The sequence below is a fragment of the Rhipicephalus microplus genome, chromosome 8 (genome assembly GCF_043290135.1).
Source record: "Rhipicephalus microplus isolate Deutch F79 chromosome 8, USDA_Rmic, whole genome shotgun sequence".
Classification (NCBI taxonomy): domain Eukaryota; kingdom Metazoa; phylum Arthropoda; class Arachnida; order Ixodida; family Ixodidae; genus Rhipicephalus; species Rhipicephalus microplus.
In genome coordinates, this window is record NC_134707.1 from 98,644,939 (window position 1) to 98,717,027 (window position 72,089).

At 45.2% G+C, this 72,089-nt stretch overlaps 2 protein-coding genes across 2 annotated transcripts; both read right to left on the bottom strand.

Moving 5' to 3' along the window:
* Nucleotides 1–26,891: 26,891 nt before the first annotated feature.
* Nucleotides 26,892–33,774, bottom strand: LOC142768682 (lysosomal acid lipase/cholesteryl ester hydrolase-like). The gene is made up of 5 exons (XM_075870693.1): nucleotides 33,687–33,774; nucleotides 32,305–32,460; nucleotides 30,711–30,782; nucleotides 29,643–29,708; nucleotides 26,892–27,455 (listed from the first exon to the last, which is right to left on the bottom strand). The coding sequence occupies exons 1-5, from the start codon at nucleotides 33,720–33,722 to the stop codon at nucleotides 27,429–27,431; spliced, it is 357 nt and encodes a 118-aa protein (XP_075726808.1). The 5' UTR covers nucleotides 33,723–33,774; the 3' UTR covers nucleotides 26,892–27,428.
* A 470-nt stretch (nucleotides 33,775–34,244) lies between these two features.
* LOC142768331 (lipase member M-like) lies at nucleotides 34,245–54,585 on the bottom strand. Its single transcript, XM_075870300.1, has 5 exons — nucleotides 54,467–54,585; nucleotides 46,861–47,059; nucleotides 36,716–36,830; nucleotides 35,009–35,159; nucleotides 34,245–34,382 (listed from the first exon to the last, which is right to left on the bottom strand). The coding sequence occupies exons 1-5, from the start codon at nucleotides 54,572–54,574 to the stop codon at nucleotides 34,245–34,247; spliced, it is 711 nt and encodes a 236-aa protein (XP_075726415.1). The 5' UTR covers nucleotides 54,575–54,585.
* Between the last annotated feature and the right edge of the window lie 17,504 nt (nucleotides 54,586–72,089).

The following is a 72,089-nucleotide window of genomic DNA, read 5'->3' on the forward strand; positions in this document are numbered from 1 at the left end:
GCCATCACTGAGTTTGGAGACTTACGCGAAGTTACCGCTTGGCTCCTCTATAATGTCTATAACTGGGGTCCAAGCAACAGCGGCCCGGAACCTCCATTCACACACCTGAAACACTTTAGGGAAGCAGTGAAAGGCGTGGAAAATGCAACGTACCACTGACTGAGCTGGCGCTCATATACGTAATTCCGATGTTAAGTGTCGTTTGCCATTCAGGTAGATTGATGAAATGACAATGGTGTGATCTCAAGGCAGACGAACACGCTGCAATACGGTGCCTTACGCCTCCGTTTGTGTGGCCCCGCCGCCGCAGTGGTCAAGAGGATAAGGCACTCGGCTGCTGACCCGCAGGTCGCGAGATTTATTTCCGGCTGCTGCTGCTGCATTTACGATGGAGGCGGAAACGCTGTAGACCAGCGTGCTCAGATTTAGGTGCACTTGAGGAACCCCAGGTGGTCGGAATTTCCGGGGCCCTTCACTACTGCGTCTCTCATAGTGATATGGTGGCATTGGGACTGGAAACCCCACATATAAACCAATGATGTTATCGGTCTTCCGATTAAGTTGAAGAACAGATGCATGCACTGTGTCAATAATTTTATTTCTTGAAAAACAAGGAAAGATCAAAAAAATACTGATTGAGGCAAGAAGCATTGCAACTAAAAAAAAAACTGAACGCTTGAGACGGCAGGCCCCTCAAGTTGCTATTCTAAATATCTAACATATAATTCAACGAAATGGTGAAAAAACTTTAATGAAAGTTACTTCCAGCATACACTGCTAGATCATGTGTGAAATGTCCCGGAAAAGTTTTGGAAGTACTTAAAAGAATAAAACTACCAAAGAGATGTAACCAAATACGAAAGCTCTAGTTGGCCAAAACAAAATTTGTGTATTTGGTATACAACTGCTCAAAACACGATTTATAAGTAGCGTGCGTCTGGTAATAATTTTTAGTCACTATAACATTTTTACCCGCTCCTACTCTTTGTCGATTCGTAGGAATTTCTCTGACTGTACTCGGTCTGAAGAGCTGTGGTCATAAAAGCTCGATGGCGCCTGGACAGATGAGCCGAAAAATTATTTTACCATCTCTGAGACCATCAACGTTTCCCAAGAAGAATCATTCTTGGCATAGTATTGCTTTCATAGAGTTTGTGATTACGCACACTCATTTTTGTTGACACAAATCTTGCTTGCCACTTCGGCTGCCACAGCCCCGCCGCAAGGTCTAGTGGCTAAGATACTCGGCTGCTGACCCGCAGGTTGCGGGATTGAATCCCAGCGGCGACGGCTGCATTTCCAATGGAGGCGGAAATGTTGTAGGCCCGTGTGCTCAGATTTGGGTACACGTTAAGAACCTAAGTGGTCGAAATTTCCGGAGCCCTCCACTACGGCGGTTCTTATATTCATATGGTCGTTTTGGGACGTTAGACCCCACATATCAATCAAATAAATTCAAAATCAAAACATTGCGATTTGAACTCGGCGGCGTGATTTTTGCAGGAACCACCAGCCCGCGGCGTTTGCATTCCTGTTCGGATTTAACGCGCCTTGGATAATTGGCACGTTTTTCCTGCCGGCACTCGGCTTCCGGGCATGTTTTAGTGACTGGACTGCATCATCGGCCCGGCGAATGCGAGCTCTTTCACATTTCTACTGTTGGCCCTTTTTTAATGTTGCCCCTGGCTTAAATATGTAGAAGCTCTCAGTAGAAACTGATGCGTGTGTGCTCCGCGCCACAGCTGCGACGGGATGGACGACGTCATTCACAACGCAGCCAATGGCGTGCGTGCTCAGATATGACGCTCATAAAGAAATAATAGATAGCACAGCCAATGGAGACTGCTTTTAACCATGAGGCCGAACGGTTTTTTGCTTCTCCCAGCCATATACAGCTTTCGCTGCAAAACATAATGTTTACAGCCCTCTCATGAAGAAGGCAAAATAAAGTAACCTCCACTGTAAGAAAGGCAAGGACAATGCTCCTGCGCAGGGGTGGTGTGAACACCACGTGAGGGATAGACAAAGCCTCCACAAAAAGCTGCTTCGCATCTAAAAGGGGGGCGCAGCAGGTAACAGGGACAAAAGAAGAGAGTGCTGTGTATTTCTTGTCCCTGTTACATAGTGCACCCCACTTTTTTTCATTCACAACGCACAGTTCGTAGACAGTCAGTGTTTTATAGTTTCACAGGTTCGACAAAGTATGATAAGTAACTTCTCTGTATATTAACTTCTATGGCATACGTAAAAAATTGTGTTGTGCGTTGTTCTTTTATCGGGCCGCACAGCAGTTGGACTCTGCTATGAACAACTTGCACAAAAGCACAAGAACACCTTTTTAAAAACTCCATCTCCTCTAGAAAGAACAACTCTGTTTCCAAATCGTCGATTACAATATTTAGAGGGAACAGACGGTCGAGAAGCAAAGGCAGAAAGGCTTGTCATACCAGGAAAGCCGATTTGCTACCCTACACGTGGGAACGGGAAAGGGTGTACGTTCGCGACAAACTTGGTCGCTGGTATATGCGGGCCTTGGCTTGGTTCACTGCTAGCCTCTATACAGAGCAGTGACTCTATACAGAAACGTGCTGATGCACTGTTTGGGCACTCTCTATGTCTATGTCTCTATGTCTATGCTCAGTGGGTGGTATGCTCTGTAAACGATGGAGGGCACGCACTGCTTCAATTTTACATATTGAAACTTAGGTTAGGTTAGGTTAGGTTCACTCGGTCCACCGCAGGCAGCACACCCAACCCAAAGTGCCAAACCACATCTTGAATATTGCTCGATAGCCAGCTGTGCGTTATAGCACCCAAAGAAAGCTCGTTTTTGTTTTCTCTTCACAACCTCTGTTTAACCAAAGTTCCCCCGATAGTTCTGTTTTTTGAGTTTTGAGTTCCATCCCCTTTGGCTCCCGTGGTAGTAAGACACAAGTGGCCTTGCGGCATGATCCTCCTGTAACTGTAATACTCGAATGGTCATCTTTAAGGGACTATATGTGTCTGCCAATACTATACCGGGGAGCAGATATTCCTACCACATTTCTCTCGCGGCAGACCGGGTTGTACTTACCTAACTACGATGATGTTAGCACTCAAGAAGAACCTGACCATTTGTGACTTAAGTTGTCGTGCTGTTTGATACGGATATGCAAGGGAGTTTGTCATGAACCGGAAACGCCCTATGAAGAGATTCATAGGAAGCATCATCGTACATAGTACAAAAAACGGAATTCCAGGCCCCTAATTATCATCTTTTTTACGGACTCCAGCTCCTTTTTCTAACTCTCTGTATTTGCTTCTTTTGCATTGTAGTTTATTTCTAGAATACTAAGGCTCTTGACAACAGCGATGCATGCATACAACATATCGGTGAAGGGTAGAGGCTAAATCATTTAAATTTGTGCAAGTTAAGTTACGCCTCTGAGATTTTTGCGTTCACCAAAAAAACGTTGAGAACAGCAGCCAGGCTCTTCTCGTCACTGTGGTATATTGCGACGTCGCCTGCGTAGGCCGCCACTTTGATGATGCAACTGTGGGGGAGCTACGGTTTTAGCACGCATGTGGCTGTAGGTACCTGAATAAGGAGAGGATATGGTCAATTTAAATAACAGCGGGGCATTCCACGCCAAGTCCCAGTCATTTTGGCGACCATCTCAAATGTATACGAAAAAAAACGTGCTGATTTACTGCATATAAACCAGTGAACTGCTAGAATATTTCGGATAGAAAACAATTCTTGGTCACGTGGTTGCCTTTTGAACTTCCTAAAATGTCGTTTTGGTGTTGTTTGAAGACAGAATTATTTTAAAAGTACCGCTCCTTCTTTCTACGCCAAATTTGGTCTACATGTTAGGTAAAGGCGCTTTTTTAAGAATTGAGGAGAGCGTTACATCAGCTGGTCGGTTAGTAGATTTTAAGCGCGTGATTTGCGTTGTACACGAACAATAATGTAAAGAGTTTTAAGAGAAAAAAGCTTCCAACGCCACGGATAGTACTGAGGATGGTTGCGTACTTGAACGTGCAGATGACCCTACGGCAGCGATGGGCTAACCATGCAATGACTGAGCCCGAGCAGCGATACCGGTGATGTTGTCTAGCGAAAATCCTGAACTAGACACTAGATACCCATAGTTAGGTATATATGCGCGAAGAGAGGAATTTTCGCATAGATGAGCTGAAAAGTGAACAAATATCTGAAACTTCTGTAGAATGGACACACGCCATCGAAATTGCGAAAAATTGTTGGGGTGCTTACATGAGTTGTACGGTAATTTTAACATTTTACTTCGAACAAACATTGTTCATATTTGTGTGCTGTTAATTTCTTCGTTGACAGCAAGTTTTGTTCTGTTGAAGTTTTTTTAATTCATTGATGGCATTGCTGCCGATTTTTAAATGTTCTTCTCCAATGGCCAATGTGTACCCTAGTTTAATATGCGCGCAGGAGAGTTGCTTGTTGGGCAAGTAGGTGCACACTTAGTAACTACAAAAGAGGGCACAAAACGTCCCTGTTCTCAGTCTGTGGTTTTGCCGCTCTGCTTTTTTTTCGAACTTCTACGTTTTCTGGCTTCTTTTGTAGTTTATTAAAAATGAATATGCCCCATTTGCTTGCTTGCTTGACCCTTTACAAGTGACTTGTACCCACTACAGGGGACTGTTGATTTAAACCAGTGGTTAAATCATAAGTATTTCGAAAGTTTAGATGACGAAAATGAATTCCTCGGTGGTGTAATGATGAACCAAGCATAGGATTTTAAATGTATTATCATCACATTAGCCAGAAGTCCAAAAACATAACTGTATTAGGGAATAGCTTAACAGTTTATTCTCTTGTTAAACTGGTGTTATGCGCAACATCGTCGCCACCATCATCACTTACATGTGCTAACCAGCAGGGTATATTTATTAGTTTCAAACCGGAATACATCAAGAATAACTATTCTTCATAATTGTCATCGTAACCAAAAGCATAATTGAATTTTTGAAAGTCTGATCCACCCTACTTATTTCCTAACCTCATAAGTGGGTAGGTATCAATAATTCCAGCCATGTGACCATCATCATCATGTTTGGCTGGTAATCTGAACGGGACAAGTAAGAAGAAGAGGTCGAAAAATGGCGATGGACTACTCTTTAAGGATGGTTGCGCATCGTCAAAGTGCAAACAAACACGTGGTGTCCCCCAAGGCGCTGTATTATCGCCAGTTCTATTTAACATCTTAATGAGCACTATACCGCATTGCCAGGACGTGAAGGTGTTTGTATATGCTGATGATATTGCATTTTTCACGGCACATAGTGACATATATTCTTTATATCAAACGCTACAGGGATATGTCAATATGCTGGAGACATGGCTAGATGCAGTCTGCATGACCTTAAATGTAAATAAGAGTGCAGTATTGATATTCCCGTTATCCGATCCCATCTCAATTTCAATATGTTATAAACAAGAGCCCATTCCACAGGTGCAATCTCTCAAATATTTGGGAGTAACTTATAATGCCAACCTAAACTGGACTCCTCCCATAGAAAGCATGGCATCTAAAGCACAACGCGCCTTAGGAATTCTTCGTAGACTGAGCAGCCGCCGATAAGGTCTACGCAGAAGCACAAGGGTGATGATCTATAAAATTTATATGCGACCAATCCTAGAATTGGGGTGCGTATTGTTCTCACATGGCCCTGCCTATAAAATAAAGCCTCTGGTTATGCTGGAACGAGAAGCCTTGAGATTGTGTCTAGGACTTCTGAGGTTTGTAAGAAACAACGTTTTGTATCAGGAAGCACGATTACCTACATTACCTTGCCGTTTTCGTATCCTAACGGTTCAGACGTTTCTGAAATTTTATAGCTATGCGCCAAGACGATCTGAGTATGATTTTATAAATGACCCAGACAGCGTTTTTCTTGCCCATTGTCCACGCTTTCGAACACCTCAAATTGCTTTTGTCCAGAAACAACTAGATAAGTTAAATGTAAAAATTCGAGATGTGATTGCTGCGCAGGATACAAATCAAATTCTTAAGATTGAGTTCGATGAGATTTTTCCCTCTAAGCCCAAATTACAATCCTATAGGGTCTTAAATAGCCGACTGCAGGATTATCTTGCACACACGGAAACGAATAATATTATAGCCACAGATGCTTCAGTATTGGATGAAAAGACAGGTGTAGGTATATACTCACATTCGCTTGACTGGTCTTTTTCATTAAGATTACCGGATTTCACCCCAGTTTTTGAAGCTGAGCTGTTGGCAATAGTTCTAGCGCTGCGAAAGCTACCTTTGAATGCCGCTAATGCGATCATAATAACGGATTCCCTGTCAGTACGTACGTCGATTACAGCGTCAACAAAATCGATGGCCTTAAAGACGCTCCTTATGCTAGTTCCTCCTCAGCTGCAGCTACTAAAATTAGTATGGGTACCCGGTCATTGCGGCTTAGAAGTAAATGAAATCGCCGACTCTCTAGCACGAGCAGCATTGGAAGGGCCAGTACTATCAGTCCTTCCTGAAGTGGCCACTATAACGGCGACAAGATACAGAAAGCTTGCGCTCAGTGCAGACGCTATGGAAGCAATATTGTCAACACCAGAATTTACTCACTTAAGATTTCCATGGAAAAGTCATTGGTGTCCTACAAAACAGTTGGAAACCATAATGACCAGATTTCGATGTCGTGTCCCCCAGTTAAATTTCTATTCACATAGGGCTGGTCTGGCGATATCACCACTATGCAACTTTTGTTCAGAATTGGAAACAATAGAGCACTATTTTTTATCATGTCGCCGATACAAATTGCTCAGGAAAACATTCTTAGCCCTCTCATTCGCTAGCCTGGGGTTGAATTTCACTATAGAAAACATACTTTCCTTTGGTGCTTACGATCTGGGCTTCAGCCACGAGAACGTTTTCTACGCAGTTTGCAAGTACCTGAATGAAAGTAAAAGAATTAAGCTTTGAATGGCGTGATTTTTAATCATGCAAAAAAATAAGTCCAACGAACACAAGAGCATTGTTTAACCATGCTGAGTCTTATTCAAAGTAATGAATAATTGTCTTATCTGCACGAGTGACAAGCAACTATTGCACTCCTTTCATTCTGACTAGGGTGTCTTTTCTTTTTTCTTTTTTTTTCTGGTGGGTGGTTTCGATAATAAAAAAACCTACTTAATTAAGTCATCGATTCTTGGCCAATCCCCCGGAGTGGGTACGAGCCATGTCTGTGGATTCATCATCATCATCATCGACTACTCCGAGGCTTTCGAGCTTGACGAGACTCTTCTTGTGTACTGGGACCCGAGGTACATGGCGTACTTCTACCGAGGCGTGATGCCTTCGCCGACGGGCGAGCAGGCGCTGGAAGCACTGTACGCGTAGCCCGCAATCAACGTCTTCCTCCCAGTCGCTCCCGCCGCTGTGCCTCCCATTCTGGTGAGCCGAGACGCCGAAGGAAACAGGCTCCGACCCGGCAGACCCAGCGACGGCAAGCGGGTTCGCTGGCTGTTCTGGCAGCAGAGGCTTGGAGGCAAGGACGAGTGGGACGTGCCTTGCAGCGTGCGTGCCCTCAGCTTCGCGGCCATCGCACTGGGCATTCTCACCGTCTTCGTTGTCGCTGCACTCTGGGTCACTGTCAGGAACCAGAGGGAAGCGTCGGAGGCAACGTCATCGAAGGAGACACTAGACACTACTGAATATCCGAGGGTAATCAAGCCTTTTAACGGTCAGCGGAAGCAGTCACCGGTGCAGTCGGCCCCCGCGCAGTCCTTGAACGCAAGACGCAAGTCGAGTGCGCCGTTGTTCCGGGTCACTGTTGCTGCATAGACGTTGTTGAAGACGCAGTCGATATTTCATTTGCGAAGACGAACTTTTATAGTGTTTAATAACAAGCTCAATGAAATACTTGTTCTTAGTTCTAATAAACAATAATGCTCGCTGAAGTAGTGAAAATAATAGTATGCATTGCACTTTTTTTTTCATTTCTGATGCCACTCGAGGGCCCTCCTCAATGGCATCCTCATTCAACATTCCGATATTATGCAACCTTGTTTCGTCTGACGAACTGTGAATCCCAGTTTAGCTAGTGATCTCCACTTCACCTCATTCATCAAAACCAAGACAGGCCTTTCAGTTTTCATTGGCCGCAAGTACAAACTTTTTTGGCCAACAGATTTCGGGTGTGCGTCAGCCGCGAGAGTGCTCACCTCAAAAGACTGATTAAACCGGCAAAAATGCTTTATTATCGGTGCTCCTTTAACTTGGCGACGTCGATTTTATTCCTTAGAATTTCGCGCCACTGGGATATAGGATACGTGTCATCTGGGTATTCGAGGCAGGCAGTTACCGCTTCTGCAGAGGTCTACATGCATATTCCTTAAATGTTTAGCCTCATATATTACGGACTAAAATGCGACATCAGATCGAATGGAAAAGCGACTGATATGCTCCATCACTTCAGATATGTACGTCATGACGAGTCTGGCCTTTAAAATAATGTTGGCTCCTATATATGCGTTCGAGTCAAAATTAATATGACGCGCATTATAGACAGTGGGAACTGAAAAATGTGCGTTACTTATCTATAAATTCTCCCGTGTCAAATCGCGAGTACGATACTGCAAAATAAAAAAAAATGCTGGACTTTTGAGCTTTTCCTTTAATAGTTGAGCGCGATAGCTATATCCTGTCGTTATAGTACTTACTTCAAACACTCAGTGCACGGAATCTTTCGAGCTTGCTGTGCACCAATTACGGGGCCTTAATTAAGGGAACAGACGAAGTAACGCGAGTAACTTTTGTAGGGGGTGACCTGCTTTAAATCATGCAGTCTTTATGGCAATCGCATGTTCTGATACCCGATGGCAATGTATATAGCTTTAGTAGGTATTGAGATAAGCCCAATAGCCACAATGCTTTGCGAACAAGCACTGAAACTCATTGTTGACCTACCTAGCAACAAATACTAAAAAAACAAACGCCTTAACGTTACATGAGGGTATCGGACAGCTAGCGTGCTGGAGAGACCAAGATTACCGTTAAGGTGATCAAAAGCCCCGTCAGCAGTCGGGCAGACGTCATACTTGGATGGTGCAGGTAGGTATGAAGGGCAACCTTAAAAGCTCCTTTTGTTTGTTAGACACAGTAATGAGAAATAAAAAAAAAACTGATCACAGTTTGTAACCGCTCTGATTATACATCGAGAGTTTTAGTGCGCTAACGTTAAAGATACCAAAGCCTAGAGCACCGTGGAAATGGTGAAAAAGTGTTGTTGTGCTTCCTTGCACGCCATGAATCTTCCAACATGGCATATTGTGGCAGAAGTAATGTTCATTACTCCAGCAAGGTTTATGACACTGAGATTGCTGCAGCTGCAAATTCGAACGATAAAGGCGACATCTCAGAGTGGGCAACTTTTTGGGAGCAAATTGAGCAGATTCTTTCCTTCGACAACGACCTGAGGCCATTCACACAGTTCTATTACCTGAAGAGCTTCGTATCGGGCGACGCAGCAACCGCAATCGCGGGCTTGCCCACGATCAGATCTTGCTATGCCGATGCCATAGCAATGCCGAATGAAAAATTTGGCGATAAAACGGCCACTATTCAGTACTATGTGATGTCCCTGAGAAATTTTCCAAGTTTGACATCGGCTAGTGACATCTCTGGGGTACAAAGACTACGATGCCATGCCACTGAATATTTGCTGCCTATGAGCCCTGGCCATGCCGGCTCGGACATAGTCAGGTATGCTCCCTGATATCTTGCAGACGGCTCAGATGAGAAAACCGGCACCGTGCCTTGACACAACTAACCGAAATACGTGCTGCTAAAGCTCTACGTTGGACACACCAGCAGAGGCGTCAGCTGGGTCGGACGCTCAGCTAAATGACCTGATAATGAGAGACGTCGGAGTGGAGGGCTCTGGACATGATTATGAGAGACGCCGTAATGGAGGGCTCCGGAAATTTCGACCACCTGGGGTTCTTTAACGTGCACCCAAATCTGAGCACACGGGCCTACAACATTTCCGCCTCCATCGGAAATGCAGCCGCCGGAGCCGGAATTCGAACCCGCGACCTGCGGGTCAGCAGCCGAGTACCTTAGCCACTAGACCACCGTGGCGGGGCAGCTGCAAAAACATAAGCGGTGCTTCCACTTAACGTGAAAAGACCACCGAGCGAAGGATTGCCGCGTCAAGTTTACTTGCAGTTTCTATCAGAGAAGACACGCTTCATACACGCGCGATCGCAGTTACACGAGGGCTTTGAGGACTACAGGGACCTCAGAAAGTGCCACAGTGTGCATTTCTTCAAACGCTTTTTCGTCCAGCCAAGACGTATCATCCACAAGGCAACAACCAAGAGAAAACGCGCTTTATGTCAAGACATTCCGCACCGATTCGGTCAACAGGAGGCAATGTGTTCGAGGTATTGCGGTTTGCGGAAACCAAAAAAGCTTCGGTAATGAAGACGTGGCTCGTAAGCTTAACCTGAAGGTGGTAAGGAAGACACGGTTAGCATTCTATACCTTCGGAAGCGATTGCTTTTCAGCTCCAGAATAGTGAAACGTGGTTGAAACGCGGCTACGAAGCGGACTCAAGAACGTTGACTTTAGCGTAGAAGTAGATCACGTTCCAGCATGGTGTTATGATGGCTCCGGGCTCAGTTATTCCGTGCTCGTTAACGTCGAAACCTTCATAGGTTTTAGGCCATCGCGATTTAGAAGTAGAGATTGAGCTTTTGAAATTATTGACATCAAAAGATGTATACTTGAAACGCGTAGACATATCAGTTCCTGCTCAGCAATAAACTTGTCTGTGCGTCTTTCGGTTCCTCTTACACGCAATACTAATCGACGCAATCGAAAATAAATGAATGATAATACACTTTCGTGGCGTGGTGTCGCTTTAGCCGGAACCCACCCTCAAACCCACCTCGAGAACAAACCCACCTACGAAGGCAGTTGCCTTAACCACTGGACTTTACGTCTAAAAATTCAAAACGTGAATGCAGCTGAACAAAATGATTGCGTTGTACGCGCGGCATAAAAGAAACCTGGCAACAGCTAAATAAAACTGTATGCCGTAAAGGCTGTAATGTGGACACCCATGATTTTACATTTAAGAAAAACTGAAACGTTGCAAACGTTTGAAGAGAAGTGCAAGTTTTATTGGGCGCGGAATAGGCTTGCCGTGAAGTTCTTCAAAATGATGATGAGAGCTAAAGAGAATTGCAGTCGCAATAGGCAAGAAACAATCTTGTAGGAAAGCATAGCACCGACAATAAAACTCTAAGCGTGGGCACCACGTAGACCAATCGGCTGCATTATATTACCTTGCCAAGCTGACAGACAGTCAGCTATTACTAGCTGAACACTTATTTGAAGTATGCAATTAGTTCATGGTTAGCTTACTCATTGTCAGGCTTTCTTTTAATATATTATCTTTCAGCAGACGATTTGATTGCTGCAGTGTTGCCGCAACAGTTGCTACTGGACAGTGGTTGAGTTTTCTGTGCGGTAGACTGAGACAAGACCTGAAAACGAATCCCCATATATAATCACTTCTTCAAGTACACGATTCTCTTTGTCTATTGTACGTTGTTCGACAGAAAACCAAATAATATCACACCTAGTAAAAGCCCAAAGAATTTTATCTTATATTGATCGTAATAAGCAAGAACCTGCTTATAAAGGTTTATTGTTTTACTCCGTTCATCAGTTTACGTTACTCAGTGAAATGCCCTTTATAAGTCACACAAAGCACTGGGCGCACAATGTTGAGTTTTTGTTTTTTATGTGATAACGAAATGTGCAAAAATGACCCATCTGTTGTGAATATTTCTGCCTTTCTAAAATAGAAAGCCTTTCGTCATTCCCCTTCTTAAGTATATTTTCAGCTGACTCCGAAGCAATCTGCATATCCCTTGTTTAATGTGGCTACGTTTATCGCATCTCAGCAGAGTATAGTTATTTGCGAGTGACGCCCTTTTTAAGTTTATGCCCTTCTAACAGTTGTTACACGCCTTTTTATTATAATTATTATTATACAAAGCAACCCAGGAAGAAGTATTACTATGCTGCAAACTTTTCCGCTTTAGGTACAGTCGTACGATGTCAGTAATAAATTGAGAATGTCTACCGTAGGTACAGCTGCCGTATGTACGTATGTAGAGCTCTGTTACTCTTGGGAATCCTATTTTTTAGCACTAGCAGGCGTTCCAGTATGTTTGTCACTTATGTGCGCGTAAGCTATCTCACTAAGGCCCCTCGTGTCTGTGCATACCTCTACACACTGTAACCATCAGGGCTACCGTCCTTGTATTTGTCAGAGCCACAGTTAAGCTACCCCACGCGCAATTGTGACAAAAAGCTCCGATGTAATTCAGCGCACTACAAGACGAGGGGTGGGGCGCGCCTTGAGATTTTTGGCTGATGGACAAAGCAAAACTAAGAATATACTTAGTACGAATAGTCATCAAGAACAGACTGCACCTTGAGGAAATAAATTTTAAAGTTTAAATGACGGAAGTCCTAAAACACTATGTCAGGGCGTGTGGTTAACCCATCATGGGCAACCCCCGCTCCTAATATAGAAGGAAATACAATACTTATGTACCTAGCACACACGAGTTCAACATGATTCTATAAAATACACGTTTTATAAGTTACTACTTTTTGAAGTGGGCGTATTTAATTTAGTTAGTGTGCCTGCTTATTCAGTCTGATTCTCGACTACCATAGAAATCAAGTCTGCGGGCGCAGTGCATTCTCCCGGCAGGAGTACCGCATTCAAAAAGTGCTACAGGGAACAGATCTCCAGAAACAGAGTCTTCATATCTCTCGTTCAAGCCATTACTATAATACTTCTCGTTAGCCTTCCACATTAGCTGCCTCGTGATTTAACAAAATAAGTTTACGAAGCCGCTGAGAGTTTACCTGCTCGATGCATTGCACAACTGGTTTCACATCAATCACTACCATGGGCGCAAGCAGGTCAGGGTGGATGGGCTTGAGGTTCTCCAGATCATTGCCATGTGATGATGTTGACGATGATGACAACCTCTATGTATGGCTCACACCCTCTCTGGGGTACAAAAATGAAACAAATAATTTATCAGTAAAAGTGATCACACATGAATTTTATGGCTAGTGAATTATAGAAGGAATACTAAAAAGATGCTGAATTGGAACCTTAAAAAAAATACCAACTTCATTCAATTAAAAATTTTCCTACTGCGGGACGGGTATCCCAGTCACAATGACTTAATGAGGAGGCTTTCAAGGATAAAGTATTGGAATTAACAAAATCTAATTTGAATAAACAGCGCTTTAAAATGTTTTTCTAAGTAAATTGAAACGATTGTATGATAAGAAGCATTGCTGGATTGTTTCGTCCTTCTTACAAAACAAGCAAAAAAGGAAAGGAGCCAGACCAGCTCTGTGCATATAATGGTTTCATTTAGAATGTAACAGCGCAATTTCGTAGAACATACTTTCTCAGTTTGTGTTGAACCAACATTCCTACGCCAAGAAAACAAGAGGTTTAGATACGAGTTTAGATAACTGATTAATGTCTTGCAGTGTCTTGTATTATGGTACACGTTCAAAATCTGCCACAAATTATGACGGCTAATATCAGAATAATTGACATAACTGTGGTGCAAGTGCAAAAAGAAAAAGAAAAGAACACAGGACAAGCGCTTGTTTTGTGTCACTCTGTCTTTCTTCTTGCGCTTAAACCACCGTTATGTCATATATATTCAGCTCGCTCAACTTTCCATTCCGTTTAAATAGTTGAGAATATCGGGCAACTGAGAGCAGCTTTCGCCAGAGTGTTAGTCATTTCATTCATTTGTATTTTTAGTGACGAGGCACCCAGACTAATATGATTAAAGGTACGCGAGTATAGCCTTGAAAAAAAAAGCTTGTGATAGCTTAGAATCATTAGTTTGAGTGATTGCTGAAAACGAAGCTAATAAGTCTATAAGTATGGCCACACTTGAGGTTGATGTTTGACAATCTTCAAAGCCTCAATCACCTAAGGAAATTCACCGAAATCACTGATGAAGAATCTGGAAGCCTTATTGAGAAATTTCAATCGAAGTTCTCGAAAAAAATACCAATGCCAGATTGTTCTTCAGCTTGTGAGGCATATATAGCAATAATATATGTTATACTTACCCCTTTTAAATGCCTCTGCGGAAGGCAAGGGCAAGGTGCCTTTTGGCGTTGTAGAAGCAAGTTGCCAGATTTTGGGGTGGTTGTTGCCAGACTGCCGCTAAATTTGTCTGAAAAATTTTCTCATGTAGTTGTGGCTTTTCCGTAAGTGTGTGGTGCCATCCGGTAGCGTCCCCCGTCGTAGCCCGCGGTCGAAGAGACACGATAAGCTGAGAGAAAAAAAAAGAAAAGTAAGGCGAAGGGGGGCAGCGCATCACCTCCTGCGACTATATTCAGTTTTCCCCGTCATCCCTAATACTAAGACGCGATATCTTAATCGCACAGCTGCGCACACAGCAAGAGAACGCGCCTCGACTTGTGCTAGGCGCGGTTCATTCGGTCAATTAAACCAACCTCTTAATTGCACAGCAGCGCCGCGCTCGACTTCTGCTAGGCGCGGTTCATTTCGTTAATTAATTTGGCTTCTTAATTGCGCAGCAGCACCGTTCTCGTCTTTCGCTAGGCGCGGTTCATTCCGTTAATTAAATTGGCCTCCTTATTGCACAGCATCGCCGCGCTCGACTTCTGCTAGGCACGTTTCATTCCGTAAATAAAATGAATTCTGTAATGAGTGGTTCATTCCGTTAATTAAAACGGCCTCTTATTTGCACTGCAGCACCGCGCTCGACTTCTACTAGGCACGGTTCATTCCGTAAATAAAACGAACTCTGTAATGCGCGGTTCATTCCGTTAATTAAAACGGCCTCTTAATTGCACAGAAGCGCGGCGCTTGACTTCTGCTAGGCGCGGTTCATTCCTTAAATAATACGAATTCTGCAATGCACGGTTCATTCCGGTAATTAAAACGGCTTCTTAATTGCACGGCAGCGCCACGCTCGACTACTGCTAGGCGCGGTTCATTCCGTTAATTAAAATGGCCAGCGTCGCTCGTTCGCGAAATGCACCGCGGTTGGCACCAAATTCTCTCGGAGAAGCCACAACTACAGGAAAAAAATGCAGGTAAATTTAGCGACAGTTTGGCCACACTGACCCTCCCAGTCTGGCAACCATTCATGCAACCCCAAAAGGAACCTTGCCGAAGTCAAGTTGTCACTTGTCGCTCGGCGTTCTTCAACGGCCACTGGTGAAAGCAGAAAAAAAAAGGAAACGTGTAAACTGTGAGGGCGTGACAGTGTTGAAGGAAGTTGAATAACCACAACAATATTTAATGTCCTCATCACGTCCACTAAAGGAAGAAAAAATTGAAGGGAACCTTACGATCGGAAGCTCATGAGAAGAATTGACATTTGCCTATAGCAACTGCCTTTCTCTCATTTTATTCTCTCTCTCTTTTTCGTAGCAGCATGCAGCACGAAAACTGTTGCTATATTGCTATATGTGTTTCTCGTGAAAACTGTACAGGTGTGGCGTAGTTTCGCTCTTTAGTGGAGGACATGCACACGTGCTGCTTTCATTTTTGCCTGGTTCCATGTTCAATTTTAACGAAATAGTGTGCATAAGTTCTTTTTTTTTGAGTATGGGAATCTGCGGTTATCCCGCTCACATTCTTGAAACACGTGCTTCTGCAGCGCTTCAAAGCAGTAGTGTATTGCCCAGCGCGTAGAAGGCGACGCCATGCATGTCAAGGTACTATCAAACAAATTTGTGCCAACAACCCCTTTGCATTGGTGGAATAGCGATGAGCGTTTACTACGTGCCACACATAGCCACACGTTGTGTAAACTGAGCCACACAGTGTGTATAATGCCTTCTGACGTACACGCAAGCTTTTTTACTGACCTTATTGTCATGAAAACAACGCTAATCAATGCTTTGCGAACCCAGACATAAAACACGTCAGTGTTGATATGAGCTTTTGTGAAATTGTAAACGGAGATTTGGAATTGCCAAGTGAAATACGCCCCACATTAACGAAAATAGGTTTGTATAAGACAACCCTACCTTTAATAATAATACAAAGCAATGAATTTTATACGTATTAATTTGGCCGTACTGTCTACCTCAAAACACACGTTCTTCAAACGCTATACGTGACAGAGGCATGATAAAATTATTTATACAGCGAGACCAAACGATAAAATGATGGGTGAAAAGCAGAGGCACCTGTGCAAAAGGTAAGAGCGAAACTACTAATGGCAGCTAATGGAACTTAACAGCCCATAATTTTCCGATTACACAAGCATCACACTAATACACAAAAATAATTACCGATGGTAGTGGCGTACATTTTAATGCAGCATGTCTCATCATTAAAGCACTAAATCTTCACATACTTCAATGAACCCGCCACGGTGGTCTCAGCCACTCGGCTGCTGAACGGCAGGTCGCGGGATCGAGTCCCAGGCGAAAAGGCCGCATTTTAGTTGAAGGCAAAACTCTTAGAGGATTATGTGCATTGATTTAGGTGCATGCGTTAAAGAACCCCAGGTGGTCTAAATTTCCGGAGCCCTCCACTACGGCGTCTCTCATAATCATGTAGTGGTTTTGGGACGTTAAACCCCACATATCAATCAATGATTCAGGTGCATGTTAAAGAGCCTCAGGTGGTCATAATTGCCAGAGCTCTCGAGTATGGTGTCTCTGTTATCATATGGTAATTTTGAAATAGTAAACCATCACAATTGCTATAATGTTATATTATTATTATTATTATTATTATTATTATTATTATTATTATTATTATTTTCTTCACACGCTTCTGTCAGTGCTGTCCTTCGGTTATAGAGAAACTAGAAAGTAGTATCCTCTGCGCGAGATTATTGCACTATAGCGAACAGGTGTAAATGTATCAGAAGGACCTTTTGAATCTATCGTATATGTTAAAGGGGTCATGACACCCAATTTTCGACCATTATTTGTGTGGTGTGGGTTGATTCTTGTATGTTACCAAACACCCTGGCAAAATTTTAGTGCAATCGGTGGGGCCAGTAGTGTATATTAGAATATTTTCATAAACGAGCGAGTGGTTTACTGGTCGAGTAACACTGGCGCGCTGACGTCACGAACAGATTGCTGTGCGAGTTTCTGCATGATGTGCAGTGTGGAGGGCGATCGTGTTTCATGGTCAGCTGCACTTGCAATCGAGTTTTTCAGCGTTATTCAACGTCCCACTGGAACTGAATGACCTGCAGCGGTTGAAGCAATGTCACCGTGTCACCATGCTTCGCTGCCCCGCCGCGGTGGTCTAGTGGCTAAGGTACTCGGCTGCTGACCCGCAGGTCGCGGGTTCATATCCCAGCTGCGGCGGCTGCATTTCCAATGGAGGCGGAAATGTTGTAGGCCCGTGTGCTCAGATTTGGGTGCACGTTAAAGAACCCAAGGTGGTCGAAATTTCCGGAGCCCTCCACTACGGCGTCTCTCATAATCATATGGTGGTTTTGGGACGTTAAACCCCACAAATCAAATCAATCATGCTTCGCTGTGGGGTGCCAGAGCGTACAGAGCAGGGAGAGTGCCGTGTCATTCTTCAAGTTTGCTAAAGAGCCTGATAAATGCAAGGCTTCGGCGATGAACGTGCGCAGAAAAGACTGATGCGAAAGAAACGGATCTGTTTTGAGCTCAGCACACTTCACGGCAGACGGCTACAATAATTACGAGCGTCTTCTCGGCGAGATCGGTATACCAGTGAAAAAGGCGAGGCTGTGGTCGGACGCTGTGCCGTAAAGATTCGGCCAAGATGCGTTTCGTTATGAACCCTAGCGTCGTACTGAGTAGATGGCGCTCGTTTCAGATAATATTTATATACATGCCGCACGTAGCAAAAGATGCAAAAGCAACGGCCAGTACGCGCACCATTGTTACCACCACTTGTTAAGTAGTGAATGCATGTATGCTAGCAAAAAAAAATCTTCACGATTTACAAATTCCATTCCGCAAAGTGTGCTCGCGAATGCAGCGTCTCCTAATCGTTAAGCTCGCTTGTCAACCTGGCACGCTTGAAGTAAAGCTACTTACCATTGCGCAAGGCCGTCTGCAACGTCTACCACAACACCGAGGCCGTTGGCATCTGGGTTTGCTTAGTCTTCGAAGCTTTCTTCTTCACTCGAGCTGGTGGCGATGGGGTTGAAATCAAAATGCGCAGCGTACACGACGTCGTCGCTGCTTCTGCTGCTCGATGAATCATTGCCAGAATCCTTAGCTGATGACAGCGCCGACGTTGTGGCGATGGTACCGGTACCGCTTCGCAATACTTGCGACACGTGTGGACCACGCGGCAAGCAACTCTCGCAACACAGTGAACACACTGACCACGTGCCGATGGTGCCGTTTGGTAGCAGACGACGGCACTGCTTTCATCGGTTGGTGACGTCATGCACGCCACGCAAAATTACAGTCGCCGGCGGTGGGCGATGTTTACAGCCGAAGTCTTTTACGGCTTATTTTGGACTGAAATAATCTTTCACAGTCCAATTTTCACACGTGTATAAGCATATTCGACCCTCTACCTCCGTTTTTCGCTGAAAACCGCAAATTTTTGGGTGAACATGTGATGACCTCTTTAAGTCCGCGTATTAAACCAGTAAAATTTAAGCATTGTAGCTAAGAATTATAGTAGTAGCTTTTGTATATCATGAAAACTTACGACAATTTATGCCAAAGTACTCACCTTGCATGTATGCTTGCGTTGGTTGCCCTAAGAGTCTACAGCGGGTTCTATTGGGGATGTTTTTCGAGCTTTTGCTACGACTATTTTGCTTTCCCCACGCAGGCTTGGTGATCTTTTACAGCGAAACTGTTACAAGATCAGAAGTTCATGTGCGCCGTAGTTCTCTGCCGCCGCCGCCGCCGCCGCCGGTGTCCGTAAGCACTATCACGCGAAATAGGTAAAAACTTAGTAAACAGGAAACACCAAAGACACAAGGGGATTCGAGCCCGACTCCCCTGCGTACGGGTCCAGTATTATGCCGCTAAGCCACTCCGGAGCTTGCAACTGTGTAGCAAACTGGCCTTAGGTAGGCTATCGCAGTCATGAACGAGGGTAAGGACTAAAGCGCCACTGATGCGCGGCGCGCTATATTCTAGACGGCAAGGCAGAAAAAGAGGAATTTTGATTAGATCAGCCGTCCCACAGCAAGGGTGCTGTCTCTGTCTCTCTATTGTTAATTATAGTACCAATTTGAGTAGATTTCTATAGTAATGTCTGCAATGCAGTAGCATAAGAGGCACCCTTGATTGAGGACGTCGTAGTGAAGCGGCGAGTTGCGAAAGCAGGTGCGAATGGCAACACGATGTGCGTCGTGAGCTAATGAGTATGCACAGCTTGCTTGATTCGCCGATGCATTGGGCATCTGTGTCGGCATCACATTGGCACGAAAAAGATTCCGCAAGAACACGTCAATAATTACTATACTCAACCATAATGGCGAGTTATGCTTGTTGACAGATGCTGAGTGGGTTGTATACATTGTGTCCACTTCTTTCTGTCCAAATTTTAGACTTGATGCGCTGATGGTTATTCTGCAACGATTGACATAATTCACGCACCAGGAGGGGTTTCTCTTGCAAAATGCAAGCTTAACGACGTTGGGTACTGTTTACCAGGAGCGCAACTTTGTTTCTGGGTGCCCCTCTCCTCCTCTCCCACAGCTCTGCCAGAGTGCGGGTGTACTCTGGGCGACAACAAAGATGCGGGTGAAGTAGCATATGCACAACGTTTGCAAAAGAGAGGAAATAGCTCCATTATTTGCCAGTAGTTCCTCCGACATAATTCCATGGTTTATGCCTATACTGTCCTTCTTTACTGCCTTTAAATTTTTTTGTTAATCAGTCATCGCTGTGCTCTACGCTTTGTCTGTTTCTTCTCCCCTGGTGGCAATATTCAGCACGGTTACTTGGACAACGTCCTACTTAAGAAAGAGCTCTTGAAATCAGTGCCTAATAGACAATACGACTTTCTTTGTCTGAGAACAGCTCGTTTGCCGCATGATGGTCAAGTATTTTTCTGCTCCACGGAAAATATTGGCTGTCGCGCTGTTTGTTAACGACTCATTAATTCATTTCCAATATTCTTCGAGAACACTAGACCCTTGTCACAGTCTTTCCACATCTCGCTGTTTCAATTTTTTATTCACCTTAGCAAGAGTAGCAAACGAGAGTCCGAGTTGGTTCATGAGTGTCCCGACTTGAAAAAAAATGGCCCCGTATCTACATGTTACTCTGCAAGTCATCCGAAGACGATAATCTTGCGTCTGTAGAGAGGGAACACAACGTTTATTTGATGCAAATAAATCGGTGAATAGAATTCTGGAGTCGCTGCATTAGAGTGCCTCGAGCGTGCATCGGAGGCGAACGAGCACATAAATTCACGTCACACGTGACACATGAGCGCTATCTGCCAGTTATTTTAGAAAATGAAGCGCGCGGCGTGCTCGCCCATCTCGGAGGCGATAAGGTGTAGAACGCAAGGCGACGGGTACATGCTACCACCGTGTCGTCTTAGCCAATCGTTGGAAACACTTGTCTTTTCGTGCAAGCGTTTCATGATCAGTGCAACGTGATAAACGCCATGGTCTTTAGAATTACTTATATATGCATATTATAGTATAAAGACACACATAAAATATTCACGTGTTGCGATTGTGCCTCAGATAGGCGCAATATTGCTTTTTTTTAAATTGCCCCGCCATGGTGGTCTAGTGGCTAAGGTACTCGGCTGCTGACCCACAGGTCGCGGGATCAAATCCCGGCTGTGGCGGCTGCATTTCCGATGGAGGCGGAAATGTTGTAGGCCCGTGTACTCAGATTTGGGTGCATGTTAAAGAACCCCAGGTGGTCAAAATTTCTGGAGCTCTTCATTACGGCGTCTCTCATAATCATGTGGTGGTTTTGGGACGTCAAACCCCACAATTCAATCAATCACAATTCAATCAATCAATCATCAATCAAATTATTGTTTTTTAATTGGCAATCGCACATGTATGAACGCTGAATCTTGAGTAATAATGGTGGGTACTGCGGATGAGGTAGGCCGTTCGGGGTATCGTTTGGTGCCATTTGGGCTATTGTTAAGGTGGTAAAAACAGACAAATGTACACACACACACACACACACACACACACACACAGGCAGGCCAAAACTTTTGCGTCGAAGGGCCCTAGGAAGACTATCATTTTCACCCGCCCTCCAAAGCTCTAAGCTCTTAACTGCCCTGTCATATGTATAGCCGCGTGAAACTGCAAAAAAGATCCTCAATAGCCTCAGCAAAGCAAACGTGCCTGATGAGGAACTCTACTGGTCGAGTAAAAGAAAGTTACTATGTCTGCTTTCTGAAAATTTGTGGACTAAATTTTGCTCCCGTTAGTAATTCATCGGCACCATCTCCGCAACCACCACAATCAGCCCACTCTCCTGGTCTTCTTAGACATATTTACTGTGATCTTATGCTTAGTTACGTGAGCAGGTATCACCTGACAGTTGGAAGGCAATGAAAGAACGTTTAGTATATCTACCTACTAAGTGATATCGCCCATTATGTACCGGCGTGAAGCTCCATTATTCTAGGTATCCGTCGATGTTATCCTTCGCACTTCACAGAGCTTTTCACAGCTCAGTAATTTGCACAAATTTGCACAGGATCTCATTGCTTGCATGGTTAGGCAGAAATGTGTTCAAGTCAATCTACTGACCTTTGTCGCCAAAAAGTCTCTTGTACTCGCTCAATGTGAGGACTTTCGACGCATCACGGAATGCGCCAATTGCGTATATAAGATCGCCAAGGTAATTTTCAGGGCCACCAGTGAAATCGCTATGCTTGCAGAGCTGGATGGGGGGAAAAAAGAAGGGAATGCTGACGCCTTAAGCGCACCCAAGTACACGAAGAAATAAAGCAAAATGCAATGCCTAACAGGAATTGCTGGTTTTTTGTGTGTGACGACAGTATGTTTGCCACACCACTTTTAGGTATTTTTCTGCTCCTATAAAGACATATACTCAATCTACTTGTGTGAGAACGAAAACGGTCCATTGAGCTGAAGCTATTATTTTTTTTTCGAGAACAGGCGATTGCAATCCCGCATAGGTGCATGGTACCGGCACTGGCACGTGAGCCTTCGTGTGGACCCGTGGATCCCTTGCGTCAACGTTGTGTTTCAAATCGCTGCCGCAGCGGATATCAGAAGGTACGCCACGTATAAAGGCACGCGCTATTGAGACCTATTTCGACAAGTGTCACAAAGGCGCTACTGGTCTCATGACCCCATCTGCTCTTCCAGCGTACTCATTCACTTAGTCTGCATCATTACCGTAACATTCATTTACCGATACGCTAAATGAACTCATGGTAACAGATCTATCTGGGCGCAACTCATATCTTGAATCAGAACTATTCATTTAGCAGCAGTTTATTTTTCCAAGCACATGTGTTTTTAAAAAAATACAAATATAAGGCTCTGGTTAAAGTTAACTTATATAGTGGGTAGACATGATACCGAATCTCTCCTTTACTTCAAATTGAAGTCAGATAACTGTTAGAATAATAATGGAAATACTTAAGTTAGAAATAAAGCATGACCATCTGCGAATATGATGGTACCTGGCGGAGCACGTCTAAACCACTCGCTTCTTAGCTCTATGCCTATGAGATGCACTTCAGCAGCACGCAAAGCACGAAGTTGACAGCAGCAAATACGTGCAAGCTCCACTACGACACACCTAACCTCCACCTAATGTCGCTTCCAACTTTGTTGTTCATGACACATAAACCATAGAACGGATATGGATATAGATGATTGAAAAAGGCACCCACCACTTTTTGTCCGTTCTTCATTCAGCCGTGTTCCAGTTGGAGTCTTCGTCCAGCCATGTACCCGCTAGAGAGCGAGTACACGGCGGGCGCAGAAAAAGGAGACAAGCGGCGCCGGCGTAGGCGAGTACTTCCCGTGACGTCACATCAGCCCGACCGCAGCGACGTCATTGTACCTTCTCACGGACAAAAATATAATGGTTGTGCGTGTTCCCAGGAGAGTTGACCATGGTCAAAATGTGGTGCAGGGATCTCTATAGCACATTGAGAAAGAAGTGCTCACCAACATCGTTGGCGCTAAACGCGACGCCAACCACTTGGCTTATCAAGGCCGCAACGCTGACGCACACGATGACTTCCAGGTTAATTTCCCTGGGTTCGGGCTTCCTGTATAGAATTTCGTTTGCTCCTTTATTTGAATGAGTGCTGCTGAACTTCGATATGTGTTTAAACAAAATATGTACCACAAATGGAATAATCTGAAGGAAGTAATTCATAAATAAACTCTCACCTAATCTGTGAGGCACACAAAAAAGTGATTGAGTAGATTGGTGCTTCCTATCTTGCTCGTGTGCATTCTGAGAACCCGACCAGAGTGCTATACGCAGTGTTGTTATCTGTAACTTCCTCAATGAAATAATTACGCGGTGATCAGCAAGAAATGCCGTACCACGAAAGAAAAGTTCTTTACTTCAGCTGTTAAAGTGAAGTGATAATTTTCCCACTATTCAAAAGAGACTGGTCTCGTATAAGTGTGGCTAGCTGCAAAAAAAATATATGCAAAGATGCTTTATGCCACAGTGACCGAACCAAGTGTACACGCATTCAACTCGCGAAACTCGCAGTAGTAAAATGCCAATTTAAGTAGCGAAAAACGCGCACACGTCATGTCTTTCGCGCTTGCAGTAAATCAGCGCAAGCACTTACACCTACCTCGTAAATCACATGTATATGAGCTTTAGGCGCCCGTTAAAAATACTCCAGTCTTCAAAATTAAGCTAAAATTCTTCACTCTTATCCATGTCGTGATTTAAATACCTAAAAGCTGACCAATAATGCTCATAATAATATTATAATACTATTGGTTTTATTATTCTTATTGTGGTTGTTGGTGTTTCTTATATAAATGCGGATATATCATTGGAATTCTGCTCATATTGGTTTTTTTTCCTTGAAAGTAAGCTTGGGGCTGCTTTTCGTTACTCACAAACGCAAACACTTGAAACTGCATAGAGTACAACGTCACAAATCAACTAGTGATACTGTAGAATGCCTGGAGGAGGGCTGCTGATAATTCAAATTGTCTGGTGACCCGCAAAATTTAGCGAAAACAAATATAATATGGGTCTCTAGCATGTAGCTTGTATTCAAAATTTTACCGCAGGGCCGAGATTGTACTCGCGCCTTCGAGCCATGGGCCGCTACCTCTTCACGACAAGCCAGCATTGAGTATGTAAATATATTTGTAGGCTAATTGAACTGAGCGTCCCATAACGTCTCTTGTAAGATTGGTATGTTCTATACGCTGCAGCATATAATACGAAAACATTATACCATGTCCCAGGGAACCTTGAGTAGAATGCGAAGCAGCGCATGGGTCGACTTAAAGTTTTGCTCATCACAGGCCCCTTGCCCAATGCTGAACGCGCTCTTACATGTGGAGCGCACCACGAAGGCACTGCAATTTTTGTTGCTGTTACTCGTCTCGAACTCTTGTTAAATGGCCACTCACCTAGTTTGACATTTGTGAACTGCATAAGCGCAATTTATACGTGGGGCGTTCACGATCACGTCTGCCAAAACCTCCAACGCTACGCGCCACGTAAATGGATCAAATTTGAAGATGAAAGCTGCTTGCCTTTCCTTTCACTTGCGTGCACCTAGAGATTGAGAGTATGACGTAGACGTAGGAATCACTCTAGGTAGAGACGGTACTGCTTTGACGTTGAACCTCTACGTATACCGACGACTGTTCTCTGACGTTAAAAGCGGTAGCGCGCGACATGGCAAAAATTATTTCACGTGATATCTGTAGTTTGTGTAATTTGTTGCTTGAATAGATGAATAAAATTTGGCTAACTATTGAAGGACACAAAAGGAAATGCATGCGTCTCTTTCATTTATTTCCCCGCGAATTGCAATGAGATGCGGAGATAATGTGCCTGCGTTACGCTTGCGGTCGTGTCCTCGCCGTAGACGCATCGAGCAGGCGCCAGCCCTGTAAACAAAATAATAATACTACGCGTTCTAGCATTCGATATGCTCATCTATTCTACCGGGCACCGAGGCATCAATCCCGCAGAAACCGGCATTAGGCTACAAGGTAACGTTGGTCAACAAAACAACGCCACTCGCGTGCACGAGGGTTGGGCTTGCTGGGGCACGTCATGCGCACGCCACCTCTTGGTCGGATGTCGGGGAGGGGAGGGAAAAGTTTTGGCTTGCGAAGCCTAAGTGGGGCGAGCGGCAAGGGTTCGAAGCTCGGCTCCTCGCGTCATGCTTTCGTGCCGCTTCAAAATACACAGTTTTTTCAGCTTGTAATGGAACGATTGACAACATTTTTGCGGCATAATTCTTTTCTTCGGACACGCAGCAATTGCCAAGGTCTTACTAAAATTTGTTAAGGGGCTTTCCGAGTCGCCCTTTAAAGCAAGCCACGCTGGTTCATGGCTACGCGACGTGGGAACATGTGGGCTCATCGTGCGCCTGAAGAATCCGACTCCCCGATGCCATCACATGATTGTTAAGAGAGTGTAAGGGGGTAAGCCCGTAACTTCATACTCAGCCCATTACACAGGCTGGAAGGCGCTAGCATGTAAGCGTTGTCTGGCATCGCTCAGGTGAGCTGTTGTGCATGCGCAGTAAGGGTGGTTACGCAAACTGGTTTGAACTCCGTCATAAGCTGCTTCGCATCTGAAAATTTGTCCCGTGAATTGTGTTGGCACAATTTTAGGGGCGAAGCTCCTTAAGCCGCGGGTTTGCCCCTCCTAGCTAGTCGTGGTTCGTGACCGCCTAGTTCGATAACGCAACTCAGCTGGTGGGGATAGGCGGAAAAACCGGCAGACAAACAGACGAACGGACAGATGCACGAAAGAACGCACGGATAGGTGGACGCATGGTCGAACGGAAGCAAGGACGGGTGGACCCACAGACACTGGCACGGACGGATAGAAGCACGGAAGCAAGGACGAACGGACAGACAGACGCATGGAGGGACGGATGCTTCGCTCTACTAATCATCATTCACTCCGTGGATATGCTAAGATTTTTTTAATTGGCTTCACAGCATCATGTATTGTAGCTGATTGAGCGTGATGACAATGTAGATTACAAGCAGACATTCATTGCCTCAATTCAAGTTGGTTCACAGCGCTTACAATTTTAGGAGTTTTTTTCTTAACAACATTATTTGCGGTTTATACAAATTATGATTAGTAAATGTAACTTGTTCAGCAAGGACTACGGCTCTACAATACTTCACAAGCCGTTAGTAACAGAGAGTATCTTCGGCAACCTTTTGAAATGAGGAGATCCCACGGGACGTAAGCAAAGGTAAGCGCAGTGAGGCCTATGCTGGTAAGAAGTGGTCATAAAACCTTGTAAATAGATGTGCATAAAGAAGTAAAAAAATGCACTACCTTTGAAACCTCACATGGTCTATTGCATATTCTGCGTAGGTGACTCGAAAGTGAAAGGCATGTTTTTGAATTGGTTTATCCTGAATCTGTTGTGTTGATCTTTTTCGTCCTTCTCCCAGCCAAAAATTTCTGCACCACACACAATCTTGCGCTACCATCGGGGCCAGCACACCATTTGCCAAGCAACGATGTCACACGAATGCCATTGGCTGACGTCCTGATGACGTCACAAAATAACATCAGTAATGATGTAATGTGACATTGAGGTTATGAGACATTGGGCAGTCCAAGACACGCGTTTAGACACTGATGCACCAGGCGAATGTTGGACTCTTTTTATTGCTTAAAATTTTTCATCATTCGTAGTAATGCAGCCGAAAATACGATCTTTCCAAGTATTTTCAGGTCTTGCAAAGCCTCGCAAAGCCTTTCGACTGACGAGACAAAAAAAATGTTTGCCTTAACCTCAACAAGTGGGTACGGGGTTAAAGGTATTTTGTACTGATTCTGGGACCAAATGTCTACAGTCTTCATCGGTCGAGTTGCAGTTCTTGAAGAGCTCTACCATGTGATGGTGGAGTATATCAGTAGCATTGTAGCCGTAGATGAAGTCAAGATGACCAAATAGGGGATCCGGCACGGTCTGATTCACCACGAGGATGCATCGTAGACGCTCGTCAAGGTCGTGCACGTCTTGTGGATTGGCGAAAATGTCACCATCTCCCCGGTATACTGCGAAGGAAACATTAATGTTCTCCAAAGGATATGGTGGTGGATGTCCTTGTGAAAACCAGAGGTGGTACAGTTTTTTAACTGGGACTGAAGACTCCCCAGAACAAGGCACTGAAAACTCGCCAGGACAAGTGTTTAGACAATATCTTGGAAAGGAAAAGACTGCAAAATATAATGAAAGGTTCGAGACCTCGGTTCACAATTTCAATAAGAAACGCGTTTTTTAAACTTCGTTTGAAAATAATAAATATCGGAGCCTCACGCCACTGGAAGTAACGGGCCTTCGCACTGAACGAAGGAGTCGATCGAATAACCGTGCACCCGTTAATGAGGGACACCAGAATTTGCTTTTAACAATAATGTTTATATATTATTAGGCATCTTCTCAGTTTTGTCAGATGCATACAGCGTGTTAGTCGTCGTTTCTAAGGGGTCGTGAAACATTCGCTTTAAAGCGACAATGCGAAGCCACCGGCGTCCACACACACTATGTGACGTCATCATAAGTAATGCTTTGCCTATCGAGGAACGCGGAACTTTTGGGAACTTGCAGTTTCGTGCAACTGAGACACTCATAAGCGTCTTTGTCACACGCAATTGGTGCCAACTTGAACTCTGACGTCATATTAAACAGCGTTCTTGTGGAACGCGGATCGCGTATGGCAGACGCCGATGATCGCATCTTGCACGTGCTCGATATGCCAATGAGTTCCAAGTTCCTCGATAGGCAAAGCCTCTATGCAGGTCCACTCGGGCTGATAATACAGTTAGTGCATATAGCAGCCGATGGTGCCGCATTGTCGTTTTAAAGCGACCATTTCACGACCCCCTTAACAACGAGGAAAGTGATTCCGGGCATTTCAGATGCTTCACACGCCGGAGGGTCGAAACCAAAAAGCAGTATTTCCGCGATAAGATTGTAGCCTGAATCATCGCTGAACTTACTACTGGTAAGTTTAGACGAGTGGCACAGCTTGATTCCGTTTCTTATGACATCGCCAAATTGCTTTGCGCCCGCTAAAAGAGGCACATGAGCTATGTTTACACACTGGTAAGCCATGACGGGGTCTAGCGGATCCCTTGACTTCATCAACGACGGATTTTCGTAACGTCATCCGATACGCACGATGGCTGATGGAGCAGCTGCCTGTTTCGGTTTCTGTTTTGACTTGATGCTTATTGCCTAATTAAAATTATTGACTAGTGCCAGGACAAAATTAACCACCCTAACTTTTGCAGGACTACCAATATTTTTAGAAAACAGCATTATTTCATTATGATCAAAAATTCACCGGAGTTCTCGTTTAAAGAAAGAAATATAACTGAAATTTCAAAAATCAGGGCTGATTGCGCAACTAAAATTTAGTCTTTCCGCTTCAACCCAGCAGTACCTTGTGCCACGTTCTTGCCGGTCATAAGTTTGTGTACAAGATGTGTTGTCCGAGGGATTGTCACTAGTTATTTATTCTGTAGTAAGAAGAGGAAACTAAGCTCGACCAAACTTTATTTGCCCTACTTGTTGAAAACAGCCAAGTCATATTTACTACAATTATTTATTGGTGGACCCCGACAAGGGTTCACTTATTTTAGGTAAAGTTGTTTTCTCTCTTTCCTACTGAAGTTTACCGATTGTAGGTGAGACAGCACCTGTCAGACCAATTACGAAGTGGTGGATGCTATGTGCATCATTGAGCACATTGTATGTGTGTACACCGGAATGCGTGCCGCACATGCTGATGGCGTACCTATAAAGCAGAATGAAGCTTGTCACATACGCAACTGGTTAGTGGCGAGATTTTCAGCCGGCTAGCACACCGTCATACGTCACCGTCATTTCTCTACATACGACGGAGCTCAGCGATGACTGGATGCGCACGATAGTGGGGTGCTTTTCCACAAACAACGGGCGCACGTGCCGATCCAGGGGTTGTTATAAGTAGGTGCCACTGATACCGCCATGTGGCCGTGTGGCTCTGCTTCCGGCTCGTAATCCCGTGTTACCGCTAGGCGTTATTGTGACTGTAAAATTGACATCAGTTTTAGTGTAGGAGAACGAGGAGGAGGAGAGGTTGAGGAAAGAAATAGACGCCACTTCTGCATTCCTATTTGGAAGTGCACTTGCAATAATGTCACTGCCACGAGAATTTAGGGCTTTAAATGCTCGCTCCTCGTCATTGGCTGTGGTGGTTATCTTGCCTGCCAATGACCGGTCTTTTGGGATTACCAGAGAAATAACAACTTCAATAAACACAAAGCCGTAATTCGTGAGGAGCAGTTAAATATATGTGATGACGGCGATGATGGACGGCAACGTATAAAAAATTGTGTTCTTTGAGGTAAGCAGCATACCTGTCCATATATCGCCGTGTTATTCTTCCCGTAATCGAATCGAACGAAATTCCTCGTCTTGTACATCTGTAACAAAACGAAATAAAACAAACTCATTTCTACCCTCTCCATGCACAGAAATAAAGCAGGGAGCGTAGACGAGAGCAGCTTTGCCAATTCACCTTTATGTCTGGCACCTGTGCATTTATGGAACAGTTCAGTAAAACACTAAATTAAACCATTCCGCCAATTCGATGGGAATTATGTTCTAAAAAGCTTTCTAAGCACTGAGGTTTAGAAGTAGGAGAAACACGCCAGATCCACGAAGTGAATGATGATAAGCGTGCGAAGCAGTGCGATTGTTCAGTGTTACCGTAAATCCTTTGTGGCATTGTCCACTCACAAGTGTGTATTAGTGACGAAGTGTTTTTCTTTGTCATACAGGGTAAGTTGGGTTAAGTAGCGAGTTTCGTTTCGCTTTCATTGTTACTGCTTTGTGGTATCGTATCTTGTTTCAAGTTGGCAATAACGAAGTCCGTGCATATTCCCGTCAAGTTCGTTGGTTGTTTCGAGCCACACAAAGTGCATTGTAGAACATATCGAGACATCATATGCTGCACAAGTCAGTTATTGTATGTGATTGTGATTGTCATTGTCATTATCGTCATCAGCGTAATCCTCACCAAGGCTGCTGCGCGCGCCAATGAACAAGCCTTAACCTTGAAGAGATTTGCCCCTAAGACTGTTTTATGAAGTCTCCGAAAAAATCTTATAATAATGTCTAGCTTGCTTAGAGCACAATTTCATTCATTTTTTAAAACAAATATTTACATAGGGTTCAGCAGACACTGTCGTAAACGATGACTTCACTACGCGTTGGTTCCGAAAACCGCACGATACTATTGTTACGTGTGTCATTGTTTTACATTCTCTCGTTTACAAGGAATGTACTCCAGGCAAAAGTTGTAGTTCGGGTATTGTGACATTGCAATTCAATAAAACTAGAGCAATCTTTTTCAGCCTCGCCACTTATATGATTAGCACAGGGGAGTGTGTACTACAACAAATGAGTAAAAGCAGTCGACTTACCTGGGCATAGTGAAGCACGTTTTTGCTGGAGGAGCCTACAGGTAAGTTAGTCACGTAGACGGGCACCCTCGTCTGTGTGCGTCAGTGCATAAGTTTAATAGTAAGTGAGGTTTTTCATTCCAAAACAACGGTATGATTATGAGAGACGACATAGAGGGACACTCCGGAAATTACTATCATATGATGTTCTTCAGCATGCACAGACATCGCACAGTACACTGGCCTCTACCGTTTGCCCTCATCTTAATGAGACTGCCATGACCGGGATCAAAACCGTGACCTTCGCGTCAGCAGCCGAGTAACATGGCCAGATACAACGAGACATACAGTACAGAAGTTACTACGAGAGCCTTACTCAGAACTCTGACAGCGTTTAAGGTATCTGTGTAGTTGCACAGTGAGATATTTAGTAACCAATAACAGGAAACATTAGCGCATCCAAGACGGGACAAAGCGAAGCACACGTAACACACACACAGGGCGCTAACTAGTGGTATGTATGCGGGTTATGTGCATTTCGCTCAGTACTGTCTTCGATGTTTCGGTCTGCATGGAGTCTCAACACAGCATATTAAAATGATTTGATTGATTGACTGATTGATTGATTGATATGTGGGGTTTAACGTCCCCAAACTACCGTATGATTATAAGAGACACCGTAGTGGAGAGCTCCGGAGGTTTCGACCACCTGGGGTTCTTTAACGTGCGCCCAAATCTGAGCACACGGCATACAGCATTTCCACCTTCATCGGAAATGCAGCAGCCGCAGCCGGGATTTGAACCCGCGACCTGTGGGTCAGCAGCTGAGCACCTTAGCCACTAGATCATCGTGGCGGGGCCAGCATATTGAAATGAATTATTTGCTGCTAAGTGCCAGAACGACGTGATGATTACAAGACATGACGCTGTAGGAGGGACAGATAAATTTCGATCACCTCAGCTTGTATATTATGCACATAATTTAGTCATACGTGCGTGTTTGCCTTAGGTGTGTGTGGGGTTGCATACGTTCGCGTGTTTCGCATTTGGGTTTCATGCAAATCTGTAATCCATGAAACGACAGCAACCTAGGTGACGCATTTATGTATATCACAAATGTGTATTTAAAGACAACTTAACAGTGGTAATTTCTCAGTTCAAACCTAATTTATGAATTCAGCGTAGCATTGCTTTAACTACGCCAGTCTTACATTTCACTATTTCTAGGTGTCGCTAAGCTTCCTTTTCTTCTCGTATGAACATGGGCACATTTGAATGGTAATATTAATAATTAAAATTATGTGGACTCAATTGGTGGAAGGAGATAAAAGAGTGGCACTTAAGGCAAAAGCTCATTCACCCTTATCTTATGTAGTAAGTGTATACTATAAGGTACAGAGAGGCTCACGGCGAAGTAAGGAAAAATACAGCAACTGCATGCGCTTCGCGATATCTCACCAATCTGCTCAAAGTCACCATTTGTTTTTTGAAAGCTTTTGTGTAGTGGGCCCGCTCTCTTTAGTATCGAAAGAACGTACGCATGCCATGACACACACATACACGACCAATACTTTTCACTGCAGTATATGCATAATAAGGTCAAGTTCTCTCTTACGCTGTTGTACTGTTTCGGATTCTTTCCATACAGGAAGGCCAGTGGCTTGTAGCAGAGGTTGCGGAAAAAACGGTGATCGCACATCCAGGCAACCTTCTTTTGTCGCACTGCATTCGAGACCAAGAATCCACCACGCGTGAAGAAGTCGTTCACCGCCTGTAATGATTATGCGAACAGCAGCACATTCTATAAAAACAGCACGAAGAATGAGGAACAAAAACCACGTATAATATTTGAAGGCACGGACCAGCCACTGCACTTTCGAATGGCGTCAAACTGACGACAACTCGTTGATATAGGAGTTATCGTAGATTTCACAGTCATGTATATAGATGCATCCCGGCAACCTGGCTCATCGAGTTTTTGTCCATAGTGTAAGTGGGCGCAAAAAATTTCATTCAACCTTTGGACAACCTAACACGCTAGCGTTTCTGCGAACGCAATAAGTAGTTTTTAGCTTAACAAGCCAGATCAACAAGATTGTTCTTTGCAGAAGTAATGGTAGCTCTTGCGACAGAGTCAGGGCAAATCTGACCTATGGTGCAAGCGCATACAGAGTGTTTCAGCTAACTTGCGCCTAGTATTATTTTAAATTTCGTGTACTTTCTTGGAAAGCTGGAAAAGGAATAGTCTAGGCAGTTATTTCAGCATCGATGAAATACTACGCAGGTGCTGCACAAACGCTACAATCTTTTCCTTCAATATTTTTGCTGGAAGTATACTATTTCGAAGGCTAGTTGAGCAGTGCTTAATAATTACCCAGCTTAAGATATTGGTATGCAGGCATGTTCGCATGGATGAAATATCCTTGTTCTTCAATAGAAGTGTTACAAAGTTTGCACGTAAGATTTCTCGCCAGTTTTATTAATTAAAAAGGAAACTTAGCAATACTTGCTAGCCAACCGGCTTGGAGAATTGGAGCCAATATCATGACGCGCTTTTATCGGCTGTGAATAGTACTGGGCCGAACCGGCACGTGTAGCGTATACGTTTTCTTTTGTAATACGAGGCGCAAGTGATCTGAAACACATTGTGCAAATGAAATACAGGCACCTTGTACGTTCAGACAGCCTCTCCAGTTGGCGGTCCGGTATGTGTTACGGCGGTGAGTGAGGCTTCACCAATATAATAAAACGAGTGTGCATGCTGTTGCCAAAATTTTACATCATGTGGCAGGTAGGATTCAATTCGCTGAATGCTTTTCGGTTTCCACTTTCCACCTGGCGAGACGCTGCTACCGATCAAGGTGTTTGCGTACAGTATACCGGCATTCGCCGAAAAGAAAATGCACTTTCTGGAGGCATTATTTGCAAAGTGCTCGTAAATGATGCTGCTACAGTGAAGTGTGCAGACAGAACGTTGGTCAGGCAGAGAGTGCGTACCTTGACTAGCTTTGAGAAAGGAACGAGCCACCTCATCGGAGATGTGAAGTGCGTGATGTTTGCCACTGGAGCATAGCCGACGAGAATGTTCACCCGAAAACAAAATTAGTTACTAATCAGCAGTTGTCTCCTGAATTCTCAAATTCTACGATGTCTATGCTTACGCCAGCTGTGAATACGCCGGCGTAATACGGCGTATCCTTACGCCGGCTGTGAATACGCCGGCTGTGAAGAAAGAAACAAGAAGATGGCTTTGGCCTTCACATCACCTTACGAGATTGCAAAAGAAGCCGGCGAGTTTTTACGCGCATGCTACAAGCACTTACTCTAGGCTGGTAACTGTTAGGCCATGTTGGCTGAAGCCGGCTAACTGATATGACAAATTTTGGTTTTACTGAAGGTTAAGAACTAACTAAGAACTGACTATCAGCTTTAACAACAACAACATTGCCTTAATTTGACCTCACTCGAGGTGTTGAGTTGTACACATTTTTAGAGCGAAAGCTGTAAATGACACGGCAAAATCAAAGACCGTTCACTAAAGTGACGCTAAACATCTCATTTGGGTGCCCCATCAATGACGTCGTTCTTTAAGTCGGCCACACGCCCTTTCTTCGGCATGCGCATGTCACCTCTCACCCAAAGAAAGCCGTGAACCAGGCAAAGAGGAGATACAGCCCGGGCTCGAGAGCAGGCCTGGGAGCCCAAGCGCAAGAAACAACTTACTGAAAATACGACAGTTTTCCAGCCACGCTGAATGGCGAAGCAGAGCGCTAGCGCCAATGGCATGCGAATTCTGCTAATCAAGACGCCGAGCTGAACAGTGTTCATGAATACATGGGACAGCGGCGAGCCGAAGAGACGGAGTTACGAGTAGAGCAGCGCCTAAGGGGCAATGACGGAAACGTGTTTGCCGGGGCCGATGTTTACTTTCGGTGGGTGTTTATCGACACGTTTTGGCTGGAATACCAGCAACCACCTGTGGCCGCAAGTTTCCGCTTTGCTGGTAAACCATCTTTACGGAGCGCTTGGACAGTGATTGTTAAATCGTTTGATTGTCAGGTACAACTTGCGTTTTAACTCCATCTCGACCTGTAGCTCGTTTGTTTAGAAAAAGAGGTTAATGATTTAGAGCACTTGGTACTCTACTATGGGAGAGCTTAAAGCCGTCCCGTGAGCCTCAGCCCCAGAACTGATAATAAGGATCTAAATGATTTTACAGCTTGCATGCCAATAGAACTTTTTGACGAACGCTGGCGAAGCGTCAGTTTAGGTGAAACACCGTGTCATTGTTCATAGTGGCTCCGCTGTTGTTACTTTACCTTCTGGTTGTATTCTGGTCGCATAGAGAGAAGGACCAGTGAGGCTGTTGTTCCTTGCGATGTTGTCAGCAGGCCCACCTTCGTGAAATTTGTCATGTTCAGAATGTAATCGATTACGGCTGGAAGGTCTTGTGTGCCAATCTCCTCGAAGCTGAAATCACATTTCAACATAAATATTAGACCAGCAAAAAAGCTATGCACACTGGAAACCTTGAGGACTCTATGACGCTGTGTGAACGGAAATACCCCTCGTTCAAGCTACCATTCTATCCGTACAACAGCATGATTCTATTTCTCTGTGATGGTCTGATAATTTTTGACGTACGCACTGAAGTCATTGAAAGACAACGAAAGACCGAGGTCGCGATTGTGCGCAAGCCTGTGGTGTTTTGCGGATCTGACGCTGCTTCAGCGGGTGGTGACCTTGTTGAGATTCCGTGAATAATAAGTAAGGCTAATCGATAAACCTGGCTAAAACTGCTGCTTTGAGAGTTGGTTTATGATTAAGTTGTACCTAATCGCATTTGGTGAAGGTGCTGTGTACCGCCAAGCATCCTGGAGCTCCACTCTCATATACTGCCAGTGAGACCACACTAATTATTTTATACGAACATTGATATCGTGAAATGAATAATACATTATGTAACAAGGTATTAGTTTGCTGCACATCCCGACCAAATATTTTCCGCCTGCATCTTCCCACAGGGGAGCTCGAGTAAATCCGTCGCAGAGAGGGGGGGTGAGGGGGTATCACGTGAACGCTACGTAATAGAGTATGGTAATACAATGCCTAATTGTTATTAAGTCTTAATTATTACTAACTATTGATCAATATGCATGGTTTCACTCCCTGAAGCCACCATATGATTATAAGGGACGCCGCAGTGGAGGCCTCCGGAATTTTCGCCCAATTGGGGTTTTTAACGTGCCTTCAAATCTGAGCGCACGGGCCTACAGCATTTTTTCCTACACCGAAATTGCAGCCGCCGCAGCTCAGATTCGACCCCACGATGTGCCGGTCAGTAGCTGAGTACCTTAGCCATTAGACCACCGAAGCAGGGCCATTCTTATCCATTGAATGAAGGAGAAGCGTTTCCTTCAACGAATGATTTGATGTTGATGTAGGGATGTGCCCCGCTACTGGTTGAAGATGCTCTTGCTTCGATCGCATCTACACGAGTTAAGCGTCAAGTCAAGCGAAAGCCAAGTAAAGACGCCTTTGAGTGAATTCAAAACCCGTGGTGGCTAGTGAACGCTTGTGCAGCGCGAGCAGTTGACGTCATCGACACCTACACCAACGCTGACACCAACATGTCTGCGAAACGAGCTCTTTAATTAACGCTATCACGTAAACATCGCGTAAAAAGCACGTGCCCAGTTTAAACTTCTGTTTCTACATTTTTTCCGGACGCCATTTTCTTACTAGCAGACACTGCCTGCGTCAGCCTTGTGAGGTGAATGAAGGGGAGGAGAGCAGAAGTTTCCCGAATGTCTTCCTGAGCCGGCGCGATACGCAAGCATGCAGCACGAGACGCGACACGCGAGAATGCGCAGTGGGGGCGTGGACAGTGCTGCCGCCGACACCGAAGCGCGACATCATACGAATAAAAAATGTTGCGCATTTATTAATCGTATATTTCATTATCCGCAAGTATTATAGTTCGGTGCAGTGTTAATGCCTGAAAAGACGTGAAATCACTGACTTGCCTCCAGTTCCAGAACCGTTTGTCGTTCGTGGTTAGATTTACATGGCGATTAGACTGTGGCACACCCCTGGTGTTTACGAGCCATACATCAAATCCAGCATCTGCTAAGAGGAATCCTGTAAAATATGAGAACCACAATAGAGTATTCTGCTTCAAGACACAACTTTTTTTTAGGATTCTACTTTTGTCAATTTGGAGAAACTATTGATCTCGTTGGTTTGATAAAGTAACACGCTCACGATTCATACGACGTTTCATTCTACATTAAGGAAAAATTGCTGTGTCGAACATAAACTTAGTGACAACACCAAATTATTTCTCCGGTTTTATCTACCAATTAGCGTACTTTAGAAATGTGGGTCACTAAAATAAACTTACATCATCTGTTATCTGGAACTAGGTAATCGCATAGATGCCCTAAAGGGGGCATTTAATGTATACTGTAATCAAACGTGGCTAAAGGTGATATTCATTTACTTTGAGATTGACTAAAGCGCTGGGCAGAAGCTGCGATTAGTATGATCTATAAACAGTTGAATAAAACAGGTACATTAAGCGTATAACATTATTGCAAGGGGCAGCTTCGCGCACATGAAGTGAAAAAAAAAAACTGGCAGATCCCACGGGGAATCGATGATATGCGAAGCACGAATGAGAAAGGTTAATATGCCTCTTTAAAATCAGCACAGCGTTACGAGGTGGAGGTAACTGATACCGTACATGACTTACGTGTCATGATTATCATGTTTGGATGTATCGTTTGCCTTTGTCATCTATTCACGTTACGTGATATTAAATTTAGTATATGTGGAACTAGCGAAACGCACGCGCGCACGCTATGAGCGAGGTATGTTGTTATGTTCTCACGTGACACTCGTGTCAGTATTATTATGATTGCACCAGTCATATATTTTGTCATCCATTGACGTCACGTAACACCAAATTTGGTATATGTGGAGCTATCAAAATGACCACGAGCGTATAATGAAGCGCCCAATATACTCCAACGTAACGTTGACGCGTGCGCACTCTGGGGACAGCGACGCTACCTTAGCAAAACGCGAGCACTATATAGTCTGGCGCCAGGCATGACCAGCGCCAGCGCGGCCCGGGACGGAGGGAAGCCGGACACGCTGAAACGCGCATGCGTTAGAGCAACGAAGCGCGGCGCGTGCCTGCGAGTATATGGCAGGACCGGCGCTTGGCGTGGACACGCCGGCGTGACGCGACGAAATGAACGCCGGCGAGCACGCGCACCGCGTCACGTCAAAATGTATCGGCGCCTTCGCTGTGGCGAGTAGTCATGTTCTCACATGGCGTGCATCTCATGATTATCATGTTTGCACCAGTCACATACCTTCGTCATCCATTGAAGTCACGTAATACCAAATTTGGCACATGTGAAGCTAGCGAAATGGCCGCGAAGGCATCATTAGTTTGGCATGTAGTCATGTTACATGACAAGCATGTCGTGATTATCATGTTGGAATGTGTCATTTACATATGTCGTCCGTTGGCGTCACGTAATACCGAGTTTGGTACATGTGAAGCCAGCGAAACGGCCTCGAGCGCATCATGAGCGTAGCATGTAGTCACGTTGTTACATGACACGCATGTCATGATTTTCATGTGAGGCTCTGTCACTTGTGTTCGCCATGCAATCATGTCATGTCATACCAGTTTTGCGACATTCCATGTGAACAAAACTACCGCAAGACCTGCAGGACCATGACAAGTAAATCATGACATTCATGACATACATGTCATCTATTTCATGTTATGACTGTTGAAATATGTTCTTCATACAGTCATGTTATGCCATACAAAGTTTGATATTGATACCTTTATCGAAACGGCCAGGAGAGCTAAAGGTTGTTGGCGGCTAGATAGAGATACGCTCAAAGTCGCCGAAGCTCACTAAGTAATGCTTCGCATTAAAAAAACATGAAGATGATATTTATGACAAGGATGACATAAAGGGAATTCTGTGGAAAACCACGGAGTGGATGAATACTTATGGAAAGAAAATCATGCACCGTTTCCCCAAAAGGAACCCTGATGGAATGCGAAGCAGCAATGGTGTTGACCCGGTTGAAACGGGCGTTGATGCGGGTGCTTAAAGAAAAAATTGAAGTTAAACTCGGTGTAGCGTTTACTCGAATAAATAGTTGCTTGAAACGCAAAGGCACAGGTGGGAGTCAGCTAGGGTTTGTGCAAGTTTCACGGAAGATAACTGAGCCGAAAGAGTGTTTCCACTCAACGTGTGGTCGAGCATTCTGGGTGGAGGGGAGGATGAAGTTAAGAAGAAGGTTGTTGCGAGCGAGCGGAGGAGCAGGCAGCTGCGCGAGCTGCGGCGAGCGTGCTGAGGGTGAGGGAGAAAGTGACGCCTTCGCACACCTGCGAGGGATGCGTGTCAAGGGAACATGACGTCAAGGCGTGCTGCGGTGTGACTATACCACAGGCGTGACCTACTTGACACGGCTTCAACAGCTGCGGTGAGAAGAATGAGTTGTGGCATGTTCGTATGGACGCACGTACGTACGACGTTACCCACGTGAATCAAAGAGCTGCTTCACATCTAACAAACGCATCCCACTCTATTGCAACATAAAGTTCTACAACCACATGAACAGTCGAAAGAAGCGTGTGTTCCAGAGTCGATTAAAAAATGAGTTCTTGTTGTAAACGTCCCAGATTTGTGCACTACGTCGTCACGGGCTAAAATATGCCAGCGTACAAGGTTGGCTTGGAATGTAGACAACCTCTGCGGAAAGCTCTTATTCTAAGGTAATTTTCAGACAGGGCAGCCTGGTGTTTACTGAAAATATTTTTTTTTCAAAGGAGCTCACACGGACACCTGAAGAATTTCAAACGTTTTCGAGGCAAAGGTAGATGCAGAAGCATGAAGAAATTATAAAGAAGATATCCTGTCTGGATACCTGCTCGTCAATTTTAGGAAATGAGAAGCACTTTTTCGTTATCTATCTATCTATGTATCTATCTATCTATCTATCAACTGAAATTTGGGCACTTTCGTAATCGTCTCCTTAGAAGTGTGGCAGCTTGGGCTAGTTGGTATGGCATGACGATAGTTATAGCACGAGAACAAAACGGCGACACAGAGACAAGAAGCACACTTTATTACAAGGTACCCCCCTTTCGTGTCCTTCTTGTCTCTGTGTCGTCGTTTTGTTCTCGCGCTATAACTATCGTCTCCTTAGGTTGAACCAGTGAACAAATTTTATTACGGGGAGTTTGACACATATGCCTGGCTGCGGAAATCGCGAAAAACTTGGCGCGTACGACATCAAGCGCTATACTCGAGACCATGCTCCAGGCACTTGTGGCACATACCTGCACACCACGGGCCGCGCTATGATACAACGAGCAACGGGTGATTGACAGAGAACGGTGACACAGACATCGGTAATTTTGATGCGAGAGATTTTTAAAGGGGCACTCAGCAGGCCCTAAACCAAATTTTAGTTAGACAGTGGAAGTTGTTGGGTGTCGGATGAGGAACATATTCCCACAAATTTTTTTTTGAATAGGCTCACGGAGAGACGCTACACGAGCGCCGACGAGTGCAGACGCCCTTCACGTCAGCTCCTGCTTTCATGAACAACTTCGCAGTGAAAATCACCACATGCGTTTCTCAGAGTGATATCAGAAGATTCGCCTCGTCATCCAAATTCTCAGGATACCAAAGACAAGGTGGGCCAACTGTTTTTCATCTTTTTACGGCCTTTTCTTTGTGCACACCACACGAGACGCTGTTAAGCCTTGCGAAACAGGCCGGTTTCCTCAGGGAGCCGGCGCTGTAAACCCAATGGAATCCACCGCGTCGGCAGGTGACGCGCAAGACAATGCTGCTGATTCGAGGACGATAGACGTACAACACGATGATGATGAATCGCCAGCCACTACCGAGAGTAAAGAAGGCTGACACACCGTCTATTACGGACGTCATCGAAAGGCCGGACATGAATCGGTCAAGGACGCTGATGGCGTCTATAGTGCTAGCAACTAGGTAGAACCCGGTTTTCGTAGCACACAAGCCAAAACGCAGGAAAGACAGATGAGTCGCATCGAAAAAGGGAGCAGAATGTCCAAGCTGTCAGCGGGATACTACAAAATTGTCATCCGACCGAGGGGAGGCCTACGCGTAGTCGCACTCGGCCCAACCGATATACCCTGAGGCATACATGAAGCCGCGGCTACACCACCAGAAATCCGGCACTTCGACGCGATATGCCCCAACAAGACACAGAACATCATGATAGTGAGCACACCAGACCCCGACCGAGGTGACCAGTACAGAAAAAAAATGGCAGCATATCCACGGAGTGAATGATGGAGATTGGGGCGAAGAATTCGTCCGTCCATTCGTTCTTGCTTCCGTCCGTCCATGCGTCCGTCAGTGTGGCCATCCATGCGTCCATCAGCCCATCCGTGCGTGCGTCTGCTCGTGCGTCCGTCCCTGCGTTCGTCCATGCAGCCGCACCTGCGTCCGTTCATGCATCCATCTATGCATCTGTCTATGTGTCCGTTCGTTCATCTATTTAACACTCAAAGTACCACCATCTCGCATCTTTTCATCATATATTCCCCATATAGAAGCACCGCCATCCAGCGGACATTCCAAGGACTAAACGAGAGGTGGCACACGCACACTTTCTTACGGCTTGCGTTTCGAATCCACTTCCCATCTTTAATCACCTCGAGTTCGTGGCATATACTAGTTCACTGTATTCATGGCACTGCGGCCGAACGCTCGCTAAACCTTTCGAAAACCAAGGAGGTTACGCCCAGCGAGTATGACGTAGCAACCCTTTCTTGTCAGATAGTGCTCAATGTATATGCCAATGGCTGCTAATGGTGATCGCAGCCTGCGCGTTAACTAAAAGCCGAATGCTCCTGTCTCTCATTCCCCATTACCAGCCATAGACATGTACATTGAGCACTAATTTTTATTGTTCAACAACGCACAGAAGAAGTTCCTCACCGGCACCACCTTGGAGGTCAAATTGTTATAATTGTTACATACTACGGGGGACGAACAGGTGCCAATATAAAAAGCTTCGCCCCTAAAATCATGAAAATACTTATATGCGGCAAAGAATATGAAGTGGCAGCGTATGAAACAGTGCCAGAAGATACAGCCAAGGGTATCATTAAAGGAATCGCACTGGAAGAAACGCCCGGTAGCGTTAGGGCGGCCCTTGTCACTGAAAGTAACCCCAGCATCATCACAGTGAAACGACTTGGTAATACTACAACGGTCATTGTGCTCTTCAGTGGAAACAAGGTACCCCCCCACAGTGTGTGCTATGATGGAGTAATAATACCGTGCATGCTATACCGCAAGCAAATCGACTACTGCAATCAGTGAAACAGACTGGGACATAGAAGTGACGTGTGCCCCTACCGCCAAGATAAACGTTGTGCTGGTTGCGGCATTCACAACCCCAAAGACGACCACAGATGCGGCCCTAGTTGTCAAATGTGTGGAAAAGACCACGTTAGAGCCGATAAAAGCTGCACGGCCAGGTTCAAGAAACCTTACATTGTAAAACAGAGACAATGGGCCAGACTACGAGAACATCAAAGGCAAAGCTCATCTCCACCAAGAGGACGTCCACGAGAGCGCTCGACATCAAGATCCAGAAAACGACAGCAAACAAGATCCCGCTCCGGTTCAGGGAACCGCAGCCCTGCAAGCTCCCACCCCAGTTCTAGGTCGGGATCGACGTCTAAGGGACCAAAAAACAAGATGAGCTGGGCAGATAGAGTACGGGGCTTGCCACCGGAGAGAACTCAGGAGGTTAAAAATAATAACAGTAGCAATAACAACAACAGTTAAGAGTTAGAGCGGCTTAAAGATGAAAACAGATGAATGAAACAAATGATAGAACAGATGCAAGCTCAAATAGAACTCCTCATTATGGAACGCGAATGCGGCAAAACCAGAAGCTTTAATATAACTAATACTGTAATGCAGAAGGAAACACCCATAGCCGACGATCGCATGGAGATAACTACCCCTCCGTTAAAACGAAAGGCCGAAACGCAGAAAACTCAACTACAGATCCCCCAAGCACTAAACAAGAAAGCATCTCGCAACAAACAAGGTTGGATAACATTGAGAAAAAGTAGACCAGCTATTAACCACGTTACAATCTATCCTGGAAACCACCACTAAGACGTCTGTTGATCTGACGGCACTAGCAGCCAGGGTAGAAATGCTGGAACGAGAAAGCACCCCAAAAACATCCGCAGACCTTCAGGGTGTAGTCGCGAACGTTCACCAACCACCGCAGGCACTATATCTACTGCAGGCAACTCCAACAAAACCACCAACCCCTCTCACGCACCCACCTATTTTCACGCCTCCCACACAAATAACGAACAGTGACGGTGAGGCGTGGTAAAGGACAACTCTGCATATGGCAATGGAACTCAAAAGTATTCAGGGCTAAAAAATTGGTCATCCAGCAGTACATGCGACAAGGTAACAAGCGAGATGTTATTTTACTTCAAGAAACGCATAGCCTTGCCACACTACTGGAATACCAGTCAGTAAGTCCCGAGCGTGAAGAAGGAAATAAAGCTCTCACTACACTAGTAAGGAGAGAAATTACGGTTAGAACCCATAATCTAGTATGTGGATACAACTATATAATGACAGAACTTCTATCTAGGAAAACAAAAGGGAGCAGCAGATTTATTCTTAACGTATAAAGCAGTCCGTCAAATCACAGACAGCAATTTCACTCTGTATTTAGGCAGGCCGTGATAATAGCTGGCAACGCCCCGCTCATCATAGCAGGGGACTTCAACGCCGCATACAAGGCATGGGGGTACGGTTACACCACCCCCAAAGGGAAAATATACGATGAACAGCTTACTCTGATAACAGACCCGCATGCACACACACGCATAGGTACAAGCACCCAGCGAGACACAACACCGGTTCTTACAATAACCAGGAATGCCCCGGGGGCTACATGGCACAACACATTCGATGATTCAGGAAGTGACCATTGCATACCAAAACAGACGTACCATTCACCGATAGCGACAGGATTATGACCATATGTAACATGAGACGAATAGTTGACTGGGTGCCAACGGCAAAACTATACGCAGACTAAACACCAAAGTCACGAATGCGATGAGACTGATTCGCAGGGTCACGTATAAACACCGAGGTATGAAATAAGCCCACATAATTCGTCTAATTCAGGCGTTCGTCATAACTCATATAACGTACGTAGCAGCATACCACAACTGGCAAAAAGCTGAAACTAATAAAATAAATGCACTCATCCGGAAGGTCTACAAACAAGCGATAGGAATACCTGAGTATGCTAGCACAGACCTTTTTCTTCAGCTAGGACTACACAATACGCTTGAAGAGATTATAGAAGATCAGCGGATATCCCAGCTTGAAAGGCTCAGTAAAACTAAAACGGGAAGAAATATAATGAGTAGATTAGGGATCATGTACCATGCACAACATGGTGTCAAAAATGACATCCTTAATACAATTAGAGCTAAGATCATTTCTAACCCGATACCGAAAAACATGATCCCCATTATCAACACGGACCGCCGAAAACACCGAGCAAAAGCACTGCTCAAAGCACACGGCCGGAGCAGTAAATCTCTTTTTGTAGATGCTAGCCCATACCCTGAACGAAAAGCTCACACAGCTGTCGTGATTGACACGTCCGGCATTTGTATTAATGCGTGCTCTGTCATAACAAACAATATAGAGGAGGCTGAAGAGGTAGCCATTGACATGGCTATCACCTCCAACAAACACTCATTTATACTGAGCGATTCGCAAGTAGCAATCAGAAATTTTACGCAAGGACGGATTTCACAGCAAGCCCTCAGAATCTTCGTTAATAACCAAGAACTACACAAAGTATATGAATTGAAATACCTCGTATGGTTCCCGGCGCACACAGAGACAAATACATCCAATCCTAACGAGCTGGCTCATGAGTTGTTGCGAGAATTACCCCGCCGCGCAAGCTGACCACACCGCTCGATGATCATCCCTGGCGCTGCCGACGTACCACACGAAAACCGATTTACAAGCTACACAGAATACATGCAACACTACAGAGAAGCAAGGCGCGTTTTTCCCGCCCCTCATCTGAGCATAAACAGGCAAGACGCATCGGAATACCGACAGCTACAGATGAACTGCTACCCGAACCCTGTGCACCTCCACAGGAGCTACCCAAACTTATACCTTGACAATAAATGTAAGCTATGTGTAACAGAAAAGGCGTCTTACAACCATATAATGTGGGAATGTCCTAGCTTATCAACAAGTTCTCCGGAGGTCTTCCGGGAGCAGTGGCGACTTGTGCTGCTCAACTCGGAGGTCCAAGACCAAAAATGGGCTATCCAGCAGGCCAGGGAGGCTGCTGGATAGCCCAGCAGGCCAGGGAGACCTTGTCTCTGTGCAGGCCAGGGAGGCTGCACAGAGACAAGGTCTCCCGGTACCTCATTGTGCGGTCTAGCCCAGACCACAAGCATGCCGGATACTAAAATAAAGTTTATTTATCATCATTCGGTTCATCACGAGCGGAGAAAACGTTTTTTTGTTGAAGCGGCACGAAAACAGGATGAGAGGAGGCGAGCTCGAAACCCTTGCCGCTCCTCCGCGTAACATTCGCAAGCCAAATCTCTTTCCCACCCTCTCAGGCATCCGTCCAAGAGGTCACGTGCGCATGACGTGCCCAAACAACTCCAACCCCCCAACACGCGAGCAGCATCGCTTCGTTGACCAGCGTTATTTTGTGGTCTTCTGCCTGTTTCTGTGGGATGATTTGGAAACGCTGGCTTAGACGCGGAATAATAGATGAGCACAATGAGTGCGTGAAAATGCAGGTACGTTTCACGGTGGTCGTCTCCTCGATGCGCTGATAGCAGGTACACATGCAAAACGCCGACACATTAGCCCCGCATCTCGTTGCAATTCAGGAGAGAAAAATGAAAAAAAAGATGCTTACATTCCGTTATTGCGTGTAAATCCTTTTGTAGAGCTGTTTGCGACGTCAGAGCAGAGTCGTCTACGTAGAGGGATAACGTCACCACATGGGCGTGTACGTACGGCCATTCATACGCACACGTCAAGCCCTCATTCTCTGGGCATGCGCCGGCAAAGGGAGGGGGAGCAGCGTTCATCTTGAAATTTGACTCATATCCACGGCGCATCGGGTTGCAAATTTCGGCAGACGTGATCATGAACGCCTCGTCTATGCACTGCATTTGTCAGCTCAAAATTGTCAAACCTGGTTAGTGGCCCTTCAAGAAAAAAATGCATCGGCAGCGTTAAGCCGATGAATGCTAAGAATTAACATTAGGGTCCAAGCATAAATCAAACCCGAACGTTGTGCTTGGCAATGCAGTACTCTACCACAGAGCCACAGCAGGCCTCGGAACAATTTCGGTTATGATCCTATGCAGGCGCAATGTTGGTGAAACGTCAGTGGTGGTTGATGTGCTTGTTATTCAATTTTATAGGCGATACATATGCACTTCCGTGTTCTAGACGTCAGGTTGGGTTAACGTGTATTGAATACTTAGGCTCTATCTAGTGTCATTGTCAACGTAGCACTAGCCAGTGCTACCATCCTCGCAAGCACAAGAGCTACGTAGCAGCTTCGAGGTTTTGGTATTGGTGATACCTGTGTTGGCGCTGGCAACGTTAGCAGTTGTTACCAACTGGTTGCATAAAGCATATATTAGTGTTCAACACAGGTTGGTGCGTAGAGCATTTGTACATATCTTTAGTGCATTCTCGTGTCGTTTCGCAAAGTAAAAAATGAAGCCGCCATCACCTTCCCTCCACCAAACACAGATTCCCACGGTTAGTGGTACATGCGGTATTTTCCCTGTCAAAAGCATTCGCAACACATCGTGTTACCTGAGTACTTTATCAAATACCTTCAGCATGCTTATGTTTCTGTAATATGTTCTGAATTAGCACAATGTGTGTCGTTTTGTGGTAATAGCGGTAGAATAAAATTTTCTTTTTATCACAATGGCAATCACAGTAATCTTTCAGGAGCTCTGTAGGCAGTGTCACATTGCTCGCTTTTAGCACTGCACGATATGCGACACCTGGACTTTGAAAGCGTAGGTTCGCGGTCCATGTGGCGGCGTTCGTGAGCAGACCGTGAACAAGCAGCAGAGGTGTTCTGGATGTAGTGGCGTTATCCGTCAATTTCGAAGGCATCCTGTCCACTTCTAAGATGTAGCCGTCAGCCGTGGTAACATTGGGAACTTCGACATTGTAGCCGAAGTAGCGCATCAGATCAGCCTGTTGAAAAAAAATTGATTCAGTTGAAATTATTAGTCAGCGCTGTTGATGCATTAAAGAAAGCGTATTGATTTGAGGCATGCCACAAAGAATTGTCTCAGTTTTGACGTAGCAAACTTACGTCGCCCCACGCTTCACTAGCGGCTGTCTATATTATGTCAAGCTTGTGGTCACCGGCGCTTACACTGTTCTCCTTCGGAATGAAGCGGGCGGTGGGGTATTTAGGCTTACAGAGCGCCCCCTATCAAGTCAACGCAAGGGGAACATATGCGCCCCGCTCTTAGGTTACAAGGGGGGGCACCCCCTGCGCCCCCTCTGACGTCATGCGCACGCTTATGCTTGTGGCTTCAACCAACATAATACATACCCCGTTGATAAGGTGTTTGCTGAGCGGTGAGTTTTTCAGCTTTATTAGCATGCGCGGTGATTCATTGGCGTTTTACTTGGCATTTATTAGCTCACCTTTTGTGATTCAGGGCCCACAATTGCTTGCGGAATAACGGAAAGATCGTCACTAGATTCGCTTTAATAGATGTAGAGATAACAATAGAGAATAATTTTGCTAAATTTGTGTATTTTTAATGAGTAAAGACGTTACCTATGCCCTCTATAAGTAAATGGTCGTGGTCCTAGTCATACGCAAGAGAGGATTTTCAACAGCCACCTTCAGGAACCCGAATGTTAAAAATAAACAAAGCATAAATTTGCTGTTGGTCTCGTATTTTCATTACAGGGGCTTTTAGGGGCAAAGCTTCTTAGAGGCTAGCCTTGTCCGGCGTCCAGTGGTGTCCCGGCATTTACACTAGTATGGCACTTTCCGTACAGCCCAAAAAAAAAAAACCTGTGCCATTCGTTCATCCGTCGATCCTTGAATCCGTCAACTTCTTCGTCAATTCTTCTTTCCGTCCCCACTTGCGTGCGTGCTTGTGTACGTCCTTCCGTCCATCTGTCCATCCTTTATATTTGTCGGCACCTTCAACAGAAAAGTTATAAACCATAGGACCTAGCTCGACCCGCTAATTATTATTTATTTCATGAAGATGCGTTTTTTTTTCTTCAAAAAAAACTGACAGTGTTCAACCATACTTGTGTGGCCACGTGTTTGGGCACGTGCTTTCAATTAATGCGAGAAAGTTGGCCGCTGAACCTTGGTGTATGGCAGTGGTGAAAGTAAGAGAGGGTGGGGGGTGGGGTAATTCGTCACGGTAAATCAGTGGCTACGGCGCTCGGCTGCTGAAGCGATTATCGTGGTGCTGATCTCGGCTGCGGTGGCCGCACTTCCATGCAGGCATAATGATAGAGGTCCGCGAACTGTGCGATTTCAGTGCACGCTACAGAGCACGACTCTGATGGTCGAAATCTTTGGAGGTCTCCACTACGACATTTCTCCTAATAATGTTGTGGTCTTTGAAAACCACCACACTTCATCAATATCATTACTAATATTATAATTATTATTAGGAGGTCAGATGATTCTGGACTCTCTTGTATACAGGCTAGGCCAGAGACACGCACTTCAAGCATTCTCCCTCGAGATTTACTTTTGCATATCATATTTAAAGTGTTTGACAGGTAAGTATACGGTGCGCTCTTCTTGTAGGAGCACAAACACAAGAAATTGGCATTTTGTTTTTTTTTCTTTTGCAATAGGTAGCTATTGACCCACCTATCATGACTGAAAAACTCGTTTTCTCGAGAGCGTGGTGACAAATTATTTGAAGTTTGTTTCAAGCCACCCAGTCGCGGTTTCGCTTTCAGAGAGCGCCGAGTGAGGCGTCACCAAGAGGTTTTTCTGTGTGAACGTAGCTGGCAACGTGAGCACACAGAATGGCGTGCACACGAGCCCAGCGTTAAAAACTGTTGTCAATCAGGCTCCTTCGGAGGCGCTTCGAATGTGCATGACACCGCAAAAATGCATTGACAATGAACGTACGTAAGTATTTGTGCTCTCGCGCAAACCAGCTCTCATTCCGTTGAAAATGTCGTTTAGAGCAGAACCACTCGCAAGGACCATGGCAGCGAACACAAACTCGGAAAGCAGATGGTGGTTGGCTGACAACACTGCTACCAAAGAGGCATTTCACGTGTGGTACCGACACAGGTATATTACAAGTAATTTCAAATATCTTCTGGGCTATAGTATCTATTGAAATTTCGTAGATGACTTGTTTCTGTTCACATAAATCTATCCCTGAAAGTACCTTGCCTTCAAAGTTTTGTCAGTGATCCTTCAATATGAGCTCTGAAATGTTAAGCGCTTTCAGCAATGAAGAACAAAGTGCAAGATTGAAAACTGGTTTTTTGGTTTGAAGATACCCCATAGAGGTCATCTTATCGTTAATGCTACTAGGGACGTCTTATTTGCCGTAAATATTCATTATGCTGACGTTTGAATCGCGAAGCAAAAACAGCCCCCGATATACTACAGTCACCATTCAGGTAGAAAATTGAAAGTCGTTGACACAGAAATGAAATTGCGGTTTCTCGAATCTAATAGGTTAAATAAAATCACTGGTGAGTATAAACACATATTACATGGAGGAATCGAGGTTGAAACTGTTGCAGGCTTTCCGTATACACGACCGCGGCTGAAGGTGAAAGACCTTCTTTTATGCGCTCTAAAATGAAAACGTGCTAACATTTTCAGGGAATGTTTTATTATCATTGATGTGTGAGCTAAAAATTTGCAACAGCTTATAGATAAAAGTGGCCCTTATTTGCTGTGTATTCGCGTCTCAAGTGACAAGCATTTTTTAGCGAAAAGATTTGCTTTTAATTATAATTACTTGCGACCACTGGTTCACACTAACTACGACAGGAAAACATCTCAATTTTCTACCATCGAGCTTTGGAATAGCTTGCCTGTTCAATTTAAATCTGTTCCAACATTTTCATCTCAGAAAACTTATAAAATCTTTCCTTTTAAGTGCTGATTTCTCACTTTAGCTGATCTATATAATTTTTTCACATATCCACATTTGTGCTCTTTGCGTTTATTTTTGTCTCCTGAATAAGTTCTTTTGATATTTTTCATTTTTGGCCAACTTTTTCAACTTCTGTTCCGTATTGTTTCTGTGTTTTATTTGACTCCTCGTTGTATTTTGGTTGGGTAGTGTTTCAGAATTCGCTTTTTGCTTTATTCTATTCCTATATTCTAATTTCGTATTTAAACTGTTTTGGCATGTTGCTGCTTGTGTATGATCGCTATTACCACCCGCTAACCTTCTGCGATTTCTATCGAATTCACCTTTGTGGTAGTTCATGACTGAACGTAACGTTTTCAGTATTCAGGTTCTGGAACTCTTATTTGCGAGCAAGTAATATTTAGTTGATGCTTATGCAACCAATGAAGCGAAACTTGTCAACGTTTAAACTGCTGGCTCTATACGAGTTTATACATATCTACCTGCTTATGAAGCTGAGGACATCTGGGTGCTCTCGTGATCCCCTCCTTAATTTGACGTAGATCAAAATTAGTATGGGAAAGTAAGAGGGCTTAGAGCGCTTGACGAGTGTACCTGGCTGGTCATGACATGAATAACGTGAAAAAAAAAAACATTTCCTACATCGTCAAACCCATTCATCCAGGCATACCAGCCCTTCACGGGCCGGGCTATGCGGGCATACACCAGAGGTGATCGAAAGGTCAATTCTACTCACTCAGGGCGGAAAGAGACATCAAAAATTCACATGCGAGAGCGTTAGAAATATCTGACACCACCATCTCTGACCTGAAGAAAGCAAATAATCAATAGCAGGGTGCAAACAGAAATCAAACCTACGCGTTCTGCGGTAAAATCAAGTATTTTGCCCCGGAGCCCCGCGAGACTTCGGAATTGCTTTGGAGAGCCCCTCTACGCGGGCGTAATGTTGGTGAAACGTCAGTTGTGGTTGCAGTGCTGTACATCTAACTTTATGACAATTGCGTATGTACTCCTATGATACAGGTGTCACGTCGGGCTAACATTACTTTTGTACTTAAGCGCCATCCAGTGAAGGTGGTCTATGTAGCACTATCCGAGGCTATCTACACGAAAGCACAAGCGCTGAGCCGGCCGCTTCTGGTGTTGATAATAACCATGTAACTGTTGGCCTCGTTACATAACTGCAAACTGGTTAGGCAAAACACATGCAACATCTCAACATATACCGGTGCTTACAACAATTGCCCGTATCTTTAATGCAATTTCACAACGTTTCGCTCAATAAAAACATTGCACCCATGTCACCTCCCCTCTACATGTTTCGCATAACAACATTCCCATGAAACGTGAGATGTGTCAAATTTTTTCTTTTGCTGTTTATCTCTCTACACCCTCTTTTTGTTCCTTCTTCCCCACCACTGCACTGGGTTCAAGGCGTTAGAAAAATAATGAATGGGTTGAAAACTAGATGCTAGTATCTGGTTAGCGTCTCGGCTATCCTCTTCCCTCTTCTCTCTCTAGCAACTGACTTTGACAACTATTGTGTGGTCAGTCCCATGCCAGCTGTAGTTTACACTGCATACGAAAACGTTTTTTTAATAAAAATAATGAAGAATAAAACGTATATGTGTAAAACAAAATGGCATTCCAAGCACTATGATGTGTTTTTGGCTTTGCGACTTTTTTACTTACTCCTCAGGCTGTCAAACCAACGGAAATCTACACTACAGTTCGTGCGATCACGGTGTATGTAGCTGTTGCCTATCTCTGGTTTTTATTGAAAAAATACTGCTTCAAAACCACGTGAAAGGGATGTACAGTGCAGCCCACTGTTAGGGGGAACACGCGACTGTGCGGCCGACGGTCCACGGGGCGCAATCTGCTGGCGAGATTTGGAAATGCGGAGCAAGCGCACAGACTTGCAAGGGCGGTTCATGCCATGCATCGTCTGCTATTCTCCACCCTAGCACTCGGCACACGCTAACGTCATGCTATGTTTCAGTGAATAGAAAGAGAAGCCGACTATGCTCGTTGCATCAAGCACAAATTCCTTGTTTGTTATCAAAGGCAGCAGGCCAATTCGAGCGTTGTGCAAATCTTATGACCAACGTTTCTGTGAACATTGACACTTTAGGTTACGCAAGTGGTGCGCTTTGTTATCGCATTTACACAATTCTACATATGCGGGTGTAATTCTTCGCTGAACGAATTTTCGGTGGTGCGAGTTCTTACATGTTACATGGCCAGGGCACCATGAGGACGAAAATCTTCTCATAGTTGAGCTCTACAATAAAGAATACAGTCAGAGTTCTGTCGCTGGCGTCATAAACAGGCCACTAAAAAGCGTGACAGTGCTCATGTGCCCCTCCCCCCCCCCTCCATTCACCTGACTTGAACGTAATTGAAAATGTCTAAAGCAGAAGGAAATCATCTCATAGCGTCAAAGCTACTGATAACCTGCGGGCTTCCGTAAACGAAGAGTGGGAGCAACCTAATCGCGATTCATCCTTTACGGAAGCTCTCTACAGGTCTCCGCCTGCAAGGGTGAAAGCCGTACTCGACGCTGGAAGTGACATTACTCGATGCTGAACGAAGCTTTTCACCCCCGTATTCTAGAACGTCCCTTCACTTAACGCTTCAACTTCACTTGAGAAAGCCAATGGGAGTGCCATCTCTAGGCACGGTAAGTCACTGCGTATGAGCGATCATATGCTGCGATTCTTGACTAGCGCAGTGCCATTTACAGCCGAGCAGTGACGCAGTGCTCAACTCTGCCAAGTGAAGGGTGAAAGTCGAGTCGAGAAGCGTTTGTGAATACGGGGGTCAGTCTTCTAATGTTAAGAGGCTGTAGATCGGTCCTAGTTCATCTTTTGTTGCAAAGATATGACGAATAAATCTTTTTTCGTGTTTAATGTATAGTTCTACCAGCTTCATGTTTCTTACGGACACATATTAGGGAAGCGCCGTTCGATTCATAGAAGTGCATTTTATCGCTGTTCGAAATATGAAGCGTTTTCCGGTGTGGCTTTAATAATAAAAAAACTCACACTATTGAGAACGTTAACACTAATATTTGCCGGGATGTAACAAGCCAGAGACAGAACATCATCTTGAATCACGCCATATTAATGAAGAGATTCCATACTCAAGTGTTTTCTTAACTCGCCACGATGCTATGGGAGTTATGGGGCTCGAGTGCTGACCTGCAGGTCTTGGGATAAACTCCCGGCTTCGGCAGTCGCATGATCAATAAAGGTGGGAAGATTTGAGGCCCGTGTATACTTTGATTTAAACCCTAGGCATGGTCGAAATTTCTCGGGCCTTCCACGGAGTCGTCCACATTCACACCACTGCTGTGCGATGTTGAACACCAACAAATGTAATTATTCGGCATTGATTAACATGCTTCTAAATATAATTGCATGGCTTTTTATAGCATATCAGCTTTAAGTGAGATTCCACAGCTGCGAGTGTGAACCTCATTGTTTCAGAAATGGTGACATACCACAGCAATAAACAAGCTGCGTCTTTTGTTGTGCCTGCTGATTACCTGACGGGGCACAGGCAGACCAGCAGCGACATAAGTCGCTCCGCGGAAAAACGAAAGCGCTTGGCAAGCACAGGAGCGGAAAGTAGCAGCCGAAACCAGACAAGGGTAGCCTTCGCGCTTTTATGCGCGTGCGCCACGATTACAAATCTCGCCACCAGTTCGCGCTAAGTGGGCCACGGCCACGCGGTCGCGTGTTCCTCCTAAAAGTGGACCGTAATGCACGTTCCAAGCTGCGCAGTTGATAGAAAGAACCCTGTGGTTACGCCGTACTCAATGAATGATCTACAATACTTTAAATGAGCAATGACTGAAGTATTGCAACAAGCTTGCTGATCACGTGGGCTACAGCGTCGAACGCCTGATGTAAAATTGCACCCGTGTGTTTAGTTTTGTGTGCATTAAAAAAACATCGTGTAGTCCAAAAATGCTACAGTGCCCTTCAATACCTTGCCATTTATCGTTTTCTTAGTGTGACTCGACTTCCTGACAGTTTAGGCGGGTTAGAACACGCAAGAGCAATATCAAGACGGATAAAAACGCTGTCAGATTCGGTTAATTATGGCTGACCTCAGAATGATTATTGGTTTATTGGCCAATCAAACACTCTCTGCATGTCCATTAGTGTAAGGCCAGTTAGTTTCTGCATCACTGTGTCTCCGAGTGGATTGCTATTCTTAAGTTAGTACAAAAAGATCTTCATACACATTGCACTTGCCATGTCAACAGCACGAAACTTACGTCAACTTGTGTACAAAGAAAAAAAACGCATTATTTTCATAAGAGAACTGAAAGCCATAGAAGTATCTAGCCCACGCACGCACACTAACATCTATATATAAATATGTACAATGTTCGATTGTTGTTCAGTGCTAAAAAAATCGCGAGAAATCTATGCAGAACCATGTTTAGTGCAAATCCCAAGTATGAACATACCGGGGGCAGCATTGCCTGTTCAGCTACTTCAGTGGCCTCTGAGCTTGTGATCGTAGAAGAACTGAGCAGCAAACCAAGGCACATTGCCAGGCGCAGAAGTGGGATCATAGCGATGTCAAATTTAAAGCATGCCATATCTTTGAATTTCAGCCTCAATGAACTGCAGACTTCACCTGTAGTGTTTCCTGCACGGGTGTATCCGGCCACTTAGGAAGTAACTGGTAAACACGACTTCCTTTTAAAACATAATTAAATTGACAGCGTGGCCTGCTCTTTAACAGTGAATGGCAACAATTTTCGCTTGTCGGTTGATGATGACAATTGAAAACAAAAATGTTCGGAAGACCTGGCATTTTGCTGATTCCGCTTTTCACGCAAAATCGACCAATAAAAATTAGTCTCTTACGCTCTCACCTGGGACAGTTCGAAAACAAAAACCTTTATATTTATCCTCATCAGATGTACTGATGTCTTATCAACAGCGAAAGTTTGCGGGACGTTGGATCCACAACAATTGCGAATTTCTGCTATATCAGTGCTTCATGCTTGGAATCAAGGTGGTGACTGTACAGGTCGGAATGCCAAGTGCAGTATAGAACATTAATTCCGAAATTACACTACACGACAAACCGGGAATTCAGCTTTATCGAACATTTCGTGCCCTACAAGCTTTTGCTGTTGATAGTACTTCTCATTTTATGTACTTTCAGGCAATGAAAGCTCGGCGCTTGATGTTTTAGAGGCGTACATCTCTTGAACGTAGCCTTGTCTAACGTTGCGGTCAAAGTATGTAATAGTAACTAAAGTCGAAGGATAATTGATACACACACAAAGAAAAGATTTCACACTAAACTTCAACGTAGACATGGTCTAATTTGAGATCGCAGTGCCTGGTGAAATGACCCATCAAGAAGATTAGAAGATTGAAGATATGCTCTCTACCATACAGTGCGCAGATGTTAAGGCTTCTCCCTACACAAATACACACGTCGAGCACTATATGTACAAAAAATAACCCCTAATAAATTGATATCTTGCCACTGGTACAGACAGTTGGCTCTTGGATTCTTATTCGAGACATGCTTCACTCCAGCAATATTCCAAATCCTCCTTGAATTGGCCAAGACGACTGGGAATAAAAACAAATTTACATTCGTGTATACGCTTTGTGTCAATCAGTTTACAATATATGTGGTAACGCTCTGGTAACATGCGGTTGCTCATGGATGCAATACCTACAAAGTCACCCATTCGTCAGGATTCACTCCGCGAAGATTTGTCGATTTTTCAAAGTAACATATGCCAATCTCCGAGCTCGCATAGTTAATAGCGTGCACGTCAAAGTATGCACGTCATAACGCGAATGTCGTCGCACAAACGTAAAACGAATTGCCGTGCTTAAGGCGCCTAGGTCATTAAGAGATCTTTAGGCCATGTGAAGAAAACTTTGACAATTCCTTTGACGCTTTTGTCAGACGACTGACAGTGGAAATACCCAGCGCTTAGTCGTCACCAAAGCGGCCACAAGTGTTTCAGAAACATTGGAAAGGAAATCAAACATTTGAAATTCATCTCAACTCAGTTGCACTAAATGAAGTATAACTAAGTAGAGGAGCTGAGACTCTTCTTTTGGGGCTATACTGGAATTTTCGTTGTTTTGTTTGGAAGTTTATAAGCCATTTTTAAGTGGTTTGCGTGCAACATAAAGAAGAAGTAGGCATGCAACACTAAGATTTCGGATTTCGGCAGTAGAAGCTGGCAGCACTGCCTCCACGATTCTTTTCGCCAGTGCCATTCTACTACACCACGTGGGCCACTAATGATTGAGAAGTAAAATCACCGCCCTCCACGTTGTCGTTGACCAGCGGAGCACCTTTGCTTTCCTGAAGCAAGAAAACATTTCGCATAGCTTTAAAAGTAAGCCTCAGCTGAATATCGACAAAAAAGTAGCCACGTTCTCATGTTAGCATGCATCACAAAAACAACCTGCCCCCATTGATGTACTTAAAAACCGAGAACGTAATACACTTTTGCAATGTATCTTGATAGAGACTAGTAGAAACACAAAAGAATCTTTGAGATACCACCACTGTAGCCAGTGTAGAGGGGGAGGTGTAAGACGACGTCGCGAAGGCAGTCGATGTGACTGTGTCATTTTCGCAACACGACCAGCGCATCGACGCCATAATTAAGAAGGCTACAAAGCGAGCTTTCGACCTACCGGTAACCACCGTCAATGCCAAGTTGTCACCTCTAGGGGTGCTCAACTCTTATCAGGAATTGAAGGTGGTACCTCTCGTCAACCAATATACGCGACTTTCGCAGACGGTAGCTGGGCGCTGTCTGTTAGGCCGCCTGCGCATCAAACACTACTGCATTCTGAGGAAACATGCAGACTTTCTGAGCTGTGGCGCCACAAGCTCTGGGTTCGTCCCTTTCCTCGAAACATGCACTCGCAGACATACGAAGGTATACAAGGGGCGCGTGCTCTGGCCCTCACACACCAATACGGATCTAAGCGGGGTGTATACTACGTAGATGTGGCAGGGCCATCGCTCACTGGATTTTACACGGCCGCTGTAGTTCACCAAGACCAACGTGTTAACGGGCTCTCCTATCGGGCTTCCAACTCCGTACGCGCTGAGGTAGTAGCAATAGCACTTGCCGCCTCGCACACGGATTCTAGAGTAATCATTAGGACTCACGCAGAGCCCGTAAAAATTATATAAATCTTGCGGGCGAGGTATGCTTTAGCCTACGATAATTTAAAGCAAGGTGTTCGGAATTCTGATCCCTCTCTCAAACGTATTGCTTGGACTCCAAGCGGCCAGGGCCTTAGGCATAACGAGGCAGCGGATGCGGCCACCCACGCGCTTAACTAACGGCCACCTCACCCAGGCTTTTCCGGCTCAGAGACTAGCCAACCACTTCTGCGATTCAAAGAAATTCTGATGTAATATTGCGATTGACATCGCCTTTTTCCGGTGCCTGCTAAGGGCCTGAGTAAGGCCGATGAACGAACCCTAAGGCGCCTGCAGGCCAACAACTTGTGTGTCGCAATAGTAAAGCATTTTGACCCGAAAGTCGATGGGCGGTGCCCTCACTGGGGAAAAGTCTCGAATATCTTTCACAAGGTGTGGGCATGTCAGATGAATCCTTCTCTTCCCCTAACCCTTCCTCCACCAGAGAGGCATGGGAGGCATCCCTACTAAATTTCTCAGGGCTGAAGGTCCAAAGAGCTCTAGTCCAGTGGGCACGGGTAGCGGCGTTGTCCAGCGGGGTACCGGAATAAGGACTCCCCGTGTATAAAGCGCCCGTGTGGGCGTGCAAACTCTCCATAAATTATTGTTTTTCACATACACAAAACGCTCGAAGGCGCCGACTCATGCGGTCGTCTAAACATCAGCTTCTGCTTGTTCACTTTTTTTCTGAGGAAATATATCTGTGTGTTTAATCCAGTCGATGCCTCTAGTATTGATGACCATGTGGAAACAATTTTGTCGCGGTGGGTGTACGTTTTGCCGACTTTTGAAGATTTTTTTTGCTTGACCAAGCCGTAGCTTGCTAGGCCTAAGGTTAGGCTTAGCGCGCTTCAGCTATCCAAGATGGCTATGCAAGTCACTGTGCAAGGGGAGGACATTTTTTGCGAATAATTCCAGTGTTCTGGATGGACAACGGCGCTTCCTAAGCGTAATTAAACTAAAGAATGGGTGGCATGCGCTGAACTTCGAGACCAACCATATGACAAGAATGGTGGCACCGAATCTCCCGCCAACGTGAAGAAACGCCTCGCCAACGCGTCAAGGCTACCTCATATACCAAGAGAGTATTTTGGAATCATTGTTATGCCCCGGGGAGGCCTGAACGTTAAGAATAGAAGTGACGTCCGGAATTCTCAAGCCCTCACGACAGCGGCGCGTCTCTCCGCTGCAGATATCACACAAGACATCAATTTTCCTAACGCTATGCAGAACATTGTTGTAATTAGCACGTAATTGCGAGCCAACGCCAAAGCCTACGCGCAATTTGAGGCCATCACCATTATTCACGCAGGGTAGAAAGTTAGCTCATACATTGCTGCGCCTAACAACACATGCAAGTGTGTCATCAGAAACATCAATATGAAAATTGACGATGAAGAGCTAAGAAGACCTCTTATTCAGCCGAGAAATCCCGCTGTTCTCGGATTGCGGGGAATGAAGAGTTCTACCACAGTCGTTATGCTTTTCGGAAGACTTCCAGTCCCAAAGTACGTCATGTGTGGTGCCACCCTAGTCAATTGCACCCTCTGCAGACGACAAACGGACGTCTGCTATGCGTGTGGTAGACTCGGCCACAGAGCTCACGTGCGTCCCACTCCAGGAAATACCATTGGCCCGGGTGCTGAATGTCCTCCCATGGCGACCAGCATGTTTGCTCGCCGAAATGCGCCTTCTGTGCAGGGCCTCACCCAAACGACCAACATAACCTGTAGAGAAAGATTGGAGATGCCTTACATCGTCAGACAGCGAAGAAGGGAGAGATGCGACTTTGACAAGGACTTCTCACTGATACATGAGCCGCCCGAATCAGCCAGCAAGTCCAGGTCCAAGTTCAGAAGCTCGAGGTGGAGCTCCTGATACAGGAGTGGTACCCGATCCACAAGCCGTTCCCACTCCAGGAGCTGTTCACTATCAAGAACCCGGCCGTCAGCATTCAGGTGCATGCTGCCACTGCGACTGAGGGAGCTGACCGCGTCAAAGCATCCCAGAAACAGCTAACGGGGGGAATTCCGCCAGAGCAGATGAAGGAAAGAACAATTCAGCTGGAAAGAAAGAACGCTGCACCAAATGAGTTCATTGCAAAACATAGGGTCAAGATGGTCCCATTTATGAATGCTAATAACGCAAAGAGTGAAGCTTTACAACCTCCTCAGGTCACTAGAGTCAAAACGCCCGTCGAAAGGCCTATGAAAACGACCGTAGAAACGCCCGTAGAAAACCCAACGGAAACTTCCGTGGAAACGCCGATGAAAGTGCAGTGTACTGCTCGTCCAACCGAAACGAGGGCTTTGACGAGGCCCGCACTTGATGAGAAACTATATAGTTTTGAAACGGAGATGACAGAAATGTTCCAGTCGCTTAGCTAAACAGTCCCATCGCTTCATGTTAAAGTTGAAACATTGGCGGAGAAGTTCAGCGCGGGATGCTAAGGTCAATACGTTAAAAGTGAACGTCTGTGCATTACACTCTAAGGTGAACGCACTTGAACGCGGGTGCATATCCTTCAAACCTAATCATGGCGCATCCGCCTGAAGAGTTCAGTAATAAAGACGATAGTCCTTCTTGGGGACATTCCACGGAAAACGTTTGGTCTGTCAATCTGTACATTTATCTGTGGGTCTGCCCTTACGATACTTCAAACGTCATCAAACGGCTGACCCCATCCGCAGCGCCCACAAATATTGCTCAAAATTCAGCGTTTATACTTGTGTGATTATCAATTAAAAAAATGGCCTCGTATCTGCATGTAATCTGCAAATGTCGTCAAAAACGATAGTCTTGCGTGTTGAGAGAGTGAACAAAACATTTATTTGATGTTCTGCGCAAGAAAACCGGTGAATGGTATTTCGGAGGCGCTGCGTTAGAGATGTTCGAGCGTGTAGCGGAGGCGAACGAGCGCATCGAGACACGTCACACGTGAGACATGAGCGCCATCTGGCAGTTTCTTTTGGAAAACAAAGCACGTGGCCGCGCGCGCCCGTCTCAGAGGTGATAAGGTGTAGAACGTGAGGCGACGGGTAGGTGCCGCCACCTTATCGTCATGGCCAAGCGTTGGAAACGCTCCCCGTTCCGTGCAGGCATTGCGTGGTAAGCGCAGCGTGAGAAGCGCTACGGTCCTTAAAATTACCTATGTATGCCTTTTCTAGTAAGAAATGCATATGCAGAGTATATGCGATTTGTTATTGTGCCCCAGACACGCGCAATAATTGCTTTTTAATTAATAATATCACAAGTATGAACGCTCAACCTTGAGCAACATTGGTGGTCGCTGTGGATGGGGCTGGCCGTTCTCATACCCGGTGCCGATAAGAGTGGACAAACAGACAAATGTACAGACAGACAGACAGACAGACAGACAGACACAAACAGACCAAAAGTTTTGCGTCGAAGGTCCCCAAGAAACACAATCGTCTATAAAAGCAATCATTGTGCATATCTGAAGCACCATAACAACACGCCGATGTTTTGTATGTGTGCCTTTATACAAGTGAGGGCATACACAAGTAGCTTTAAGGACCGTAGCGTTTATCACGTTGCGCTGACAGTAGAACGCGATGCTCAAAGAGTTGAGTGTTTCCAACGCTTTGCTAAGAAGACACGGTGGTGGCACCTGCCCGTCGCTTTGAGTTTTACACCTTGTCACCTCCGAGACAGGCGCGCAGCTTTCTGCGTGGGCGCGCACGCCTTCGTTTTTAAAGATCACTGCGAAATGGCGTTCGAGTCTAACGTGCCTTGATGTACTCGTTCGCCTCTGCTACACACTCGAGGCACTCTAACGCAGCGCCTACGCAATACCATTCACCGATTTTCTAGCGCACAGCATAAAATAAACGTTTTGTTCCCTCTCTCCAGACGCGACGCAAGATTATCGTATTTGGACGATATTTGCAGTGTAACATGCAAACTCGGGGACAGTTTTTTTTTTGCAGTGAAACTGGTGGGGATTCACCCGCAAGAAGGCGGTTCTTCAGCAGTTAATTGGTTCACAGTCTGAGTAGCCACACGTCATTTTGATTCAGGAGGCGCTTTCGGAGGCTGTCATTCTGCCAGGTTACCAATCTCACGCTCGTTATGGAGACGGACGAAGAGGCATTTGCACGCTCGTCTCTAAGAAATACACCTTTATTTCGCACAATCTTCCGATGGACACTGCTAAGGTGGAACACTCATAGGTCGAAAATTCTCCAGGGTGTCATTTCAAGAGTAGAGTTTTCAGTCTTCATATTTATAGTTCGCCAATTACTCGAGACAAAGGTTTGCGGCGCTCTTGAGTAGGGCTGCCGCCAGGGTTGGTATTTCCCCACTTGTGGTTGCGGGTGATTTCAACGCTTCTCATCAGGCTTGGGGTTATCTGCGGTCATCACGTGAAGGCGAGAATTTTGGGCAAGCAGCGGCGAACTTGAACCTCACCCTAGACACGGAGCCAGAATTTCTGACCAGGATGTGTAACTCCTGCACGAGGGACATCACGCCAGATGTTACATTTGTTACAAATGTTAAATCTGCTACGTGGCATAATATGCACGTGGATCCGGGGAGTGACCATACTGTCCTAGCTACCCATATTAGTGTGTAAATGGCAAGCCCAAAAGAGAGTTTAGTTTGATGAATTGGGATTACGTCCGGTATATTTGAAATGAACGCGCTCAAGCTGAAGACTCAACCCCAAGCCTGGATCAATGGACCAAACAGCTCAAAAATGACGTTAACGAGGCGGCGAAAAGATACACACAGGTTTAAAAACAGATAGAATGTACAGCCGCTTTACGCAGCTCCTAGAGGCCAAGAAATTATTACTCAATAGGTGGAAGAGGCAGAGGCTCAATCGTCGGCTCCGCAAGAAAATTGCAGAACTTAACCGATCAATCGAGAACCATCACCAAACCCTCTCTAGGCGGCAGTGCGATGAGGTGTGCATTTCTGGTGGTGGCCACATTAGAATCGGAGGGGATTGTAATTTGCTAATACACCTTTTGAACAAGTCGAATTCGAAGAGTAATCAAAGGCAAACCACATAACTCTACGTGCAGCCAGACAGTCTGAATTTGAAGACGCTATGCTGAATGATGTGGCTCACAGATGTCTACCCATCGACTTCTCGAGCTGTTCAGACAACCCGTCCTACACTGGAAACCCTTGCACTGAGCTCAGAGAGCCCTTTAGCGTCAGCGACGTCTGAGAACTTATTTGAAATATTAATACACGACCGGCTCTGGGGCCGAACGGCATCTCTAACAGGGTCCTCAGAAATCTGGAAGACAAATACATTATTCTTCTTACCGATGAGATTAATCACATATGGCGAGAAGGTTCTGTCCCAGACTATTACAAAATGGCATCGGTTATCTTCATCCTCATGCTGGGCTGACCTCGAGATTTAGCCAATATTAGGCCCGTATCGTTAACGTGTTGTGAAGGCAAGGTGGCGGAGCATGTCATTCACAACCGTATCTCCAAGTACATCGAGAAGAAGGGTCGCTTTCCTTATAACATAGTTGGGTTGCATCCGTATTTGTCCGCACAAGACAAAATGAAGGTACTCAAACATCAAGCTATAGGCGAGGACGCAAGGAACGTAAAAGGCATCCGGAGTCTTGACTTGGAAAAAGCATTTGAAAACATCTTTGACGCGTACATCTTAAACTCCAATTCAGAGCTTGGACTGGGCGAAGCCTTTCGTAGATACGTCAGCTCCTTTATCGAATCTAGGAAGGCCACGCTCAATATCGGGGACCTCAAGTCCTCTTGCATAGCACTGGGCCCTGAAGGCACGCCTCAAGGAGCGGTGATATCCTCACGTCTGTTTAACATCGCTATGTGCAAGTTGTCCATATTGCTATCTAATGTGAAGGGCATAGGGCACACGCTTTTCCCTGATGATATTACCATCTGGTGTCGTGGAGGTAGTGAAGGGGAAGTCGAGAGTTCACTCCAGGAAGCCGTCAATCAGACGGAGCTCCTCCTCGATGGCACAGGGCTGACGTGCTCCTCGAGTAAATCGGAGCTTCTTTTACACAGGCCCAGTTAAAAAGGAGCCAAGCCAAAAAATGGGAAGCCTTTATCCGAGGTGGACATTGTGCTTCACACCAGACGTGGCGCCCGCCTTTCCTGAGTGAACGTGATTAGAGTGCTGGGCACATTACATAGTCGGATGGGTACAACTGCCAAACCATTGCTAAGATTTCAACCAAGACCGAGAACATGATCAGTTTAATTGATGGGGTTTTGAACAGAAGGGGGGGGGGGACTCGCGGAGGACAATCTACTGCAGCTCTTTTTCATGCATTCTTCATGAGTTGTATAACGTACGTAGCTTCCATGTCCTTTTGGTACGGATTCAAAAAGAAGCTGGAAAATATGATCCCAAGGAGCATAAAGAGGGTAATGGTCTTCCCTGTGCGGACAAGCACTGAACGGATTATACCACTAGAAGTTCATAACACCCTAGGTAAGATCTTTGAAGCGCAAGAGACTGCACATCTGGTTGGCCTGTCGTCTATGCCAGCTGGTAGCCAGATTCTGTTCATCCTAGGTCCCACCCCTGCGCTCATAGAGGATCACCGTCTTCTACTGCCAGGTGAACACCATACTGCCATCCAGATCTCTCCCTTTCCGCAAAACGTCCATCCTCAGCGCAACGTAGACAGGCACCGGGTCAGGCCATCACGCTTCTGAAGAACATCAATAACGATCCTGAGTCAAGGTGTTTTGTCGATGCCGCTCTGTACGGTTGCTCAGCTAGGTTTTTAGTTATTGCCGTTATTCATGAGGGTTCTATTATCGATTCTGCGTCAGTAAGAGACTTCACTTCATCAAGCGCTGAATAGTTGGTTGTAGTTCTTGCCCCTTTGGATGACAGTAGATCGCAAATCTTCGCTGACTCAAAGTCAACAATCAGGGCTTTTGCCTCTGGTTCCGTCTGTGCTGAAATATTTAAACTTCAAAATAAGACACTTTCCTCACATACCATTACATGGTTTCCTGCACATCTCGTACCCTGACTGGACTCTCTAATAAACATGAACGACACTGCTCACTCCCGGTCACGCGCACTAACCCTCCGCGCTGGGAAGGACGTAGGTCAGCAGGTTTACAGTGATGTGTTTAGGGACGCCTTACTTACATTCAGTGAAGTGGCTAAACACTACCAGTTGAGTAGGCGGTAATTTGCTCCTCCGTACAGCAAGCTGTCTAGACGTCAGGCCATCACGTTTAGAATGTTCCTGACCAGATGCTATCCAAGTCTATCTTTCCTCAGCTTGGCCTCCTCCGAGGCTTTTGACTCTACTTGTCTCGATTGTGGTGACGTTGGTGACTTCGAGCATATGTCTGGTGATGCCCCTCGTTACGGGGCCCATGTCGGCTCACAGAAGACGATTGGGACTCTGTCTTACGAAGTTCAGTGCTACTACCACAACTACAGGTTGTCCAGATAGCCCACGGTGTGGCGGTGAGGCTAGGCCTTCCGTTCGTACGTGGGAGCGGCCCGCAATGTTCTGTCTGTGTGTCTGTCTGTCTGTGCGTCTGTCTGTTTGTTTGTCTGTGTGTCTGTATGTCTGTCTGTATGTCTGTCTGTTAGTCTGTCTGTCTGTCTGTCTGTCTGTCAACTCCATCGGCGTAGTGTCATGGGTGATAGACATGCAGTAGTATTTGGCATCGTCGCTGTTGTGACCGACGAGCCTGCGTTGTGGCCATGAGTCTGGTGGTTGCCGGCCTGTGACCAAGGCACCTGGGATGGTGGTTGTAAAACCCAGTAAGCGTCGGCTCTGCAAAAAAATCGGGTAGCACACCTATGCTTGTGAAACAACCTTTGGTTGTCCGCGCATGAGGATAGGTCTGTATAATGGACGGTTGTCTCCGTAGCAGGCGTGAGATGTGTAGTCAGCACTGAATTATGTGTATCAGGGATGTCGTCCTGTTTTAATTTCGGCTGCGCAAGACTTCGAGGGTGAAAGCAGTCGCTGCTGGCACGACGCGCTGAGCGTTAAGGTTGGAAGAGACACTCCTTCGGCAACGTCGACAGTGATGCCTTCGTGATAGGGGGTGAGTAGCGGGCGTGACGATTTATATGGTCGTGACAGGCTCCAGAGCGTGCGGTGAGGTATTCGTCGTAGAGTCTTGTGGCGCTGAGGTATCAGATGCCATCGATATAGTGGAGGACGGGAGGACGTGAAGATGGCAGGCATGTGCAATAAATCTTCGTTCGTGGGTCTTAGGAGACGGACATCTCGGAGGGGAGATAAGTCGAAGTGGGAGCGTCTTCTACCTGGCCGTCGTAGTCAGGTGCAGAATACGATGTTCCTGTGAGTGAATCTGAGGTAGAAGGAGTCGTAGCCAGGCTAGTGAGGTTGTCTTCAATAAAGGGCTGTGGGCTGGTTGGTAGCACCCGCTGCGACGCGGTGGCAACCCCAAAGACGTGGGACCCCGGAAGCGGGCGTTACGTGAGTCCGTAGCAGGTGACCGCCGCAGTGCAGAAGGTGTAATATAGCTGCGGGCTTATGTTTAATTTGGCAGCAAGGTGGAGAAACTCAAGTGGCAGCGTGTCGAAGAAAGTGGCATGCACGGGCGGCTGGTCCGCGACGCCATTCACAGGGAGAACAGCATCGAGCAGTATGAGCCATGCCTGGTGTTAGCTCAGCTGGAACGGCGGCACTGGCGGGCAGAGTGGCGGAAGCATGGCAGATGGTGGTTCATCGAGGGGCGTGTCCTTCAGGTCGCCAGTGTAGCGAGTTGGCGGGAGGAGAGAGCTGAAACGACATAGGGAAGGCGGCGGATGTGGCCGTACCAATCTCGCCAGTTTATTTCAGGGCTGAAGCGGAATGGAGGGGGCTGCCAGCATACGACACGCCAGGCACGTGAAGTCGTTTTATTGCTCGCAAAGCTCGAGCTATGCATGACTGCGTGGGAGGCATATTGCTGTTGCTAATAAATGATGAAGATAATGATGACGAACGACGATGATGATGACGCTACAACGATATACTCTTGTATTACGATAGTGCGCAGCCCGGTAGGCAGATGCTGTCTTGAAGAACAAGAATGATTAACTTGGTATTCACTGGAGTTATACTCCCTGTTCAATGAAATCATCCATCAAGTAGGGCTGTGAACGTATACGTTTCGACAAGTGGACTAGTCGAAACGTATAAAGACTAGAATTGATTACTCTAGTGTTAGTGTGTATATCGTCAAGTACCTAAGAGCAACGGAAGGTCCTTTTGTTGAATGAAATTCATTACAGCAAACTTACGCTTTCCGAATGAAAGAAGAATGACAAAAATTAAGCGGCAAAGAAGCAGTTGACAGAGGGGCGTGTGGGTGTGGGCGTTGGCAGAGAAGAGACGACTGCCTGGTTTGGAGGCGGCTTCTCGTCCGATAACACAGTTCTAGTGAAAAAACATCGAAGCTCTGTATCAAATCGGATAGCTTGGGTGGCTACAAAAAAAAAGAATAGATGAACAGAAGCACTTTGCTTTCAACGTTGATTAGGCAAAGAGAAATGCCGTGAGACGGCTGGAATTTCACAACTAAAAGAACACATTACAAAGCATTGCTCGCGGCTGTATGCATCGTACCCGGAGCTAGATGTAAACGGAAGAAGTGCCTTCTTGTAGCAGGGATAGTATGGCCAACAATCGTGTTCCTCTGCATGCGAAAGTCTGCGAAACAAGTTCCCCTCTGTTTACGTCTACCCACTCCACGCTCGTGAAGCGGGTCATCCCGGTATCAGCCTTGAGGAGCACATTGTAGGGATCTTACCACCGTGTAGTACAGGACAGCTTTGTAAACCAAACGATGAGATTAAATGAAGCAGAGTTTCTCTCTCACATACTATACAAACTGGCGACAATGTTTCTGGGTAAGAAACGCACCAAAGCTGCAGAGAAAGACAAAGGACAGATGTGAACCACAGAGATTGCGGTTATCACTTATCTTTACGGCATCTCGCATCGCATAAAAGAAAAAATGTGGGACACGTCGATGTTCTATTGCTTTCAGCGCACAAAAAGAGCTCAGAGCCATGTTCCACTAAGTGAACTATCGTGAACACAAAACTCTGACGTGCACCAAGAAGCATATCGTGTTCTTCGTTGGGTGCCGAAAGAACGTCGTGCACGTGATCCCTCTGACGTGCAGACTGGTGTACGTTGACCAAACGGGGCGGTGCCTCAACGATCGTCTAAGAGAACAAAAAAGCACGTTAAAGTGTGGCACGGGAAGTAACTTCGCCCTCCATTGCAACAAGCAGTGCGCGTCAGGCCACTGCGCACCTGAACTTGAGAAGACGCAAGTACCACAAAGGTGTAGAAGCAAGTGATAGAGGGAATTGTTTGAGGCGCATGTGATAAAAAAAATTGGGCAGCAAACGCACTAGTAAATCATTCTGTAGCAAGATTTTATTGCGTAAGAATAATAAACGAATTTGACTTGGTTGACCTCTTTTCTTGTGAAGTGGACTATCTAGACAGTTAGAGCGGGTGTTGTATTTATTTGGTTTTATCTTGTTTGACATTGTAACAGTGCTACAGGTATCACGTGATTTCTTGGCTTTAAATGTACCAATAACACAAAATAAAGCTTAGTTGCGAGTGCGCGTCTTTCCTGTCAAATACTACTTACAATTTTGTACGCAACGTGTGTACCCATTATTGCAATGATTTACCGAATAGCCTGCATAGACACCCTTGTTAAGAGATAACATAAATATTTGAAAATATGTGCACAGCCTACTCTGGTGGCCCATGACAGGAACCACCAGCGGAGCTAGAGGTTGACGTGACTAAGTTTTGCTAGTAATGCCTAGGTATTGCTTGGGATCCCAAGAGTTTAATAGTAATACTGAGTATGACTAGCTATGGTTGCGTATTTACCGTGACAAGTTGCTACGCAGTGTTGGGATGTTAGTCACGTCTCTAGCTGTGGCGTGGCGCCATTGTTGTACGACTAGCGAAGTTCTGTGTTTTTGTCACGCTACTAAATTCCACGCGAATCTTAGTCCCATTACGTGATTTCACGTGCTTTTTGGCAAAATTACTAGATATGACATGAAATACGGTATTTTAAGTGCCGTGACATTTGTTACGTGATGTTGCGTGATTTTAAATGAATGACTGGTTCTTGCGTGGTGCAACTGGATATTAACGCGATGGCGTAAAAGAGCTTGTTTCGCATAAATGGTGGGATCAATGATTGATTTGTGGGGTTTAACGTCCCAAAACCACCATATGATTATGAGAGACGCCAGGGTGGGATCAATGTTGAAGTTGTTGGAACAGTAAAAAAGTAATTTTGTGCGTCACCAAAAATAAGGAAAATATGAAGGTAAAATAAGTAAAAAAGACTTTAGTAGGGGTAAGACTGAACATAGATCGTCTGCGTCACAAGCAAACGTACCACGGAGCCACATTGCCGAAAAATGTTTTGGAAAAATATTATATGAATGTTATCTAGCGGACTGACTCAATCAAAAATGACTAATTAAAAAAAACTCGTGTGATCATACAAGAACAGATACAATTGATATCTATTCATTCAAAAATATCCCCTATGTGGCACATATATTGTTAAAATTTTTCATATGGGAGTCTATCAGGGCCCCACTTCTTGAGCAAGGTCATAAAAAGTGGCCGTTCTAGGCTTCTGAGAACACGTGAGCATAATGTTATAGCGCATTGCGCGGCCTGAAATTAAGAATCATTTCTCCAAGTCAGCTAAACATCGCCTTCTCTTATTTTGAAAAATGACGCTATAGGCTCAAAATCATGGCGTCCCAGGCCAAGAGTAAGCCATTAGCTGATTAGAACTTGGCGCGCTCGGTCGTTACTGAGGCCGCCGCGTGATACCTGGGCTTGTCCACGCGTGCGCGCGCGATGCCTTTGAAAGGCCGCGCATTTGAAAAATAAAATAAAACAGGGAGGAAGTACTCAAGATCACGAGGTGTGAGCGGAGTATTTTGTTCACCTTTGTAATCACTGCCTGCTTATCTTTAAGCGCTTACGTCAGGACGAGAGAAGAGAAAATGCAATTGCAGCGTGCAATAAATCTCCGTAACTCTGGTCGTACTTTGACGAGCTCCGAAAAAAAAACTAAGCGGCGGTGGTGGATTCATAAAGCCAAAAGCTCCTTTAGTGAACACCTTCCAAGGATAGTTGAAAAACTGTTGCAGGGCCCCTACAACGCGCGTAATATTGCGCCGTAAAAAGCTTGAAATCTCTCCAGGCATCGAAAATTGTGAAGTGAGCCACGCTTTGGCATTTTAAAGGCCATCAACTACAACGTGCTCGGACGTATTTTCTCAACATCATTAGCAGTGCAACAATCAAGAGAGTGAGCAGCTGCGTAGGTTACTGTATTGACTTATGGACGCACAGTAAGCCCCTAGCTAATTTGCAAAAGGAAAAGAAAAATATAGTAGTGGGCAACGAAATATGCTTGCAGTAGGTATTTTCGGTTAGTTCAAAAAACGGCAAATCTTCCACGCAATGTCGATCATTCGCTTGCGGCGTGGTTACAGCTATGCCCTGAAAACCAAAACGACGCTAGCAATGCGAAGACTATGCGCAAGTAGCCCAATAACGCTATTAGTCTTCCACTCTTGAAGGCGAAGCTCAAGGATCCTCCAAAATATTTGGTCATGTAACAAATACTCTTTCCACGCCATGCAATTCGGCTCAAGCTTCAAGCGAGTCAAGCATGGATGAAGAGGATGAAACGAGTATATACGGAATGGAGACGACGGTACTTGCTGCTCGTATCATCGAGCGTGACACACAGCCTAATGAGCTCCACTAAGAAAACTACACGTTAATTTACAGCGAATTTATTAGGCCTCACGCACAATAACAACAGAAAGAAACGGTGATCATAAGGCTTGAACTCTTAGGATAATGTTGCGTGGGGCATAGTTTCATATCCGCAATAGCGCTATTCGACTTTTAATGATATGATGATTAAAACAAGCAATCGAAAGCGTTTCGCATTTACTGCGCTCAGCGCTAATTTAAATTAAGAATCGGCCGTCCACTGGAATGCTCATTTTTAATGTATCAGGTGCCGAGTGTGCGCCTGGACAATTATTTGCTAATATGTCTTCACCACACAAGACAATTACTTCCAAAAGATCTGTGGCTTTTGCTCCAATTTTTACAGCTGGAACTTAGCGTGCTCATTCCGCACAGTATATTATTATTTTCGATAAGGCAAGTCCTGGTAAACGGGCGAATATTCTTTTTACCACAGCAAGTTTTGGTATACACCAAAAAAAACACTGCTGTGACAGCACACACATTCAGCAGGACGGACGGACGGACGGACAGACAGACAGACAGACAGACAGACAGACAGACAGGCAGGCAGACAGACAGACAGACAGACAGACAGACAGATAGATAGATAGATAGATAGATAGATAGATAGATAGATAGATAGATAGATCGACAGATAGACAGATAGATATGGATAGATAGATAGGCAGATAGATAGATATAGATAGATAGATAGATAGATAGATAGATAGATAGATAGATAGATAGATAGATAGATAGATAGATAGATGTTTATTCCTGGGGACAAAAGTCCGCAGCCTCCCAGTAGTCATCTGCTATAGAACTAGAAAAAGTAAAAAAACTTGGTGCTTCTCAACTACAAGACAAAAAACCCGCGAGCTAAATCCTGTGTGAAACTGGGAGAGATATAAGCAAAGACAAAGAAGGAATGAAAAAATAATTACAAAAATGGAGAAATAAATAATGGAAACGAAACAGAGAAGCAGAGCTGTAGTGAGGGAGCGACGTGTCACGCACGCACGGGTAGCGATATCATTCTGCTTTCTTTAGAATGCATTCCACAAATATATACAAGCACAAGAACACAAAGTCGCCAGCCTAAACACTGAAACCAAAAATGCAGGAACTATGTCCAGGATACAACATTTCCTCGTGATCTTTTTTATTCCGTTAAGGTTTTAGTACGTCATTATAACCTAATCGCGTACCGTTTATATGCGCAAAAGGAAACACACAGCAGGAAATATACTTCAAAATATACACCAGATTATTTATATACATGCAAAACTATCATTAGTAGGACACACAGGTTTGCGTAGTACTCCATCCCTCCCCCCCCCCCCAAAAAAAAAAGAGAACTGTGTTAAGTTATATTGCCTGAAACTGGGGTTTCCACAACAGCGTCCACATACCCTGGCAGTGGTGATATACCGCAGTGTGTCATTTTGTGACCAGAGAATTTAATCTCCTGAACTCCAAACGCACATTGAATGCTGACCTTCAGACCTGCGTCTTCAATACACTTCAATAATTCTTTAGGCGTTCCTCAGCCAATATACCGAAAACAATGACATCATCATATAAAATTGTACGCCCACACAACTTCGGAGGATTCAATACACCATCTTGTAGTACGCAGCAGTTGCTCAGGCTAGCCCAAAACCAACGCGTTTGATCCGGTAGTGCCCTTCATGTCTAGTAAAAGCTGTCAAGTCCCTACTCTGAAGATACCGGGCAATGTAACGGTAGGTGAAGGCTAAGTTCAGTTTCGAAAAGGGCGGGACAACTACTAAAGCAAGAAGCAATTAATCCATGTGAGGCAGCGGAAAGCTCTTCGGCCCGATGACTCTGTTAGGTTCGCGTAAATTTACACGAAGCCTGATACTTCCATATTTCTTTTCAATGATTACAACAGGGGACGTCAATTTTGACGTATGAAAATGCCCAACGATGAGACCAGGAAGTTTTCCAATCGCTGCAGTTCGGAAGAAACACGTGGTCATTCATACCTTCAAAAGAAGCCGACGAAGCTTTGATGCTACTGGCTGAGCACGCGCACATGTCTCAATTCTGTGA

Excerpts from the sequence above, each read along its gene's own strand:
- LOC142768682 (XM_075870693.1), bottom strand. The coding sequence starts at position 33,722 with ATGAGGTGGCTCGTTCCTTTCTCAAAGCTAGTCAAG. Across the intron at positions 30,783-32,304 it reads ATCCGAAACAGTACAACAGC|ACGAGGGTGCCCGTCTACGT; the intron begins GTAAGAGAGAAC and ends TGACGCACACAG. Across the intron at positions 27,456-29,642 it reads ACACGGCGATATATGGACAG|TCTTTTCCTTTCCAAGATAT; the intron begins GTATGCTGCTTA and ends TATATTTTGCAG.
- LOC142768331 (XM_075870300.1), bottom strand. The coding sequence starts at position 54,574 with ATGATCCCACTTCTGCGCCTGGCAATGTGCCTTGGTTTGCTGCTCAGT. Across the intron at positions 47,060-54,466 it reads AACAGGCAATGCTGCCCCCG|GCTGATCTGATGCGCTACTT; the intron begins GTATGTTCATAC and ends TTTTTTCAACAG. Across the intron at positions 34,383-35,008 it reads GACCAGAATACAACCAGAAG|GCCTGCTCTCGAGCCCGGGC; the intron begins GTAAAGTAACAA and ends TTGGGCTCCCAG.